The sequence below is a fragment of the Phalacrocorax carbo genome, chromosome Z (genome assembly GCF_963921805.1).
Source record: "Phalacrocorax carbo chromosome Z, bPhaCar2.1, whole genome shotgun sequence".
NCBI lineage: Eukaryota > Metazoa > Chordata > Aves > Suliformes > Phalacrocoracidae > Phalacrocorax > Phalacrocorax carbo.
In genome coordinates, this window is record NC_087548.1 from 65,067,335 (window position 1) to 65,134,915 (window position 67,581).

The following is a 67,581-nucleotide window of genomic DNA, read 5'->3' on the forward strand; positions in this document are numbered from 1 at the left end:
CACTCTACTCAGCGCTTGTCAGGCCACACCTGGAGTCCTGTGTACAGTTCTGGTCCCCGCTGTACAAAAAGGATGTGGACAGGCTGGAAGGGGTCCAGAGAAGGGCCACCAAGATGATCAAAGGACTGGGAAGGCTGCCGTACGAGGATAGGCTGGGAGAACTGGGTTTGTTCCGCCTTGAGAAAAGGAGGCTAAGAGGGGATCTCATCACCATGTACCAGTACTTAAGGGGTAGCTACAAAGAAGATGGAGACTCCCTTTTTACACAGAGTCCCATGGAGAGGACAAGGGGGAATGGACACAGGTTGCTCTTGGGGAGATTCTGACTGGACACCAGAGGGAAATTTTTCACAGTGAGGACAGTCACCATTGGAATAATCTCCCCAGGGAAGGGGTTGACTCGGCCACGTTGGACACCTTCAAGAGTCGTCTGGACAGGGTGCTGGGCCATCTTGTCTAGACTGTGCTCTTCCCAGAAAGGTTGGACTAGATGATCCCTGAGGTCCCTTCCAACCTGGGATTCTGTGATTCTGTCATTTTCCGGGGGCTGACACAGCACACAACGCCTGTTTCACACTGCCCGGGCCCTGCCAATGCCAGTGGGTGGATCCTGGCCGCGAGCTGTGGGAAGAGACAGTGCGAACACCACAGCTGCTGGGTGGTACCTCCGGCCTGTCCTCAAACTCCCTATTTCTAACCCAGAAAACACACCGCGACGACACAACGTAGCCAGCTCAAACCCTGCTCGCAGCCCCGCGCCTCAGCCGCGGGGCTGGGCCAGCACGGCGAGGCGGCGGCAGCGCGGCGGGGCGGGGCCAATGGGGCGGAAGCGGCGCACCGTGAGGCGGGGGGGGCTGCCGTTGCTAGGCGGAAGTGCGGCGGCGGGCGGCGGTTGGCGTTTAAAGGCTCCCAGGCGGTAAAAGGACGGCGAGCGGCGGGTGGAGGGGAGGACGAGCTGGTGGGCGTCCCGTCCCGTCCCGTCCCGTCCCGTCCCGTCCCGTCCCGTCCCGTCCCGTCCCGTCCCGTCCCGTCCCGTCCCGTCCCGTCCCGTCCCGTCCCGTCCCGTCCCGTCCCGTCCCGTCCCGTCCCGTCCCGTCCCGTCCCGTCCCGTCCCGTCCCGTCCCGTCCCGTCCCGTCCCGTCCCGTCCCGTCCCGTCCCGTCCCGTCCCGTCCCGTCCCGTCCCGTCCCCAGCGGCCCCCCGCCGGAGCGGAGCGATGGTCCCCAGAGCAGCCGACAGGCTACTGATCGTCGTCTCCGTCCTGGAAGGTGAGCGGGGGCGGGTGGGTTGCGGCCTCCCTGCCGCTCGTCCTCAGCTCCCCCCTGAGAGAGAAAGCCAAGCTGTATTTAATGAACTGGTTATTATATTATTATTGTAATTATTACTGTTTTTTTATAGTCATAAGTTTATGGATGTATTTGCCATAAAGCCAGGACAGACTACTGCTGGTTTGTTTCTGCAGTTATTTACCCAAAATATTATTCAAAATCAATGATGAAAGCAAACTTCCTTTCCTGAAAGGAAAAAAAAAAGTATGTCATTACATTGCAAAGCTTGCCTGTGTTGCCATACTACCCCACTGTGGCTGCTGTCCCCAGCAGAGAGGTGTTGGCCACCACTCCCTCTGAACCAAGCCTGTACAGAGGCAATATCTTCATCAGTGACACAGGCAGTGGGGTCAAGTTGCACCCTCAGCAAGTTTGCAGATGACACCAGGCTGAGCGGTGCAGCTGACACACCAGAAGGACGGGACGTCATCCAGAGAGACCTGGACAAGCTGCAGAGCTGGGCCTGTGAGAACCTCATGAGGTTCAACAAGGCCAAGAGCAAGGTCCTATGCCTGGGTTGGGGCAACCCCCAGTATCAATACAGGTGGGGGGTGAAGGGATTGAGAGCAGCTCTGCGGAGAAGGACTTGGGGGTACTGGTGGATGAAAAATTGGACATGAGCCAGCAATGCGCACTTGCAGCCCAGAAGTCCAACCATATACCTGGCTGCATCAAATGAAGTGTGGCCAGCAGGTTGAGGGAGGTGATTCTGCCCCTCTGCTCTGGTGAGACCCCTGGGCCCCTGGAGCGCTGCATCCAGCTGTGGAACCCTCTGCACAAGAAGGACATGGAGCTGTCGGGGTGGTTCCAGAGGAGGGCCACAAACTTGGTTTGAGGCCTGGACCACCTGTGCTATGAGGACAGGCTGAGAGAGTTGGGGTTGTTCAATCTGGAGACCAGAAGGCGGCGGGGAGACCTTATTGCAGCCTTTCAGTACTTAAAAGGAGACTATAGGAAGGATGGGGACAATCTCTTTAGCAAGGTCTGTAGTGACAGGACAAGGGTAATGGCTTTAAACTAAGGGAGGATAGATTTAGACTGGGTATAAGGAAAAATTTTTTACAATGAGGGTGGTGCAACACTGGAACAGGTTGCCCAGAGAGGTGGCAGATGTCCCATGCCTGGAAACATTCAAGGCCAGGTTGGACGGGGCTCTGAGCAACCTGATTTCGTTGAAGATGTCCCTGCTCACTGCAGGGGAGTTGGACTAGATGACTCTAAAGGTTCCTTCCAACCTAAACCATTCTATGATTCTAAGGGCAGCCCCATGCCATGTTAGTCCACCCTTTCCCCAGCTGCAGGGTGCCCTTCTGTATGGGCTGTGGGGTCTTTTCAGGTGGGTCATACTTCAAGAAAGATTTGGGCCAAGCCATTGAAGTCAGTTGATGCCTTGCAATGACCAGGATTGCTTTATGCCTCTGCCCGCTCTTCTTTTTTTTTTTTTTTTTTATGTAATATTCTGGTGTTTCTATCACCTGTCAGCAATCTGCTGTGAGCTGTTTTCTGGTGTTGACTCAAATACCTAGCTAATCATTCTTCATCTTGTATTTCTACAGATTATACTTACTGAGCTGTAATTAGTACATGAGCATAGGGGTTTTATTTGTTTGGGTGTTCTTTTTCTGTCTTGGGTGGTTTGGGTGGTTTTTTTGGCTGAACGTGTTCTCTGTGTCAAGTAAATCCTAATATCTGTCTGTTTATGTAGTTTGCTAAGGTAGCTTTAGAATAAGATCCTGTCCTGCAATGTGCATGTAGCCCCTCCCCACACAGTGGTACATGGAAATTTTAAGTGTTCTTCATTTTGTCATTTAAATTGTTGCTCAGAACACAAGATGATGCTGAACCCAGGACAAATCCTGTACATCTTTAGGCTCTCCTAATCTAATAGTGATTTGGTTTTTTCTAGTAGTTGGAAAAACACTTTTCACTGCTTTCATTAGATTGTGTTTCACTGCTTTGATGTGGGACAGTGGTAGAATCTCCAGTAGAGGCAAAACATTCAATCTCTGCCACTCCCCTGTTCACTTAATATATTCCCAATCATAGTTTTCTTAAAATTAAGTAATACTAATTGCCTAGTTTCTTTCTCTTTGTTCTTTGTTACTTAATGTTTTGCTATTTGTGGATGATTCACAAATAGTCAGTTTCATGTTATGTTCTGCTTTCTTTCTTCTGTGTACTTCTAAGGCTATTTTTTAATATGAAGAGCATAGATTTACAGTTACGTGCAGGAAAGGTGATATGGGAAAGGTATTTTTCTGTAATTGGTTTATGAGCTCTCGCTTCTTTTTTAGTGATGGCACATGGCAATTACACTCTTTTACAGGGCGCTATTTTCCAAAACGACCCAAGCACATGCTTCTAGTTGAAGCAAAGTTTGATGGTGAACAGTTGGCTACTGATCCCATAGAGCATACTGATCAGCCAGAATTTGCTACGGAATTGGCTTGGGAACTTGATAGGAAAGCACTTCATCAGCACAGGTAACATTAGAAAGTTAAGTCTAGTTTGGAGATAAAATTTAATTTTCTTGGTTTTGCAGCTATTGAAATACATTTTGGTTTTGTTACTGTCATCTAAATATTTGTTTTAGAAACTTTCTTTTAGATGTTTGCTGATCTAATGTAATGTTGCCACAACAAAAAAAGTAGTGTGTGGCAAGACAAGTGATGTTTAAAAATTCTAAAGGGCATGTTTTTATCCCTCTGGGAAAAAAACCCAAGAACTTACAGCAAATTAATGCTGTAGTTCAAGCATTAGATTCAAGCTTGCTTATGTATCCTGTGACACAGAATTAACTTAACTTCAAGCCTGAAAAGCTTAAGTAAAGTATTTTTGAAAAGGTCAAACAGAAGAGCTGAGAAACTGAATAAGATTTCCATAGCTGTCACTTGGTTTTGAACCTCCATATTTTCTCCATATTACCTCCATATTTTCTCCATATTACCTCCATATTTTCTCCATATTACCTCCATATTTTCTCCATATTACCTCCATATTTTCTCCATATTACCTCCATATTTTCTCAGAGGTTAAAAAGACCATATTATCTTTGAGAGAAGAATGCTTCAATGTACCTTATGCTAGACACCTTATCTATGCCTGTAAGTATTGTTAGGTGCTTTGCACAAAAATCTTTTCTGTAAGTGCTATTTTTAAGATGCCCTTGCAGGTGAAATTCCAATTTCATGTGAGGTGCAGGCCTTATTTCTTGCACATGGATGAGATTGAGTTTATTTGTCACTAACATCTTTTTAATAGCCTTTGAGGCTCTGTGAGACTCCAAAACATGCCTCCTACGCAGTTAAACCACTTGTTCATTCTGTCACTTAATTACGAATTTCTAGATGTTCAATATAAACTCAGTTTCTGATTTACCGAAACTAGTTATGGAACAACTTTTGTATCATTGGTGTGACTGAAACATGAATTGTTTTTGTGAAGTCATTGGAGAGAGAACATCTACATTTTGTATTTCAACTGAGTTGTTCTTTCAGGCTGCAGCGTACACCTATCAAACTTCAGTGTTTTGCATTGGATCCTGTATCTTCAGCTAAAGAGAATGTAGGCTATATTGTACTCGATTTAAGGGCTGTGCAGGAAAAGAAACAGGTATGCTATGGGGTATAAAGCTTTAAAAATTTAGGTTTTGGCAACAGTACTGTTACAGATAGTAGAATTTGAATTAAGGCACTGGCATAACTTTCAAATCTTGTTTTGACTCCTAGTTGAGCACATGGTTTTTTAAGAGGATAGACATCTTGACTGTATAAGAACTGAAATGAAATAAGAAATTAAGTAAGAAATGAAAATACTTTTGTACTAATCTTGCACTTCTGAATTTGAGAATTGGGACACTTGTAAGCAATACTTCTAAGCAATTCCATGATTTAATTGCCTGGAAAAAATTATCAAAGCAGTTGATATTGAGTAGCTGAATTGAGTCTCTATCATTAAATCTAGTCTTAAGTTTTTTTTTAATGGGCCTCTGTGGAAGAGGGGCTGGGCAATCAGAAGTTCTAGCCCCTTGACACAGAATAGAGTAACATAATAAAATCGTTTATATAAATTTAATTAATCAAAATTCTGTCTTGTGCTTGATGAAAACATAATTCTGATATGGGTCATAACAGGACCCTGGTGTCTTATTTTGACATCACACTTCTTAAAGATTTGTGATCAATATAACTTACTGTGCACTTTCAGTTGAACTTAAGAATTTCACTTCTAATTAAAGATTTATGGCATACTTTTCTTGCTAACTTGTGTACTGTACAAATCTGTGGAAAAGAGTATGTTCAGCTAGTCTTCCAGGAATCATTCTATAGAATCTTTTAGTATAATAGTGTACTCAAAATAGACCAAATTTCTGAAAGTAAAACCCAAGGTATATTTCTGTAGATGATGAATTAGAAATGCTAGAGCAAGTCTAATTTTTCTGGAACAATATTATATTATTTTCCTGCTTTTTAAATGCTTTTGGGTTTTATTTTTATTTCTAATTATGTAGACACCGAAATGGTATCCTCTGCTCAGTAACAAGTACACTAAATTTAAATCTGAAATACGAGTCGGTGTTGGGTTGGAGACAGATTCAAAAGGACTGGTTGATGGTTTTAAAGCAAAGGAGGCACCCCCTAGAGAAGGCAAAGGTAAGTAACATAATATCACTCACTCTGAATTAAAATTGTTCCTATGTCAGATGAACATATCACTTGTTGCAAATCTTTTGGTTTAGGTTTCAATAGAATTTTAATTTCATAGCATTTCCAGTGTAAATCCTTTACAGCTGATTAAAGTACCTTGTGGTAGTAATTTTACAAGAATACTTTACTGTGGTAATTGTGTGACTTTCAGATGGACAGAGTTGCCACCTCTGAACTTTACAATCTAACTTTACCAGCTGAACTTTACAACCAGAATTAGACTCACATTTACTCCTATGGGCATTTTACTCATATCTGGGGGTGTAGAAAGTTCTGCAATGGAAGAAATGAGCTTCTTCACAGAATGCAGTTTTGGTAGTTTGGGCTTGGAATCACAAAGCTGTGCAGTATCTCAGTTGTTGCATAGTCTCCTTCTCTTTTCTGATGGGTTTTTCATCTAATCTAAATCATTCAGTACTTAAATCATGTTCTATTGATAAGTTTTTGTAGTAACAACTTCAAATTAACTGTTGGGACTCATTCCACTTCTGGATTCCCTCGTACATGCCTCTCAAGAGTAATTAGTGAAATGTGTCAAAAATCTATTAGAACTCAAATATTAATGCAGGTAGGTGTCTTTACATGCTGTGCTTTTCACTCTTCTTTTTTTATCTGGGTTTTTTAATGCAAGTTAGTAGCTAAAAAAAAACCAACAAACAACAAACAAAAACCAAAAACAAACCCTTAAACCTGATCAAGAAAAAAGAACCCAAAACAAAACCAGACTTCCTCATCTCCCCCACCCAAAAGCCTATCTGCTTCATTTCTGAAACTGAGCCTCTGTTACAAGTAGCGGGGTTTCTCCTACTTACCTTGTAATACTTTGAGTTCTTACCCTGAGGGTAACTCTTTCCTAATTCTAAATTCGTCATCTGCTTATTGTGATTGGTGGCTGTGGTTCTGAAAAACAAAGTAGTCAGTGGTAGTAAGTGTTTTACAAGGTTTCTGGCCCAGACTTCAATAACATGGCTGCATTGCAAGAGTGGTTAAGGCAGTATTGAAGTTCAGGTGTAATCACTTAGCTTACTCCATCCTCTCAGGTTCACAACAAAACACAGGGAATTTTGCATACTGTAGTTTCTAAAGGAGGCAAGGAACTGATGTAACTTAGTTGTGATCTGTACTTCTCATATGGTCATTTTGCCTGCAGTCTCTCATACCCCCTCATGACACTGGCAGAAAATAAAAGAAATCCTTTCTGCCTTCACCCAGTGTTGTCTTCCACTTCATGCTTTCTGGCAAATTCATTTGCCAGGTTTTCCCTTTCTTCTGTCATCTCAGGATTAGTCAATACCATATTTAGGCCATGGAGGAAAACAACCGTGTAGATTTTTGCAGGTTTAAAGTTATTGTTCCAGGCATTGAGTATGGCTGTTTGGTTTTTTTTTTTCCCTTGCACTGACCTAAGTGATCTAAAACTTTTCTTGCTCGAAACAGAGCATTTTGGTTCACAACAAAGTGCTGTGTGTTTATTTCTATTTGGTGTAACCTGAGGTGCGTTGAAATGTACTGAATTACTGGTACTACAGAGCAGAAACTAGTAAACCCAAATACAAACAGTGTTTTAGGCACTGAAGACTTCAGATGAAAAATCTTACAATGAAACATTCCAGATGTCTGTAGAATAAGACATCATACTTCTTTCAACAGTTGAACAGGTTGTCACGCAGTTACTGTCTCACATTTCCTTCAATGAGTAAAATAAAGAAACAGCATTGTAGAGTCCAACCTAATGAAATAAAGTTCCAGTTGCTGCAATGTTACCCACTTAACATTAAATAACAATATTCATTAGCATTCTGTCTAGCGTAGTGTTCAAATAACACCTGTGCCCACCAAATTGAAATAAATTTCAGAATTTTTTTGTAGCTATACCGAAGTATTCTTAGGGACTTTCTTGTGTTGAAATGCATTGGAACCAAGCATCAAGATCTTCATTTGTAATTTTTCTTTCCATATGTACAATAAAAGTAAAATTACAATTATATATAAGATTCCTGCAACAATTAATAAGATCACGGGTTAATTTTTTCTTCTCTTAGTGTCTGCCTTTCTTTCTGGACTAGACCCTAAAGCTATTGTACCGGTCTTGAATGAAGAAGAGGGTTATCATCAAATTGGACCAGCAGAGTATTGTAGAGACTACTTTGTCTTGTCTGTAACCATTGCATTTGCCACACAGTTGGAACAGGTTTGTTTCCTTGCGATGTGCAGTTTTTAACAAGTGCTGTTCTACATTTGTGTATTAGTCCTCCCATGCCTTATTTCTAGTTAGGATTTTTTATTGTCTTCTAAGTTTCTTGCAATATATAGACCTGCCCCATAACTAATATATGTTAATTTGCATTTTAAAACTTTACGTAGTGCCTACATGTCAAATTACAGATGAAAGATCAGAATTCTCCTGGAGCGCTAAAATTGCATTTACTTTAAATTTTGCACTTTTATGGAATGCATACATTTATATCACAATATAGTATTAAAAAAAGTATGTGTATGGATAATACCAGTCTTCAGTGTGGTGCCCATGTGCTGAAGATCAAATGACAAAATACCTTTCAGATCCATAAGATACATGAAAAAACAGAGTTTATATGTTGCCAAAGGGAAGGACTTACTAGCTTGGATGAAGTGCCATGCTAATGTGATTATTTCAGCTTTAGACCTCAGCTGCTGTGTTTATACTGTACTGTACCACACTGATACACATTGTCTGATTTAAAAATATAGGTATGCCTGAGTTAGCTGTGCAAGTCACAACTCCAAGCCAGCATGATTTTAATTGGTCTGTAACTCAGAGCGTTTGATAAACTCTCCTCAGTCTTGTCATCTTTTTTTCAAAGAAAATTATTTTTCATGTCAGAATTATAGGGCCTTGTGAAATGAATTTATGATTGCTCTGGGGTAGCCCGTGCCTTTTTAGGCATTGAAGTCGCAGTTGCAGTGGCTACTGGATGAAGTAGCTAGTTCTGGCTGTTCTAGTCTTTTATTCAAACACATAAGTTATTATCTAACTCAGTGTCTCATCTGCAGTTTATGCTGCAAATATTTTGTGGAGGCATTACTTGTTTCTGAATATTTGTGTAGTGCTTGACACATTGAGTATATGTCAGTTGTAGTCCTTGGTGCTGATAAATCTTAAAGGTAATTCAAAATGGGTCATTTTGCAAGTTATTGGTATGCTTGTAAAGTAAGATTTTTTTTTTAAACTCTGAGTATTAATATGAAAGTTTTTATTTTGTGTGTGGTGCAAACTAGGATTTAGGTCATCTGCTCGGTAGTTTGAGATCACTGTAAGCTCTTTAATTTCAGAGCTAATGCTTAAGGATTACTGTAACTGTATGTTAATGAAGGAGATACATTCTTCTTTTCTGCATCATTTTTTAGTTAGTTCCAAGTACTATGAAGCTTCCTGAAAGACAGCCTGAGTTTTTTTTCTACTACTCATTACTCGGAAATGATGTCACAAACGAACCTTTCACTGATTTAATTAATCCAAACTTTGAGCCAGAAAGAGCTTCAGTTCGAATACGTAGTACAGCTGATGTCCTTCAAGTTTACCTTTGTGCACAGTCAAAATTGCAGGTAAGCTGTTTCTTCTCAAATGTGAATGAAAATAAATAATGAAAATAAAAGAAATAGATAATGGCTTAGGCTGAAACTGGAAAGCATTTCTCCTTCCAAAACTAGATTGTATTACAGTATTTTGGCTCAAATGTAAGTTGCTTGCTGATATGAGGGAAACACTAGCAGCAAGTTTCCCAGCTCAGATGGAGTGCAGTCTCTTCAGTATGGTCACTATAGTAAGCTGGGTTACATGTCATGATAAAAGGTATTGCTGAAACATGATATTCCCAAAGAGCTAACATAGCATTCTCAAGAGCTCTGGGACCTGCTCTGCAGTCAGACCATCTGCCACGCACAGTACTGCTTTGTGCTGCCTGTGATAACCTCACCTACACCAGCTGCTCAGGTCACTCTTGCTGAGGTTCTAAAATCACTGTCAGTGGCACTCTTTGTGTATAATAAGGGAGGTCTGGCTCTTTTCCCACTCTTTAACTGAATACTACTTTTAAATACGCTCCAGCCATATTTGGGCTGTTATGGGATATTGCTAATCTTTAGCTATGCCTTTAAATGGGGGAGATGGTTTACTGGTGGTGTTGGCAGTGTTACGTTTACAGTTGGACTTAATGATCTTAAGGGTCTCTTCTAACCTAAATGATTCTATGATTCTAAATATTGGGTGGTATTGACAGTGTTTATGGAAATGTGTGTCTGGCTCACAGTTAACTCATTATGAAACAAGAGACTGGTTGAGGGTTTCTCATACCATGGCTGATAAATAAGACAGTGTTAGTTATACAAAGGGAGTCTTGAATCTGGACCCTTTCAAAGCTATTTTTCTTTAAAACTTGTACAGACCATTGTAGCTACTTTAAGAATGTTTCTGTTTAAATCTTGTATTGTTTCAGATTTTTTTTTTTTGTCTCAACTTTAAATATTCCTCTAATAACAGTTTTTGGAGAAACATGCACCAGTGTGTTTGGAATTTAATCTTAGTCTATGGTCTGAAATAAATATTTAATATAGCATATATTACACATATGTACACTTCCATAGAATTATGAATATTTTCATCGTGTTAAAGAATGACTTTTTGAACAAGAGTTGTCATGAGGTCAGATCCGTATCTTGACTTCCAGTTTTTTTTCTCTGACTTCTCACTTAGCTTTTTAAAATGTAGGATATAGGATCAAAGCACTGTATTGCTGTATTCTGATCCTTAATATTTAATATTGTGGGTTTGTTTTGTTTGGTTTTTTTTCCAAAAAATGAAGACTGTAGTCATAAAATTGTAGTCATAAATAATCCTAGCTGGCAGACTGGGGGGTGGGGGGAAGGGGATGTGTGTGTATTGTGTATGATTATATTTGTATATACCTATATGTATGTGTATATGTACATATACACACACCTAGGTGTCTGTATTGACAGCTGACATCTTTTAACATTAAAGTCTTCATTAAGCGTAATAAATATTAAGGATCAGAATACAGTGTTCTCATCTGCTAAAACAGAACTGTTTTAGTAGTCTAAGGTTCAAAGAGTAACTTTTACTGAAGAAAATAAATTACCTTGGAGTGTGTTTGTTTTTTAAGTTCCATCTTTTACTGAGGTGTATAAATATTAAGCTGGGGAATGAAGAAAGAGTTGAGTCCAGCTTTGAAAAAGGAATAATGATTCTTACCAGGAATTAAAACACAGTTACTTAATTCCAAAAATCCTTGCTATTTAAGTGGTGTCTAAATACATGTACAAAGGCTGAGCTTTCATATAAATTTTTTCTTTACCTTGCAGTCATGCATTTTATATGTCTGTACATTATGGGCAAGAGTCTGCGCTGTGTTTAGAAGCCACAGACTATTGAACTTGCCTCCAAAACGGATGATATGTCAGGCCCTCAGAAGGGCAGTGCAGTGATCTGCCTCTGTGCTAGCACTGGGCAAATCCTACCTGCTCATTACTGAAATTGCACAGCTGCGCTTATGTTCCTCAAGACGCTGGTTCTCAGCATCCAGGGACTAGACTAGGAATGATCATTATAATTTGTTGTATTTATGCTACCTTTAGTAGAGGCTGAACGGGCAGTTTAAGTGTAAATGCACATGGCAGTTACTTTCTAGCACTTTTGTATGTATACAGATCCATCTTTGCTGTGGGGACCAGTCTCTTGGAAGCACTGAAATTCCCCTGTCTGGACTACTGAAGAAGGGAAATGTGGAGATTGATCAACACCCTGTGGCAATAGAAGGAGCATTTGTCCTTGTCCCACCAAATAGAGCTAAACAGAAACTGCCACAGTTGCCTTTGGATATGGCTCCTGCTGTTGGGGTATCTGTAGTTCTGCAAAGGGAGAGCTTGAGTGCCCAGGTATAGCTTACTTGTTTATTGTTGGTTTAGACACTGTTGCATGGGTTCATGTCAGAAAAAAATTGGTATTTCTAAGTCATATTTGACAGTCAAGTATGTAAAAGAAAACCTGAAAGAATAAGTTGCCTTACATGAATAATACTTTCATTGCTTCATTTTTCTATGTCAGAAAAATAATCTCAAACTACAAAAACGTTGTAGACAGAATTTTTCTGTGCAAGCAATGGTCAATAAGAAAACTGTATCACTTCATTCAGCCTTTGACTCCCTTAAACGCTCCCACTGAACCTAAAGAGCCACAGGAGAAAGTTCTTTCACCTGTTAGTGGAAAAACAGAACGCCTGCAGCAGAGATCCCAGAATGTCCAGTCTCAAGCTGACCACTCTTCCTCAACAGAAGATGACGCAACAGAAAGTGAAGTGGAAAGTCTTCAGTTTGAAAAAGGCACAAAACTAAAGAAAAAGGGTATGCAGTGTATAATTTTTTTCCCCACTTGTCAAGTGTGATCTTGGATCATGTGCTACTCGTTTGTAGTGATAAATTTCAGGCAAGAAAGAGTTATTTTCATAAAACAAATAATAGGAGAATAAATGTTGTAATTTGAACATAGTGGTTGTTGAAACCACTTGGAAGACCCAGGTTGTGGACTAGGTAGTGTGTAGACTACAAGTGATTACAAGTATTATTGAAAAATAGCATAAATGTTTAGAATTCCCTGAATTTGAGAATGGGAAAGCTCAGTACAAAATCCATGAAGAAACTGACTCACTCAGTGAGGAGATGAAATAGTTTAACATTCACATTTATTAAAGAGAAAGGCAGGGGAGATGTGGGATTTTCAAGATTTCTAAGGAATTTGCTATGTTGGTAGTACATTGTGGAAAAAAGTTAATCCTGTACAGATTCCTGGACAGAACCAGGCAACCGTGGTTTTTGTTTGTTTCCTTTATATTACCTTTTTGTAGGGACTTGGTAGCCCACATAGACTTCTAAGACTTTCCTTGTTTTGCTTTTGATTTGAGGACCGAATTGGGGAGAACTCAAGGAGGAACAGAGATGAGAGAGGAAGAAATGCTATGCTGATATAGTAAAGCTCTGAAGGAATAATGTTAGTTTGCTAAACGTTACTCAACATGCGTCTTCCTAAGAGATGGTTTATGAATAAAGCAGAATGATTATATTTCTAGTGATGTTTATATTACTTTACTGTTCTTTTGAGATTGGTCCTAGAGACACCCAGTTCTGTATAGGAAAATCTGTGTCCTAGAACTTGCTCTCAGGATTTGTCTGCTAATTCAGCCAAATTTTCTTTTAATCCTTGCTTAGATAATCCTAACTGATCTTAAGTCCTTTATATGGAATGTATCAAGAAAAAGTATTGTGAACCCAGGAACTAATTTGAATCTGCAGTTAAGAAATCCAGGATTGTGCTTTTTTATTAATAGTAATTATTTTATAACTCTCTGTTTTGGTAAGATGTAAAACAGGTAATTGCACATTTATCTTTCAGGGCTGGTGGCTGGGTCTTGCCAAGATGTTAACAAACAGTATACTGAAGAGCTTCCAGTCTTCAAATTGGAGAGCAGAGTGAAGTCACCACTATTGTCAGATCTGCCAAATTCCAGTAATGCAAAATTTATCAAATTTAGTACATTGAATGAAATTTGTATGTAGCAGCAACTTAAACGAGTTTTCATAGTAGACTGTATGCAACTCCTGTTCTCTAAGGCTGTGACAGCCTTAAACTTTTCTTCAGCCGCTTCATTGCATGAAGAATGTAGTGATTGAAAATTATTTAATTCTGATGTTGTGCTAACTTGCTGATGTAGAAGTGTTATTGAAATTTTCTTTTTTGTATTGTTCCTACTAATGCAAATATATTACTCAACAATAAGCAGGAAAAAATAGTCAACACTAGCAATGATGTATTTCTTTAAAAAGACAAAAATTGAAACATTTTACATAATTATGAAAAAAGAGTATCAGAACAACTCCCACTTAACTGCGTTTTGTATTCTCTGACAGTTTCTTTGCCTCTTTCTCTGCTTTGCTGTCTTAAACGTTTTTGGAGGGTACCTTTTAGAGGCCCGGTCTGTAAAACTTGTAGTTTGACCTGTTATTCTTTAAAGGCAGTACTGGGTCCCAGTGTAAGGACTTGAGAAGCCAGAATCCAATGGGACAGGCACTCACTGTAGCTTCTGCTTCTGAAATTATAAAATGGGTGTCACAGTAGGTGGGTTCTGATCAAAGGGCATAAGCAGATGTGCTTTACAGACCTAGCTAGAGCATTTTAGCTTATTTCAATAGTTAAACCTCAGCTTGGGACCAGTACTTGATGCTTCCTTACATGAGCTCTGCCATTGACCTGGAGCTCTGTCTTCAGTCTCAAACTAAAGAGGTTAGTTAATGCAAACCAACCTAAGCTACTACAATAATTTATTTTTTTTTTTGTAAGCCCACCTCTTCTGCATCCCCTCAAGTTGGCTAGGAGCAATTATGTGGATGGTTGAAATTGAAGTCTTACAACATCCCTCTGAAGAATTTCATATCTTAGGTCTTAGTCTAAACTTTTCTTCAGTGAGATAACCTTACATAGCTTTGAATATTAACAAAAAAAAAAAGGAAAAAATATTACAGAATCTTTTAAGAAGATTTAAAGTATACTGCATTTTTGCTGTGTTTTTCCTTGGAAGCAGTAACTTACAAATAGAGTGGCTATTTTTCATAGTATTAGGTTATATTACAAGGAATTGAAATCTCTTAGGGAAGCAAGCTATCTGTATATGAGTTTATGTTGTTATTTTGGGCAGAACAAATTATTAAAAATGTGCACAAAATTTCTTCTGTGTTTTCAGCTGATAATGGTCCAGTAGCTGCATCTCAGCCCAACCCTGTGGGTGCATCCAGTTCTTCTGAGCCTGTGTCAGCACAGAAAATTGTCATTCCAGCAGCCTCTCACCATTTTTGCTTTTCAATAGACTTACGAAGTATACGTGGTCTGGAACTTGGTTTTCCAATAAATTGTATTTTAAGGTATGATTTATTTTTGTTGATCTTATTCTTAGTAATAACAGTATCTTTCTTTTCAATACAAAGCCTTCATAATCTGAATGATTGCTGGCAATATGCTGCCTGATGCCTTTTACTTTTACACAGCTGATTTTCAGTAGCAAAATACTTTGGAATGTTCATCTGGCTCATCACTAAACTCCTGAGCATTACAGTGTTAAAGATAGTATGGAACACTTCACCTGCACTATAATTTGTATTAAATCTCTCTTGAATATCTGAGTTCAGACAATACAGGTTATCATTCCGTCCTTAGATGAAAAGGAGGATTACTTCTCTCCTTCTGGCTGCCTTACCAGCTGGTCGAAGGAGTGATTTCTGTAGCTTTCCATGTCTCCACCATGAACTTTTAGTGTATCGGTAAGAAACAGATTACCTGGTTTGGGTGTGGCAGTGAATCTAAAGGGAAGCACATTCTAGTCTTAAAGTGAAGAAGTGTAATAAATGCATTATCATTCTGAGAGGCAGTATCAGGGTTTTTTGATAGTCTTTTAGCATGTTTTGTTACATTAATTTGTGGAGTTATAAAAAAGGCAAGCTTTTTGGGTACATGAGTTTTGTGCCTGAAGCAAAAGGAGAAAACTACCAGTGCTAGTTTTGAACAATTGATTAGACGTTAGTTCGTTACTGCTGTCAACGTGAAAGAAAAGTATGGGAGCACTTTTGGAGAATAAGCAGATGTTGGCTGGGAGGTGAATGTTAAACTGGAGGAAGAACTGAAAAGGTGAAGGACCAATTAAAAGTGAGGGTATTAAAACCAGTGTCTGCAGGCAGGTTGGGGTGTGGTTGGTTTTTTAACACTACCAGTGAAGAGAGAAACGTTCTTTTATCAACTCATTTGTTTTGTTTTAGGTTTTCCTTAGAGTTTAGGACCAAGAGTTTGTAGACACAGGGATAATTTTGTTGTTTTTTTTTTTTAAATTTCTACTTGTCAAATATTTGTTATCGATGGCATAAGTGGTTTGTAGCAGTTCTTACAGTTTGCCTTCTAGTTTCCTTTAGGGCCCTTTTGCTGCACATGATGAATTGTATCTTTAAATGGTGATTCGGGTTGAATACTTGTGGCTGTGGAGGTGCATCTGCATTTGTTTCACACCTGTTGTTCTGACAGAGTTTGGTTCGATACAGTTTTAACTGGTCCAGGAAGTACGTTCATGGTAATGATTCTTGGTGTATAAGCTTTGTTTGAACTAGGGTGAAAAGGTGTTGGGGTCAGGGCAGGGGGGGTGGTGGAATATTTTAAAACACAACTAATATAGATTGCATTGATAATGGTTTTCAGTATAGGCTATATTATTACATAATAGGTGGAAAACAACATACAGTGGATGGAATTTTGTCACATAAAAGCTTTTTCATATAATATTCCAGAAATGAATTTGCTTCAGAACAGTGGCAACAAATAGATTTTGCTGTTTCATGCACTTCAGTTTTTACAGTCAGTGATGAATGTGACAAGAAATTGAAGAGGAGAAACATCCAAACACATAAATGCTAAGAAAAGTTGCAGGGTTAAAAATTATGTTTTCACTTTATTGGGAGCATTATTTCATTCAGGTCTAAACAAGCTCTTTAAACAGTTTTGTACAAGCAGCTGAAGTATGGAATTTTATAAGTGGCAGCATTTGATGCAGCATTTATTTTATTAGTAACATTGCAGATAGCTGGCATCATCAATTTGGGAAAATTGAGGTTTGAGAGGGTTTTGGCCTCCTCTTTGTAGTTTATCATACACTGAATTGTGCTAGTATTTTCAGGCCACGTTGTAAATCATACTGATAAAATGATTCAACTTTCCTTTTAGTGAATTAAACTGTGGGAATTAAAAACTAAATTCTTCAAATGTGACTGAAATTTTCTAACGGTTCTGACACTGTGTGTATGTATACATAGTTATGATTTATTGCGTGTTAGACCAGTCTTAGCTGTAAATAGTGTTAAATGTTCTGAAGTAGCAATCCACATCCGATTATAATATTCCTTTCTTCTGTTCCCCTGCTCACTTCATATAATGATTGCAGAATTTTAATAGAAGTTTAATTCATATTGTTGTGAACATACAGGTTATTAAAGCTTTTTTTCAAAATAACAGCAAATATAAATGCAGCTGGATCAGTGCTGAAATAAATGAAAAATTAAAAAACATTAATATTTGAGAACTAATTTTCTAACTCTATTCTAACTAGAATAAAGTCTATTTTTGAATGTATTTGTGCAAATTTTACTAACTTTGATACAAGTAATGCTTCAGTAAAAGATGTCTAAACTGGTTTTCTTGTTGCAGATGGTATAAGAAGTATCTATTCATTAAGTTATTATTTGATTACTTTTGTTATTGTTTTTATTAGGTACTCGTATCCATTTTTTGGCAGTGCAGCACCTATTATGACAAGCCCACCTGTAGAAGTCAGAAAGAATATGGAAGTCTTTCTTCCACAGTCTTACTGTGCATTTGACTTTGCAACTATACCTCATCAGCTTCAAGATACGTTCTTCAGGTGATAACTTGCATTCTTTTTAACTTAATTACACTTTCTCTGTTTTTCATTGTAAATGCAGTCAGAAGTTCAAATTTTTTACTTAAGGACATCAGTTTGAGAATTTATAAAGAATCCAAGTGTTAATGTCAACAAATATTTAATACACTGCTCTTACAGTTTCTCTGTAACTTACAATTAAAGACAGGGACTCTAAAAACCTTGGTTTTATCTCTTCACTACTTATGCAAGGATCATTGCTTACAGTAACAAGTGCTGTTGCTGTAAGTTGTTAAAGATTGATAGCATAGTTTTAACAAAGCATTACTTCAAATGAAATAGAGAAGTTTTTTATTTTTCTTTTTAATGCACAATGACAATCTGATATCTTTGTAAATACAGCAAGTACGTAGGCAGCTGAGTACAGTGCTGAGGGCTGTGGCACAATTTTCCCAGTAGTCACACCATCTTTCAATACCTGAATAAGATGTGGAATACAGAATCATCAAAATAGTGGCATTTTGAAAGAAGAGGTGGAGGAGATGTATTCTAGGAGTGGCAGTGACTAAAATTTATTTATAGGTATTTATAAATGAAGATGATCTAGGTCTATTAAGATTATTCAGTCATTTACTTTCACTGCAGGATTGTTTTTTCTAATAACTGGTGAAAAGGAATGACAATCTGACCAAAGTGAGTAAGTGATGGAGAAGACACAAAGTCAGTCTCATTCCTCTGAGTGAGAGTCAGTAAATCCATCTCATTTTTTGACAGTTGTGACCATGCTGATTTGGGAAGTTTCTTCTAGAACATGAGGTCGTTTTCCCAAATGAATAGGGATGCGTCCTCTTTTGTGTTGATGCCTGACACTAAAATCACTTCTTTGTTTCAGATTACCTCTGCTGGTTGAATTGTGGCACAAGGATAAAACAGCTAAAGACTTACTTCTAGGGGTGGCGAGACTTCAGCTTTCAAATGTTTTGGCTTCGGCAAAAACCCGTTTCTTGGGTGGTAATGGTGAACAATGCTGGCGTCAGTCTTGTAATGAAACAGTCAGTGTCACTGCAGCACAAGGGTAAAACTTTAAAAAATCATTTTTGTAGCAAGTTTTGAAGAATTGTTTGTTTTGTGTTTCCCTGAAAAAGGGCAAGCTCTTCCTGTTCACCTTTTTGAGTAGGTAAACATGCTGCAAAGTACTGCAACGTGGGCATGGGAATAGGCATCCAAGAGATGAAGAGTTAAATTGACACAGGCATATGGTGCAACCCTGCACCATTACCAGACTCATTGTAATAAACCTTTATATAATCATGATCTTGGGTAAGCTTCACAGACAGGTTAAAGAAATAAATAATTGGAAAAAATGTTATTGAGGCACTTTCCAGAATAACTTACTTAACAATTACAAAAAGCTGCTGATATTCCAGAAAATGGTTAAGACTGCTTGTCCATAGTATGCTTTTTGATGCAACTGACTTCAGTGAAAGTTGGGACAGATACACCCACAGGGTGGAGAGGTTTCCTATTTCAGGATTATACCCTGTGTTAGTAGCAGGGGTTTGAGCTTTTGTACATCAGAAGGAGCAGTGTTATTAGATAATATTTTGTCTGAACATAAATGTTCATTTACACAGAGTGATGTTCTTTTTTATGTATATGCCGAAACTTAATTTATAATGAATTCTGTCCTGTGTCCTTGCTGAAGATGTGAAGTGTGCTAGCACAGTGTCTAGACCCTGATCTTTTTCTGTGTGATAATGGAACTTCATTATCCCTTTAGAAATAAATATAATTGCTATTAAGACTGAGGTCAGTTTTAAACCTCTAATCCTACAGATAATTAAAACATGCTATATTTGACACACAGAAAACTTATTTAACAAATAAGTTTTGATTTTATTGGAAAATTTGATAAACCAACTAAACTTGACAGACAGGTTACTGGCACACACTGGTATCCATCCTCCTCCCAAATTGGTAGAAAACTGGTCTTTGACCTTGTCTCAACTTTTTTGTGTGAAAGCCAGGATGGTATGATTCTGTGGAGGGTCACTTTATGATCTCACTATACCTTAAGGTTCACATTTTCACCAATAATATTTGTTAAAATGAAACTTGGTTTTGCACAAAACTTAATAACCACTAGATGGCATTCTCAAGATGTAATCAGATCTCTGCATTTTGGTGTGCTGATACTCTTCTAGCTTTGCTTTTGTTGGTGTAACATTCTTTTTACACTGATATGTTAAACTGACTTAGTTACTCAGATTTCTGAGGTCCACTACCTTGACTTTTCTTTTGCTTTTTAATCAGTGACTGAAAAAAAGTTGTAAGAATTTAATGCACTAACTTTTAACTTGTGAAGTACGTGTTTGGTGGGTTTTTTTCCCTTGCAAATAACTGTATAGACGATTGCAACTTTGTTAAAATATTTTAGTGTCATCTTTTAATATTTGCTGGAAGAGAATTTCTGTGAAAACTATAGCCATGGTTAATGCCTGCAGCCATTTCTTGCAAATTGCTTGATATCTATTCTGCAGCTTCCAGGCTTCTAGTGATTGTGTAATTGCCTTTGCATCATTGAATAGTTATAACTGAAATGATAGTTTGTTCCTGACCAAGTACAGGTCTACACTGCAGTGCGCTTTCATGTTAAACTAGTGGTAACTCTCAGTTACATGATTTGGGTGTATTCCTTCTCTTAATATCTTTCTGTGCAGAAAACTACCTTTGTTTACTACATTTTTTCTAGGATTAGAGATGAGACAGCCAGAGACAAACTGTTCTGCTTAAGCCAAAACTGCAACTAATTTCAAATTAGTTTATTAAAGTATATGTTATCTATACATTTTTCCACTGTACAAGAGCAGATAGATATTTAACTTGTAAGTGGATTTAAAATTGTCAGTTCTCCATGCTGAAGCTTCCAGAAATGTGGTTTTTAGTAAACCAAGGGTGGCTTACCACACATGACATGCTAAGTGACTTATTATACAGTGGATAACTAGAAAGTTACTGTTAACATTTAAAAAAGCAAGACTAATGAAATTCATTCTTCAAATGAAGTCAGCAGTAATACCTGTATTCAACAGGTACATTTGTTAGAAAGATTTAAGACTGCAGGTACAATTTTGGATCATTCTCTTCTTACAGGAATGTGTTGATTATAGTAAGCTGTTAGTTAAGTAGGTTCCCAATGACAAGTTATGTGTTAAAGTCAGAAGGCTTACTGTAGATGTATAACTCAGTCCTTAAGTTAAAACAATATACATGAGAGAGCATGTTTGGGCTCTCACATAAGCAGCTTTTTAGACTCTCTGAGCTTACACATAAGGTTTTAGCACTTCAACTTTGCTGTTTTGTGTGTTGTCTTACAACTCACTTTCTGTATTTTTAAGACAGTTTTCATTAAAATAACATTCTAATGCTATTTATAGGTCAGGCAACAGAATAGCAGAGCTTTCATGTTCTATCACTTTGGAAGACTATGGCCTTGTGAAGATGCAAGAAGTTCTGGTGTCAGATTCTTCTCAAGTAAATTTTACATAAATCTTATCCTTTTTCCTTGAACATTTCTTTGAAGAGTTGGGTTTCTGGTTAAAAATCCACTGTTATTACATCAGTGTCTAGGTGCCGGTCAACAGTGTCATGTCCCTCACACTCAGCCTCATTGTGCCCCAGAAAAACATCCAGAACCTCGAGAAACTCTTGAATACAAAGCAGCACTGGAGTTAGAAATGTGGAAGGAAATGCAAGAGGACATTTTTGAAAATCAGGTTTTCCCTCTTTCTGTTTATTTCCTAAACTGCATGAGTGCCAGACCTTTAGCAGAACTGGTGAGAGGAATATTAACTGCATTTTTCTTAAACTTTGCCACTGTTTCAAATAAGAACTAAATTTTGCTCATATAGAATATTGAAACTTTAGAGGTACACAAATATCTTCCATACTCTTAAGGAAAAAAGTTAATTCTTTTCTGTTAAGTGACTGAAGTAGGTGCTAGGTAGTGAAATACGGAACACCCCCTTCACAAATTCCCCTTACTGTTTTTGAAGTACAGTAGGTATTCAGGATTCAGATTGTTGATGTTAAATATCTACACTGCCTTTCTTTATTCTCAGTCAAAATCCATTGCTGTGTTTCTACTCTTGAAGACATTTGAGGTGTTCTTATAGTCATATGCTTCTTTTTAAAAAAAGATACCGAGAATCTAGTGTCTGTTTGTTAGGATCTTTTTCTCAAACTTGGGCTTACTTTGCATTTTGTACTTAAGGGTAAGAAATATCAGAATCATAGTGTACAAAACTTAGTTTTTAATTCTTTTGCTTCAAGGCTTAGTTCTGCTAGTACTCTCTTCTTTAAAGTTGCACTTCCAACAACTTTGATTTGGTTCTCTGATTTGGGGGTTTTGTCCCTTTTTTGGCTTTTAAAGCTTAAAAAGAAGGAAATGGCACATATGCAAGCACTTGCAGAAGAATGGAAGAAAAGAGATAGAGAGAGGGAAGCATTAGTGAAGAAAAAGGTAAGGAAACTCGTACTTGCTGAAAGCCCCATTATAAATATCATATCAGTAAAAAATCTGAGAAGATTTCATAACAATAACATAGAACAAAGCACCTGTGACTTGTCTTCACACCTACTGGTATGCATGCATCTAGTCTATCACAGTGTAAAAAATGAAAAGTAGCCCTTAATCACTTGTTAGATATCCTTTAGGTTAGCTTGCTTTCTTTGGGGGCTTTTTAACTTTAATTGCCTTTCGCTTGTATGGGACAAAAAGCATCTCTGCAGCCCAGCTGTGCATGGTAACTTGTTAGCCTTTATTGTATTAGAAAGAAAGGCTCTCCATCATGATTTAGTCATTAAGTGCTAGAGATTTGTTTTATATGTAAACTTCTGAAGAAAATTTGTAAATATTTTATATTGTAGCAAGAGTAAATTCTTCGCCTGCCTAAAGCATAATTTTTATTGCAAGAGGAAAAATGCTGTTTTGTTTTGTTCTTTTAGGTAGCAGAATATACTGTTTTGGAAGAACAACTTCAGAAAACCCTGGCAGATCTAGATAAGCGAGAACGACAGCTTTTTAGTGCTGAATCAGAGGTAAAAAGTGTTTGGTCATTTTAAATAGTGCAATTGCATGAGCTATTTCCATAAGCTTGTTGACTTTTCATATAGACAACTGTGACCTGTGTATAAGAACTGAAATAGCTGCATTCATACTGAAACATAGAGGAGCACTAGTAAGTTAAGCCAAGTTTTGTTACAACTACACTTTTTTACTGAAATGAAAGTTCAATGAACTTCTAAATGGTTTGCTAGAATTGTAGAACTGTACATTTTCTGCTGTTAACAGAATTAGAGTGTCAGTAGAGACATGTATATCACATTAGCATATCTCAATTTTAAGTTTGGTACTGTCAGGTGAACACTGTACATGGGTATAAGAGTGCCGCACCTCAAACAGTAATTGCTAGATTAACCATTGAAATAGGAGAAAGTAAAAAGTACAGCTGGGAGAAACTGCAATTGTCCAGGTTTTGTTATCCGGCAATTTGATAGAGTTCCTATTTTGTATTTTCTTAATAGTGACAGGGCCAAGGCAGATACAGGAGAAACCAGTAGCTGCCACTGTTTCTAGATCTCACTGAATACTCCTAAGATGAGGAAGTGGGGATGAGTTCTCTGAGAAGCTAGTCATATGAAAAGAGAAAGAAAGTAAACTGCATGGGTTTGTCCTTCCGAACAAACTCACAGTTATATAGGTAAACTGCTGTGGTGATTTAGCAGTCCAACAAACTCTCTCTTTCTTCCTGTAGCTCAAATTAGTCTTTTTATCATATCAGTCTCTCCTGAACTCATGAACAGTGTTAAAGCTCCCAACATGGGGACTGACTGCTGTGTCCTCGTCTGTACTCAAGCTCTCTGTACCCCTCAAGATGTAGTTTGTGCTGTGAATAGGGTCTGACTTTACCTTTAACATCTATGCAAAAAATCTGGTAATGAGGTATGGCCAAATGCATTTGAGTTTGAGTAAAAGTATTTATTTTGAATCTCATGCATGTTTGTCTCAAAAACTTGCTCTAAATTTAGTTAGATTCTGACCTGAGGGTTTAGAGATAATAAAAATCAGTGGATTCCAAGAGTGTCTAGACAAAATGATATAGAGTTCGTTTAGCAATTACACAGTTTGAGAAATGGGCCATTTGGAGAAGTTTCTATTCAGCGAGCAGTTATCTGAGCCAGTAAGATCTTTCTAGAAAGTTCAAACCTGTAAAGGACTGCCTTTCTGTTTAGCTGAATGAGAAATTCTCTCAGTATGTTCAGTTTGAAGAGAGCAGTCTAACTGATTTAAAGGCATCTTGGCTGTAGCTGTCACTTCACTGTTTCTTCAGTGACGGGATATATTTAGCTTTTTAGTGTGTAGTAGAAAGTTGGATATAAAATTTGCCTTTAGCAATCCCATGTAGAAAGTGCAGTAGAGATACAGATAGCTCCATTTTTGCAAGGGCCAAGCAAGAACATATTTGTAGCCCAAATATAGTAATTTGCATTAGTCATTAGTCATTAGTTAAACTGAAAGCCAATAAAAGACTATACAGCAAACATAGATAACAATGGAATTTCTATTGTTTAATTTCTAAAATGGATAACAATTTTTTGTCATGAGTGGTAGTAACGGTTTTAAGAAAGACTCTTAAAATGAAGATCTTGCACCTTTGGATTAATATAAATATGTCTCACTTTTAAGCTTCAAAGAGTGAAGAAAGAGTTGCAAGCAAAGCATGAACGAAATCTGCAGGAGCTACAGGATTCTGTGCGGCGAGCCAGAGAAGAATGTACACACCAGGTTGAGCTAGAAAGGTCAAAAATTAAACAGCTGGAAGAAGACAAGCTTCGCTTACAGCAGCAGGTAAGTATCCTTAAATTATATGCATCAGCCATTTACTTATTTAAGTAAGCATTTTTTGCATTTTTTAAATTAGGTAAACTTAATTTAGCAATATTTTGAGGCAAGCACATTCAGGCAACTTTGTAATTAACATTTTATCTCCATTGTTCAGTGAGCTACATGCTGGGATCCATCTCTTGTCAGTCTTGCTCAGTAGGAGAGCCAGTTTGCAATGTAGTGTTTATAATTTTTTTTTTTCCCAACACTGAAAGTCAGACTGGAATAACAAGCATACCTTGCATATAGAACCTGAACAACAATATACATTTCAGTAACTTAATAAACTGTTAGCAGTTAACATCTAACTAGCTTGATTTGGCAGTTCATTTTGTTCTTCCATTTAGTTCCATAGTATTTCTGTTATACCTATTGGGGAGGGGGGTGATGGATTATCTTCCTTTTGTGATCTTCTATTCTGAAAGTAGTAATTCCATTAAACCAAGATAATGTAGACTATAGTCTTCTGTCCTGTAGCTTGCTCTTGCACAAAGAAGACTAGTCTAGCTATTTTTCTTGACTGTTGAAGCATACTGTAAAATTAATTAGTACTGGCTTTTTTGAGCAGTTTCAGTATTAGACAATTTGTTATTAAGTAGATTAAGTCTTAGTAAAATGTGTTTTCAAAATACTTAAATTATGTAGATTAATTACTTGCTTTGGTGCTTTCCATTTCTGATATGTGATAGTGATAATCCCACAGTAGCTTTGACTAATTGAAGAACTGTATCAGCCAAAGGCATATTTTTGTATTTGGTATTAGGAAGAGTTGTGCTGGATTTTTGTGGGGTTTTTATTTAATATTAAACACTGGTGTTAACCTACTTCTTTTCATGTCAGCATATGTTAACTACAGTATTGTGAACTCTTTAAATATAGCTAATACAAAAAATGCTGCTAATCTAGAGCATGCTAATCTTGGCTATTCTACTGAACAGTCATTTAACTGAGATGAGCAGTTTCAAACTACAGAATGCAATCAAAGTGCTAAGTGGATCACTTCTGCACAGTAGATGTGTCGTTGGCAGCTACGAATGCTGTATCAGTCCAGACAAGATAGCCAATAGTTCTTCAGGCTCAAGCAGCCAAATGCAACCACCTAGGAGTCATCTTCCAAATTCAGTCTTCTTGACTTCCACTGACTTGTTTTTTAGCTAGGTTGCAACACCATCACAATCACTCTATTTTTCCTGTTCAAAAGTGAAATACTGTATCAACCAAAGATCGAGTTAGCTCAGCATTCTGTTGCAGCAATGGTTGGATTTAGAGGGCAACAAAATAAGTGGGACAGCAAGAAAATATGATTTTGGTATATCCAGCAATACCAGCAAGAGTTACATGTACCCTCAGCCAGAGGCACTATTTCATATTTACTATCCATCAGTGAAAGTATTCTTCATTAACTCATTGGGTCCCTTTTAAAAAGTACTTACCTTTTTAGCATTGCAAAATCCTGAGGCAGTGAGTGCTAAAATTTGTGTTGCATATTCTTTTTGTTCATTTTAAGCTCATTGCTTAAGAATTATGAATAATTCTTTAGTGCCTGTGTTACATACCATTCCTGATTGCTCACATGTCTGTCATACTGTCTTCCAAACAAAAGCTTCTATGTTTTGCTTGCTTTGTATGAAGACCATTCCTTCCAGCTGATCATCCTGGCTGTCTTTCTCTGTCCTGTTCCTGCTGTTTTGAATCTCTCTAATACTTCAGTACAAGGTGGTTGTACATTCTGCATAAGACAAGTTTTTTGTTTGTTGGTTGAGGTTTTTTTTTTGCTTTGCTGGGGGTGGGGTTTTGTATAGGTTTTTTTGGAGCCTCACTGTAAGATTTTTCCTTTTCTAAAGTGCACAAGCAGAAAGTTGCTGTTGCTAACCGTTCTGATGGGCCTCTTTTTACCTTTTTGGGTGTGGGGTTTTTGTTTGTGCGTTTTGTGTTTTTTAACAAGGAGTGTTCTGGAATAAATGGTAATAGTTCTAAACCATGTGCTTTGACTTGTTCCTTACCTTTTAATTAGACGTGTCAATACACAATTTTGACACTTGAATTGTAAAGTTCTCTAAATGTCTAACTGGTTTGGAGATAAGCTCCACTATATACAAGAGAAGATCCTTGAAGCATCCACCTAGAACATCATCATTATTGCTTCATTACTGCAGGAAATTGTGGTTTATTTGTGTGATTTGTGCAGTTCCCTAACAGTCCACAACCTGAGGTCTCATGAGAAATTAAATTTTTGAAAGTGCTTTTAGAACCAAACAAGAAATTAAACAGTATTGTAGAAATTCTTTAGCTATGAGAAATGCCATCTCTCCCTAGAAGTTAATTACTGTCGTTGTCACAGACATCATGTCTGTATGTCTGCCTTAAAAAAAAAAAAATTCAGTAAAAACGGAAAGGTGACAAACAATAGTATATTTTGTCAAAGTTGGCTATTGTGGTTGTATGCGAAAAGTAACCGCAGTGAACTACGTTTTTGTATGGCTCCCTAGGAAGCCTTTTTTGCTTTCTTATATCAATTCTATTAAAATAATAGGTGCAAAAAGCAAGATTTTTGAAGAACAATAGAGATGACCCAGTTAGGAGATCCAAAGAATTAAAATATTGATGTATTCATAGAAGAAGTTATAGGCTTTGAAACAGAAATTAATTCTCTGAAGCATTTTCAGCCAGTAGTCTAAACTGTTTGATACAATTCGTGGAAATATTTGCACTTACTAGTTGGACAAAAATGCAAGTGCAGCATTTGGGATCATATTTTGTAATGGAATGCATCAGTTCTATCAGGTGTATTAAGTTGAATAATATTTAACAGAAGAAAATGTAACCTAATGTTACAAAACATCTTATAAAACATTCTTAATTTTTTAATATGGTATAATGAAAAAAGCTGTTAAACATTTGACTTGGTTAGTTGCTTTGTAGCAAAGTAATTGTGTATTGGCATAGTTTTCAAATTAACCATTTTAAGATGAAAAGCAAAGCTGTCTTTTTATAATATCTTCATGAAACTGTAGAAGCGCACAGTGAGGGCAGAGGTACATAGTGTTAAGTCATTAGTCACTGAAGTCTCTGTACTTCAGCCTTTCTTCCAAATCATTATTTGGTGGTACAAAGTATTAATTGTTTCCTCTTCCAGACATTCCTAAACAAGTTATGTTGGTGAAATTGAGTAAGTAATAAAACTTCATGTAGAAGATAACACTGTTGGCTTTCTTTAAAAGATGGGCATAAATCTAAATAGTTTTGTTTTCTGTGTTTCTTCTGCAAGTTGTTTTAGAAATGTGAACAGCAATGTTTATAAATCTTGATCTTCTGTATATGAGGACAGACTTGGTTTTTCTTTCCAGTACTAAGCAAAGATCCTCTTTAAAATTCTTCCTATTAAAACATTGCTGTATGCCATCATCAAGAAATCATTAATTATGAATGTGTAGCTTTCAGTGTCTGTATTATATCAGATAATTGTCAGTAAGATGCTTGTTCAGGGACTAAGGAGTACCTTAAGTTCTGTAACCTAATTCTTTGTCTGGGAATGGGTTTTTCTGCTAACTTGCATTATATCTTGATATCTTTATTGTAGCTTTATGAAGCAGAAAACAAGCATAAAATTTTTGAGAAGGAGTTCCAGCAGTACAAAGAACAGCAAAGTAGCAAACCAGAAATCCAGCTACAATCGGAAATAAATCTTCTCACTTTAGAAAAGGTATCTTAGAGCTTTCAAGTCTTTAAAAACTGTTGCAGTGACACTGATAAGGGAGATGTAGAATAACCTTGCATGATAAACTGGTTAATTTTTCCATTTTGTTATACTTTTTCCAACAATTTTTTCACACTTGAAATATTCAGATATAAATAAGGCCAACAGTGGCCTTGTTTCTACAGAGGAAGCAGTAGTGTTAGAGGCTAAGTCGGGAAAAAAACTAACATGTATATTTAAATTGCTACCATCATGAGTTATGTGGGCACTCTGAGCATTCTGTTTATAGAACTAAATAAAGATGAAGGTTTTCTTGTGACAATTAATTTAGACTGGTATTCCATTATATGCATTGGTTTTTTATCAAGTATTTCTGAAAAGAGATTGTGCTACTTATCAATGGAATGGAATCCCTGTCATAAATTGATTTCTTAGAAACCATGGGTGGCTTCAGTAGAGGATATTTTGCTTAATTAAAATTACATATATGGGCATATTTTGCCCATATTGTGAAGCTTGGGTCAAACTGTTGACCAAACATGCTGAAAAAAATTGGATCAGGCTTCCTGGCACAAAATGCACTCACAGTTACATGGCCAGTCTGCATGTTACTGCATGCTTGAATAATTTATAATAATGCAACCAAATGATTAAAAATTTTTCTGTCTCTACAGACCTTTTAAGCTCTTTGCTTGAATATTTTGTTAGGTTTTCACAAATTTAGTGGTAAACAATTTTTGCCTGATTAAAAGAAAATATCACTGCATCAGAGTTGTTAATTAAGAATGCTTCATTTTTCAGGTTACTGTATTCTGGGTGCTTCATAACTGTTTTAAGTTGCCTTCTAATGCTAAATTTTTTCTGCACAGAACGCAGCAAAATTTTTAAGGTGTGTAACTTATTTTAGAGATTAATTTAGATAGTAAGATCAAAGATTCACACTAGATACATATATTTTAAAGAGTGATTAGAACAGATGTCTATTTCAGAGAAAAGAATGTAGCACGTATCTTCTATCAGCTGCAGGAAAGAGAAAAAGCTACACACCTTTTAAAGGCAAGATTTATCCATTAGTGTTTCTGTTAAATTAGTGTTTATAATCTTGCTTAGGAAAAAAAAAGGGGGGAGGGAGTTTGCTAATTTGAGTCTTAAATTTAAAGGTTACACCAGCAGATTTAGTGCTAAAAACTAATCTTTTCCTTTTTGTATAGACAGCTATCTAATAAAAATAAGGCTATATTTTAAACAAGAAAATGTTCATGTGCCATAATATTTATGTTATATTATATAACAGCTTTAGATGATGTTGTATGTTACACTACATAAACACTTTTCTTAAACCAGACCCTTTGTATATATACATCTTTCGGTGATTGTTACTGCTGTTATTGCTTCAGCTGATATGATTTTAATTGCTTTTAGGTTGAACTTGAAAGAAAATTGGAGTCAGCTACCAAGTCAAAGCTCCACTACAAACAACAGTGGACAAGGGCTTTGAAGGAACTTGCAAGGTTAAAACAGGTATGCAGGTTTTCTTTTGTCATATGAGACAACCCAGTTAACCTTCTGTTGGAAGCTACTTAAAATTAGTCTAAACTACTGGCAATTTTCATTTTATTAGCGTTTGTCTTTGCAAAATTAAAGCTCTGAGCTACGCTCTTTACAAAAATGAGAACAGCAAAACTGAATTGAGTTTGATGTTGTACTCAGGAAAGACCAAGGCTCATGTCTGTAACGAATGTTAGCATAGCTAAAAGGAGGTGTGATTCAAAAAAGAGAAGTTTCATAAATCTCGTTCCCAATAATACTTAGTCAGCAATTCCAGTGAAAATATATTGTTTCTGTCCAACCATCTTGGTCAGTTACAGTCCTAACCGTTCTCTATTTTAATTGTAAAATGAATGGAGTAAAGTTGAGAAAAAAATCTTTGCTTTTAGGAGCATTGGTTTAAGGTTTGCTGAATGCTATAAAATGAAGTTAACTTGCAGAAAAGTTAAACTGCAAGTGAAACTTTTCTCCTACTTTTGGAAATCCTAATCTCATACTAATGTGTTTTAACAGAGCTCGAGTGCATGTATGTCTCTGTGTGTGTATATACCCACACAGAGCCATACACATACGACTTGAAAATACTGTGTTCAAACTTGCAGGAGTACCAGCTTCATCCTCAATGAATCCATATGCCTCTGTGTTGTTTGTCATAGCCTGTCTTTCATGAGTTACAGTAAACATTAGCTACAACAGTATACTTAAGGATGGCAAACATTTCCATTGGCCTTGACAAACAATAAATTATTAATCCCTTTGCTGAACAAACCTTGACACAGGCATAAAGCTTCAGAATTCAAGTTTAGTAAAAGGTTCTTATTGCCTGTATTCACACCTACTTCCTCTCTGAGAGAAAGTGCAGGGTGTTTTTTTTAAGGACTATAGTTCCTACTTCATTCCTACTGCTGGAGTACTCAGGTTTTGGAGAGTAAGAAGCTAAAAATTAATCTATTTCTCTTTGAAGAGAGGGAATGTGCTTTATATTAACTATTAATAATTAAAAGCTCATATTTGTTTGCTGTCTCCTTATTGGTCCTTTTTTGCCTAGTGATAAAAGGTAAGGAATCCTCATCTCCAATTCCGGAAACATCCATGCCTGACAAGATGATAAAGAATATAAATCTTATCTCTCTGATTAAGGTTTCTTCAGCAGACATGAAATGTCCAGGCTATCTTCTTCTTTCTGCCATGTTTAAAAATCCCTCTAGAATAAAAGAGAAGATCGTTGTGTGCCAGATTAACACTAGTGTGTATCAGTATCAGGTTTTTATTATAAATTTCATCACTGTAGACCTGACAATCTGAATTCAGTAACATATGTGATGGTTTCAGCTGACCCTCTTGCTGAAAGTCTGAACCATAAAATAAGTTGGCATATACAGTGAACACCAAAAACTTTTCTACTAAGAACAAACCCTTTCAAAGTAGTTTCTTGTGGTTTTTATATTCCTGTGCTTCATCTTATAGTCTATTGATAAAGGATTTAAGTGACTTTAAAGAGCCAGATAAAAGTTGAAGCAGAGCTGGTCAGAAACTGTTTACTATGTTTTAAATATAAATTTGGAAACCTTTGCTTCATGAATTCTAGATTTGCTTTAGTTCAGAAGATTTGTGCAATTGTGCATACTTTGACCAATTTTTTGTTTAAATTGGATTAGTACCATGTTAATTTTGCATTGCCTCTGGTGAATAGCCACAGGGCTGTAATCTGTGCCAGTAATTTGTCACACCAAAGCTCTCTAGAGAACTATACAAAACATTTGTGTAGTGAGGATTAGACGCTGAAAGCCATATCTTAGATTGTTAATAAATGTTAATGACAAAACCCAGCTGGTAAGTCTTGGAAATGAGATCTAATGCTTTGTGCCCATTGCCAAAAAAATGTTTAAACAGAGATTTCCATTACTCAAAGGTGACCTAGTACAGTCAATTTGTGAATTAAAGAAGCATAATCTACAGGCTAAGCATTTAGTAAAATGCTCTTCTGATTTGCAACCATAAAAGTCAATGTTTCCTTAATTAAAAAGTTTCCTTTTACTTTGGAACTAGTTCTTAGCACACATCTGTGATGGTTTTATATTTTGCAGAATATGAGATATGCAGTACATAACTTAGAAAAGTATGGGACTGTTAATAGAAAAAGCTCTAAACTTCTCCACGTCTAGTATTTTGAATGCTAAACACAGTGCCAGTAGTAACAAAAAAAAAATCTGAAATGCATGAGGACACGTATACATCAGGCTTACCTGTGCTTAGCAAAATACAGAAGTTAGTTGCACTTGAACACTGTTTGTAAAGCTGAGTGAAAAGTCTTCACCTAGCTTACTTTTCTTCCCTTTTTGTTACTCAGTGCAAGTTTGTATTAATACTTCATCTATTATACCCCTGCTCAGCATTATGAAGACAAAAATGTCAAGTTAGCTATGTATCAATACATCCAGGTAGATTTTATTATTTCCAGAGGTTTCAAAAACTTTCTTTCAAAGGTTGCGGACTGGGAGATCTCAGTGCTACACAAATGAGACTTCTTTGGTTTTTCATGTATGTGAGTGTTATTTCTGAAAGCAATGAAACAATTTACACAAAATTGCATACATACTTACAGAGATCTTAGATGCTAAATTCAGTACCTGTCTGAGTGCAAGAAACAATGTATCAGAACAAAAATGAAAGCTGGCAGAAATATCATTTTCAGGAGTTGATAATCTCTGTTACAATCTAGAAAACCAAAATCACAGTGTACATGCATACATTATTCAGTGTTCTGTATAAATATTTTTTAAGTCTTTTAATGTGTTTGTGCCCTACAGAGCTGTTAAAACCAGCACTGATGCATTTGTTTAAACAACATGGACTGTATTGTCTGGCTGACATTCTCTCTGTCTTGTCCAGTGTCTTGCTTATCCACTCAGTAATTATTTTGATTAATTTATAAGTAATTTAGCCAAGGATGGGATGTAAATCTTTGTTTAAAAAAAAAAAAAGGCACAAAAAAAAACCCAGTTGGAGGTCCAAGTCTTGGTTAAAAACTGTGTCTTGAAACCATCCAGGCCCTCCTACTGACTTGTCAGCTCTGGGTTATTTTCAGAAAACTTTACTTGAGTTCCTTAGCTTCAATCGTAAGTTTTTCCCACAGACTTGCATGGTATGTGTGAGTGGGAGAGTGAATAGTGGCTGCTATTTAGCCATTGTTTAGTCTAGTATGTATGTTTACATCTCCCTTTTGGATTTATAGACAGCTATGGCAAAATAAAGATTGTGCTTCCTTGATTGAAGAGCCTCTTAACTAGAGCACCTGGCGGCATACAGGGATTCATTTATGATCTGATTATAATTGAAATTTTGAGGGTTTTTTATTACTGGTTAATTTTTATTTAATGCTGATATTCCTGTAGTACTATAGGCTTGAAATCATGATTGAAGTTCCCTCCATGCGAGCTCCTAAAACAGTATTCTGCATCTGAAGCAGTATGTTACAGAGATGCAAACTAATGAAGAAAATAGTAAAACATTGAAGTAAATTATCTGATAACTAGTATGTGCCTTTGTTGGGATTTGATTTGTTTTGTTTATGGGGATGTAAGAGGAGGACAGCAAAATATCAAATTAATAAGAGAAAGGAGTATCGGTGGTAAGTTTTACGGGGGGGGCGGGAAGGAAGGAAAATGAGCAAAAGGAATAGCATGACTAGCAGTGCTGGGAAAGTAGTGGAGGAAAAAGAAGTACCTGGGCCAACTAAGGGTATATTGCAAAAATAATTTTCAGAGTAATTTGCACATGATACTCTTGGTCTATCTGTGATTGCCTCACTCTGGGATAGTGGCTGATGATAATTAGGTGGTGATGCAAGAGTAAAGTTTTCAAGTGTGCTGAATTTCTGGTGGGTCTTACCTTCTATTCACAAAGCTGCCTTTAGTCTAGCAGCTGATGATTCTGGAGCATTCTCTTACCTGAAATTTAAAAATGCAAAATTCTAAGAGTTTAAAATTTAGTATTCTACTAGTTCTTACTGAGGCTTAAAACAACCTGACTGGCTACAAGAAGCAGCTGGGAATAAATCTGAAATGTTCCTTATTTCAGGATATATTGTAGGAGCATATTCTCTCTAGAAATGCAAAGTATATCAGACAGTCTTGACTGAGAATTTTAGGCATGTGAGTATGTATGTATAAACTTGTGTGCACTGAGGTACACTTAAAAAACACTTCATATTCAATTATAATTTGGCTTTTAAGCATATACAGAATAAAATGAAGATGTTACAAGTGGGTTTAGATATGCTGGTCTTTGTTTTATTAGTGCTGTAAATGTACAGAAGTGTTCTGTTAATATTGTTTTTTTCATTTTGGAAGATCTCACAGTAAATTCTGTTACATTTCAAGTACTACTGTGCAGCAGAGTTTAGTCCCTCGTCTGGTTTGTTTGTTTTTTTTTTTTAAAAAAAGTGCTTGTTGTCCAATGGATTGTAAAACCGTGGTGGGAAAAGTAGATTTAATACCTGAATGTCTCTGATAAACAGCACCAATTTAATGACTGTGATGAATAAGAAGTCTTTCCTTCCTTCTCATCGTAACAAAAGACTGTCTTTTTATCATCCCTCAACATTTTATAACAAAATTGTATATAAATTAATTCAAAATCAGCATGCCACACTTCTTATCAGACAACTGTTGTAAATTCTTTGCCATCTTCTGGTATTGATGGATTATCAGGAAATGGGTTTCTGTTGCTCTGCTATGAATGGTATACATAGAGCAAGTTTGCTGTTATGCACCCTGAAAATTGTTATGACAGACTTTTAAAGGAGTCAAAGACTAATGTTGGGAAAGACATCTGAAAATCACAAAGTGTATAACTTAAATTACACACAAGATCTGTCATAAATGAATCTGCAAAATCCCTTCTCACTTGCTTTCATGTCTTTTTTCCAAGTTCAGCTGTCTAAAACTGAATGCTAGGGAAATTTTGCCCAGAAAATGTTGATTTTTATTTTTTTAGGCTAATATTATTGTGCTTAAATGTCATTATTCAGGGTCATGGCATGGCACGCTACAGAAATTCTTGACTTACAGGACTAAAATTAATCTTGTCCTCTCCCTCACCCCTCCTAAACAAGGAAATGCCAAATATTTGTCATGTTTACATCGCAATTGTATTAGTAATCAAACTAAATTTCTAATCACATTTATCTGAAAATAAGTCTTACCCAATGTTACCTTGGAGACAAAATGTACTGATAGGAGTTTTTCCTCTTGGTGGAGAAAAGGAGAATTTAGCACTCTCTATATTCAGACTTACTTCCCTACAAATCTAGATATATTAGCCTGAGCAATGAGCATGCTGACCATTGACACTAATTTTCTTTTTTTGTAGACATTTTTCCCAGAGAAAAATATTAAAAGGGACAGGAACTGAAAAAAGGATTCTTCAGGAAAGCCTTGCTTTTCCTGCATCTCTTCTTGGCTTTTGCATAATTTTCTTTTGTCCTTTTCTCAGTTTTATTAAACATCACTAAAGATGTCCCTTAATAATAAAAAAAAGTATGGTTCTGAAACTAACTAGTTCAGTGAGGGCATAAAGGACCAAGGTATTAAATGAGATCCCTTCTGATCAATAGGAAAGCATTAGGAATATTCTGCCAGAATTCTTCCTGGTCCGACTAAGCTTTGGACTTTGTTCTGTTAACCTTTGGTGTGTGTACTACTTCTAATGTATACTTTTTCTTTGCATTTGTTTAAAGTGCCTTTTTTGCTGTCAGTTTGCCATTGTGAGTGTGTTGTTGAACAGCAGAAACCTCTGAATCATTGAACTTTCCTGCCTCAAATAGTAACGTATCAACTTGTCATGAAACTTATATTCCGCGTGCTTCTTATGGCCAGCACTCAGTTATGTGTTTCCTCTGAAGCTGCAACTGTCAGAACACTGAACAGAGAATACTGAAGGACTGGATTAGAAGACTTCTATTCAGTGTAGTCACAGCTATTTGGTGATTTGTGTGTATCATGTGTCTCATTATAATCTGTTTCATTAGTAGGAAGTGGTGTAATTTTCTGCTGGCATGTTATGTCTTGCTATGCTAGTAATAAGTGCACTCTGTTTTGCAGCAGTTTTCCAGCATTTAATTTTCGGGTGATGTTTGTGCAACATACCTTCCAAAAAATTCTCTAATAGAATCACTGAGATATACAGATTTGACAGACTTACATTAATACCCCAGCTTCCCATGACAGTAGTCCTAGTTTAAAATGGGACAATTAGAGCATGAATAAACTGAACTGCAATTCAAGGAGATATTGTTTCCAAAGTTAATCCTTTCCTTGTCATCTGCAGCAATACATTGGACTGAAGCTAATATCTAGAATCCAGCATAGGTAGAGAGGCTATAAAAGGGGTCCTCTCTCCTATAAGAGAGTTAGATTTTTGACATCATCTAAGAGGAAGATGTCAGCCTCATCCTCCACAGTAATGAGGGTTGTTTTCCTACAGATGAGGCAGTTTGCTTGTAAACTGCATTCTTATGTAATTTATTGTGTGGCCTCCAATACAATTACCATTGTTAGATAATGTCAACAGGAAAACCAGGTTGTACTACACAAGTTAATTCCAAAACCAGAAATTGGATATGTAGGCTGTACTATATTTAATACAGAGATTTGTATAGCAAGTTTCTGTAGACATGTAGTCCGATCAGGAAAAGTAGCTAGTCACCAGACTGAATTACTGGATTCTTTACCTGTAGTGACAGACAAGTAGAAGTTTCTAGACTTGTTCTGCATTTACAGGGCAATAGCTCCTCTCCTGAGGCTAAATAGAACTTTACAAAGGAGATTTAACATACTCAGAATTTTAGGTCTCATGTTTGCCTTAAGGTATTAATCCCAACTTTGGGTTGGTTTTTCTTTTTCCCCTGAAACACAGCAATATTTTAACTTGCTTTATTTTGAAAATGATTTAACTTAGGAGATCTAATGAGAATACCAAGAATAGTGATGGTCTCAAAAAGAAGTAAATGTTAGCCTGTTCTCATACTTCTAGATTTTGGGTAATTGAGATAATCAGATTTGCTGTCCATTTATTTCGTTGTACTATAGTTTAAGTTGTACTGGTTTTATACCAACCTATTTGAGACTAGGTCATGCTCAGCATTTTATCTTACTATCTGCATTTAGTAAAGCAAACACCTCAAGATTAAGTCCAGTGATCAAAACTGTTAAGATAATTCCATTCCTCCTCATAGCCCATTGTATACTTGAAATTTGGCTTTACTGTCTGGATGCTGTTGCCTATCCAGATATTTGGAAACCAGAGAATACTATTGTGGTATTTGCTGGGACTGTATTAAAACAAAACCAAGCAAATAAATAAAAAGATTGCCACCTTCTGTCTTGTCTTTGTTAAATCCTTCAACAGTAATGCTTGATCTGTAGCATTTTTTAAAATACAAAAGTTTATCTTAATTCAAAACATTCTGTGATTAAGGAGCTCCTAAGGTGTTTGGTATATTGCTTAAATGATTAATTTCTATTTTTTTAATAACTTGAATCATGTCTGTGCTTGAAATGTACCTAGTTTTGACTTTCAGCCAGTGCTTTTCATTGGTGGAAGAAACCAAACTGGCCAACTGATGTGAAATATCAATCTAGCCCATACACAGGCCAGCAGTAGATGCAGAAGATATAGAAACACAGCTTGAATATCTTTGAATATCCTCCTGTTGCCCTTAGTATGTAAATGAGTTACATACATCATGAGCCAGCAGTTGCATTCAGGCTGTTGTGCTTATCAGACATCAGTGAATGCGTTCTTAGTTTATCTGTTTCCTTTTCAAACTAATTCATATTTTTGTCCCTATAATATTCTATTCTCTTGCATCCGCTTTTTTCCCCACTGAATAATTTTGTATCGGCAGCAAACTGTTTATTCCAGAATGATATATTCATAAACGAGGCAGTCAAAGAGTAGATTCTTGTGGAATCCACTGTTACTTTCTTGCTATTGTGGAAATGGCCACAGTGATTTCTCTAGTCTTCTAAACACTGAGTAATTTGAGAGGACTTTCTTTGTGCCAGCTTAGTTCTGTGTTTGGTTGTAGGTGATTTCTTTGGTGTGGTGTTTTGTTGGTTTGGGTTTGGTTTTTTTAAGACTAGTTGCAAGTGTGACTTTTCTACAAAAGCTGGATTAATTCTTCCTGGTGTACATATGCATCCTCTTACTTTTGGGTTTTGTTATGGTTTCAACCAATTTGGCCATTGTAGAAGTAAGTCCTGCTGGTAGTTCCTGTATATTCGTAAGGCCTCTGTTTAAAAAAAGAATAAAACGAAAAACAGGGAAATAGTTATTCCTGTGGTGTCAGCACCAATTTTAGTGATGGATTACACCTCAAGTTAGTCTTGCAACTTTGTGTTTGAATTTCCCTAGAACTCTTAAACTCTTGGATAAATATCAGCTGGCTGTAGCAACTTGTTAATATTTGCTATATATTATCTGTAGATTCTTGTTCTAAAATCTATTCTACTTCAGTCTGAGACTGTTCTTCAAACCTGTCCTGCATAAAAAAGGGTGCCTCTCACATGGGAATGTTTTTCTGCAATGGACTCTTGGTGGCAAAGGAAGAACTATGGCCATCTTTTCCCTGAGTGCTTTGTTATACTTCAGTCATCTGTCAGCTTAGACTCTTTGGCAGGATTCCTGCTTCTGGTTTCGTTATTAGTATGTATCCCTTCAACAAGTTGCTCTTCAGGCTCTATGGCCTGTTTCACTCAAGTTCTACACCAATACACTGGCTGGTTTATTGGATTTAGTACAAAAATAAAGTATTTTGGGGTTACATACATGCTATGATTTCTTGTCAAGTACTTCTCTATTGCATTGCCTGTTCATGTTAACAATTAGAGCCTTTGTTTATACCAATTCCTTGTCAAATTCAGATCTTCTTACCACATATTGATCATCAACAGGGAGTGCATAAGATGCTGGGAACTGAGATTCAGGAAACTGCCTGACTAGACTCTTCCAAATATTATTAGGTTGACTGTATAATGAATAGGCTTACACATCAAACAATTATCTTTTTTTACCACTATAATAAATATAAAACTGATTGTATTAAACGATCAAATATTTCAGATGAAAGCAATGTCAAAATTACAAAGGTAACCTTGCACTTCACAATATGTCTAGATCCAGGATGTTTGTGTAACCTCCTGCCTTATTTTTTAACTACAGGAAGAAATGCCATTTTACCTTCAGGTCTTCTGTCTCATTCAGAGTGTAAGACTGACCGTACTGAGTTGGTGCACAAGGTCAAATGGAAAATGACTGGGAGGAAAACAAGTGGAGAAAGGACCACACTTCTCATTAAGACACTTTAATGTCACAAAGTGGTAGTGGCCTCAAGCCCTAGTTTTGTTAAAGTGTCATATAGAACTTAAAAAAAAAAACAAAACCCAGAACAAAGTAGATTTTTAGAATGGATAGATTAATTGGATTAAATCCACAGGATAAGTTATCTAAGGTTTCGCACAGAGCTAGACAAATGTAAAAGGAAACCTCATCAGAGTTCTGTTTTCAAGGATTATATTTTAACCACAAATTGCAATTTCAAAAAGTAGTTCTTAAAGCTTTGACACTGGGCACTATGGGGCTAATGATGGAAGTTTCCTGCAGCTATTTAGCATTTTTCTGGGGTTTATTTCTCAAAAAAAGTTAAAATACCATGGAGTGATGGAATGAATCTCGGTATCTTGAGCAGTTCCACAAGTATAAGTTTTATGTTGATCAGCTTAAGCCAGAGTTTGTAAAAGGGTTTGTAACATTTTTGCTATTTTGGTAATGGGAGGATATCTGTGACTGGGCTTCAACTGATCCAGCCTGTACAGGTTTAGTGCAATTTTGGTAGTCCCTGGTCTTACTGCATAATAGATATCAACAGCTAAGACATTCTTTTTAACTCCTGCATTTATAATCCTGCTGCAGACATAATTGTTGTTACTTCATTCCTGAAGTTTTGCTCATGTTGCTATAATTAGCACTTCTACATGTAATCAGCTAGTCAACTGAGTTAAATGTTCACCTCTTCCCACATTAGCGTGAACAAGAAAATGCAATGGCTCACCTTAAAAAGCAGCAACAAGAGCTGGAGCACATGAGGTTGCGCTATTTGGCAGCAGAAGAAAAAGAGCTGGGGAAAACAGACCGACAAGAGCTGGAGGATATCAGAAATGAACTTAACAGGTATGAAAGCATTTGTAAGACTCTTTCCCCCTCCACCCCTCTTTTCTTGCGCTCTGTCTTAAAATAGGAGAAGGTTAAATCAAGTTTATAATTGGCTGTCAGTCCAGCAAATGAACACAGTTTAGTGTCCCTTGGGTAAAGATTGCACATTTATAAAATGCAGCTGTACTGCAGTATAGAAAATCTATGTGTAAGGCCACTGTACCCTGCCTTTTATGTTATGGTCATAGTTGTAGAGCACCAGGCTTTTTTTTCTGTTTTAAACCTTCAGTTCTGAGCATAACTGCCGCATTAAGAAAAGAGGCATGTACTAGTCATATTTTGAACATATTAAAATTCTAAATTATCTGTTGTTGTGCTCCAAAAACTCTCTGCAGTAGTTCTGTATGTTGAACTTTTTTAATTTGGGTGCTGTTTGCATTATCAAAATATGAGCCTTGGTAGCAAGTATTGTAGCTACATATGCATATAGAAAAGGGATTGTTAGAATTTAAGTTTTATATTAGCATTTCTTTTACTCTTAGTTGATTTTCCCTAGAGAGGTTAATTTGTTACCTTTTCTAGATTTCTTTATTTTACTAACTACTTCAGTAGATAAATATCTCTTAATATGAAAATAAACAGAGCTGTTTATAATATGGCTCATCCTCTGATTCTTTCCATTTTATCAACATCAGGCTAAAGCAACAAGAAGAAGAGAGAAAGCAATTGCAAGATATTAAAGATAATTCTGCTGGTAGAGTGGATAGTCTTCATTCTAGAAAATTAAATGAGAACATGGATGATTATCTTTCTCGTCTGATAGAAGAGAGGGATACCCTGCTGAGAACAGGAGTATATAATCATGAAGACCATATTGTAAGTGAACTGGATCGTCAAATCAGAGAAGCTCTTGCAAAAAGGAACATCACTAAATAAAGGCATACAAAAAGTTCTTAAAAAGAGCCAAAATTTGAACAGAGTGAGTGATTTTTATGAACCTGTACTACTTACTCTGTGAAATATTTACGGTCATGCTTAATTTTGCACCCTATTGTTAGCTGTTTTTGAAGTCAATGTAAATATTTGGAATATGTGACGTTAAAGCACAGTTGTAAGTTTTATGGGGATATTGTCTGTATTTTTAATCTTTTTTTATACTTACATGTATATATATGTAAATGTATTTATCCTGTGTACTTTCTTCTGAAATGTTTTCTACCTCTTTTGCATCACCCTGGCTAGGCTTATTTGTAAAATTTTTAATATTCATTCTAAGTTTTTTGGTCAATATTGTCATAATTTCTTTCAGTTTTCAGAAATATGTCTTCAGTGTACTAGGGAAAAGTGACATCAGCTGTTTTCCCTGACAGATCTCTTAATTCTGAAGTGCAGCACTGACCAATTGTCACTTTTTTACTAAATCACAAGGTAATAAATTTTTGCTTCTCCAACTGTGGTTAACTAAGTTGTCTAGTAAATAAGAGACAAGATTTTGAGTGTAGGGGGAGGAAACTCTTGAACTTTATGAACTGAATCAATTATTAAGTAACTAGGCTGAAAATGCAGTGAAAGTACAGGATGAAAATGCGTTTGTTGCCCTAGGAGTTTTGTTCATAGGCCTGTAAGGGTGAACCCAGGAGGGTAAAGACCTAGTTCAGAAACGAATATGCATTCTTAGATCCATCCCTAATGAGGAAAGATACCTGAAGCACTAATTCAGTTAATTTATACACTTTAAATTCTGAACACATACATAAAACAAGAGTTTTCTAAGTAAATATGTTTTCCTTAATCAAGACCTAACCACTTCCCAGTTACTTAACATATATTTCAAAGCATGTTATCTCATTACCACTTAAATTTTATGCACGGTTTTGTTTGGTTGTGGAAGTATGAATCGGGTATGTCTCAAGGTGTTAAATGCCAGAAGACAAATCAACAGGAAATGTTAGTTTGTGCATAATTACAGTTGAAAAAGTTTTGGTTTCCAGCATTCATTCTATTCAATTTTAAAATCATTTGTGTGGATCTAGCAAATAACATTAACTTAAAACACTGTCCTTTCAATAGGCATTTTTGCCTGTCCTTTATGTACAGATGTTTCTCTGCTTGAATGACAAGTACTGAAAGCATCTTAGGTCTTGTTACTTTTAGAATGAACAAAGATACCAATGCAAAAATCTTTTTTTTTTCTTTTAATATAAAACCGGTGAAATTCCATGGACATGGCTGTATACATGTGGCCTTCCTGTTTCATATGGTATTATAAAATGGGGGTTTTTTAGATTGTGTCTGGCTTTGCCTCTAGGTGCATTGTTTTTCCTCCTCCCTACCATGAGCCTATCTCCTGTTAAGTAAACCATTAGTTCAAGCTCCTTAGAAAAATTTTAAACAAGCTGTATAAACATAGAGATCATGTTCTGTGAGGAATTACCAGTTACCAATACCAGACTTCATAAGAAATGCTTTCATAATACTTTGCACACTCTACTGTATTTTTCAAATTAGTGTGCTTAGAGAGATCCCTCTCCACTAGCAAAGCAAATAACACCTTCATAAATCAAATAAAAAGCCATGAGAAGTAATTTTACAATTTCTTTACATTATGGCTTTGTCACATCACTGATGTGTGATTGTATGCAATTACTGTAAATGAATCAGGGAGCTTCTATCCTGACAGGAAGACTTGCTCGCGTCATTCTTCAAATACTTGCTCGCTTGCTAGAGGTGTAATTTCTTCTTTAAACGCTGGAGGGTGCCTTAGGCTTAAATATCACAAAGATTGCGTTGACACAATTTTCCTAACTGGTGATTTTTTGAACCGGTTTTCTATGACTTTTCAGGTGTGTTACTTTATTGAATAAAATTCTAATTTTAAACAGATATTAAGGATTTTGTGTTTCCTTTTCAACTATGTATTTAAAGACAATTTTTTTATTTACTATATCTGGTAGTATGACAGTCTTTAGTGCTTGAAACCATAAAATTGACAAGTCGACTTTCAAGTTAATATCACTTTTTAATTTCTAATTCAGCCTCTTTCATGGCTCGTAAGGAAAACAGCAGTCAAGTCACTATGGGGTTTAAAAAGGAAGTACTTAGGTGAGTTTTCTTTCTAGTAGATCAAAGTATTGAGTAAAATAAAAGAGAGACCACTTGTTTTTTTAAAAAAACTTTTATAAGCCAGATAATTGAAGCTATTTGGTCCATTTTGCCATTTGAAAGATCACTACCTAAAAGGTGAAAAGCATTAATTTTGTGATAACTAAAAACTTTAGTTAGCATTTTTATTTTTATATAGTCATTATGCTTCATGTTCATTGTATCAGAATGTGAAAATGAATACTTTAAGCTTAATTTTCAACTTCATTTTTTTCAGCACAATTTGTCTGTGGCCTTCAGTCTGAAGTACTCTAGAAAAAAAATCTGTGTTCGTAGTAGATATCTATAGCAGAGATGAGCTCAATATTACTCTTTTTTTAAGTATATATTTTTATGTTGGGTTCCATTTGCCTTGGTTTTGAGGCAATAAAATTTTAAAGGTTACACTATTCAGTGGAAAGACCAAATGCCATCTTTTTAATCAAAAAAAAATCTTACAATTTTTATCCGAGTCTCTCTTCACGGCACAAGAAATGACGTTTGAAGCAGATGCATGAGATAACAAGCTTATTTTAATTTATCCAGTATAAAAGAACTGCGGGAAATGAAATGAAACCCGTGTTTACAGGTTCAGTCCTGGTTCCGTACGGGGTGGGAAGAGGAGCAACAGCTAGGCCCTCCTGGCATCCTGGAAAATTCCTGCTGTTGTTTTTAGTGCACCCAGATTTCACTAGCGAAAATGATGGAATTATTTCAAAACAAGTGATCTTACCAGTATGTTTCTGTGAGCCCAAATGCCCATAAAAATTAGTAAATGGTGGCTGGTGGCAGTGGTGGTGAGCTATTCAATGGCCAAATCAATTCCAGCTCTCATCTGCCTTAGGATTCAGGCCCAGAACTTGCAGTTGGCTTTGGATGGGGAAACTTCAATTATACCCTGTATTTGTCCTATCCAGTCTTTTAAAGGAAAAGCATTAGCCCATCTGAAAATGAGGGCGTTTAGAAACACTGTTCTCTTTTGTGATCATCTTCAGCCAGATGATCCCCTCCTGTCTCTGTATGTGGTAATTATTCTTACAGTGGTGAGTAATTGCTGTTGCTGTTACCAATCTTCATTACCAAAGAGTTGTCTCAAATTACGTGGTACAGGTTTAAAAGTAAGGCAGGAAATCTGGATGTAATGTGTTTATGCACCTTGATAGGAGCATTAGCTAAGATTTTGAGAACTGTTCCAAAGAAATGGACCTTTTTTCCCCCTATTAATTGTTAGACTGTTTAACAGAAAATTTGTCTCTGAATTCTTATTTACTTAAGCAGTGGAATGCATTATGAAAGAGATATGACAAATTATTTTAAAATTAAGTCAGCACTGTTTTGCTTTGTGCCAGGATTATTTAAATACATAGTTACATTTTTGATCTTTCCAGTATATTGTTTTTTGGGGTGAAACTATAACCACTGTTTCTATAATATTTTAGCAGTTATCCAACACTTTTAACATTAATACACTTTCAAAACTGCTGTTGCAGAATAGAAAAGAAGCAATGTTATGTCTGGCACTGAGCCTTCAAGTATTCAATCCATAGTTCTCCTTCACTGCAGTTTAAATGCTTCTCCGTTCCATCCACCGAGATAAACCTTAATGCACAACTAAAGACGGAAGTCCTTTATCATATCTTCTAAGTGCTACTGAAGTATTTATGCCAGTTATTACATATTTACGCAATTATTTATTTTGCTACTACTGTGCCTAAATGATCATGACCTGTGTCAAGTCTTGGATAGGAAGCACTAGCCCCACTATTGTTCAAGACAGAACTGTAGAAAGGCGGCTGCATACTTAGATCTCATTTCATTTGTTTCTCCAGGGGGTTGTATTAGTAGTGTTTTCATTAGAAATGTTTTTACAGATGTCGGCTATCCAGATATGAAGTCTCTGTGGTGGAGAAGCAGTCAGGAGTTTGGCATTCAGAACAGAAAGAAAAAAAGTCAACTTTGAGAGACTAATTTATAGAAAAATAATTTACTGACTTTCTGATGTATAAATGTACAGTAACCCCATGGCAGCTTTAATGCAGAGTAACTGAATTCTTGCAAGTACAGTTATTTTCTATTCTTAACTTGAAGAAACACTACAGCCTGTCGTTCCCCATCACTGAAGACTAAAATAGTCCCCATTAATAATGCTTCTGGAGAAGTGACACCCACTACTTTGTAGTCCAGTACTTTTTTTCCAAGTAAAATACTTGTAATAGTTTGATAGCATTTTAAACAATGTACGTATTACTACAAAAAGTTTTGCTTTAACAATATATAGAGAGAGTAGATGATTATGGAAATGTAGTGTTACTGAATGTCTGACCAAAGGGTTTTAATGCAGTTACCGAGACATAATGCATTGACAAAGTAATATGGCGTCAAAATTTAGAGTCGGTTTACTGGGGCAGATGCAGTGTAATAAAAGTTCACAGCTTAATAGTGTTTCAACAGTTATTTTACGTTGCTCATAGCTTTAACCGTACTGTGAAAAAAACTGTAAAAATTGTTGTAGGAGAATTATGATTTACTATGACAAACAGAAGTTTTGTTTTACAAATAAAAATGTAAATAGGGCAGCAAAATTAAATCACTGGGTTGAGCAGGCAATCAACCTAATAAATGTTTTGTAGAATTTAGGTTTAAGTAGTAAATGGTAAGTCTTCATCACTTTTGTATTTGTTTAATAGCGTAAGCGAGGGGGATTTTCTGGTTGGTTGGGAGCTTTTTTTGTTGTTGTGTTTTGGGGGTTTTTTTACCTCTGGAGGTACAGAAAATTTTTTTATTGATCTTGTGTTAAGAGATGTTGGTTGTACAGGACACCCGACCATCAGTATGTTCACCTCAGAAGGCTATTTTTGGCAACAAGATTAATACTGTGATAGAATAGGTCATCCAGATCAGGGCTGAAAGGCACCATAAGCTGTTATTTGCTTTATAATCAGAGACTCATGGATGAAGGTTGAGTCCATTCATAGTAGGCATGATGTTGACACAATGCTTCTCATCCAAATAAATAAGACAACTTAATGGTGTGTTCTTATAGCCAGCACTTGTAAGCCAATACTGCGGGTATGTTTTCATGAATATCAATGCATATTTGGTGTAAACCACAGAGCCTACATGCCTCTCCAGGGAACTGTTCAGGCAATGTAGAGGATATGTTGTTTGGACTATAATTTTTTTTTATGCTTGTATAGCAGTAATGTTTTTTACTGCAGTTTTCCTGAATGTGGATGCATATGGTGTTTTACATACTCTAGCTTATTGATTTATCCTGACTTTTCTGATAATAATCCAATTATTGCACTGAAGAAATGGGGCTAGTAACTAAAAATAAAAGAAAAAATTAAGCAGAATGTCAAAAAGCAAGACCACACCACTACCACAGGAATTGGTAGGTATATCTCTGTACGTATAACGCCATGAGAGGGCACTGCTATTTGTGGAAAAAAATTGCACACCTCAGCAACATGCTTACGTGCCTCTACATTGAGTTTTACCTGTCCCATCCTACTACATCCTGCAGAACAGATGGATTCAGATGGATTTTTTTTTTACTCCGTGACTGTATCTTCTTCTGCATGTAGATAGAAAATCATTCAAATGGTCTCAAAGTTCTACTTGAGAATAAATATTTTTATGCTACTGATACTTCATTTACAGATATTGTCATCAGTGCAGGAGCCTTGTAATAGCCTAAGTAGAAGTAGGTAGGCTTAGCAAGAGGACATCTTAGCAGGCTTTATCTCTCTAACACCGTGTAAGGGAAAAGCAATGCTTTGCCATCCTGACCAAAAGCTTGTGTTGCTGTACTTGGTGCAACGCAGCAAAATGTCTCCTGAATCACTGACAAAGGGGCTCCCACTGCTAGGCCGAGTCTGTGGGCGCAAAGCCTGTGGTTTCTCTGCCCGCCTTGGTTGTAGCAGTGTTGAGTGATCTTGAACAGGGCGCCGGGCCTCCACTTCCCTCAGCAAAATGAGAATAATGTGGGAAAAGCTTTTCTGTGTTAAGTGGTTCACAAATTGCTTTAAACTCAGAGTATCTGTGCTGTATATGGTCATCTTAATGATCTAAAAGGGGTAGTTACTAGCTTCTACTGGGATGCTTCTTCAGCAAATGACTACAAGCTACTAACTTAGCTCTTCTTTAGTAGACAAATCAGTATGTTATTTCATTCTTCTGGCTAATCACCAATTTGTCAAAAAATTTTAGAAAAAAGGAAAAATACTTGAATCCTCATGTATAACTCTAATTTCTAGGGAAATTAAGAGAGTCCAAGGCTGCAGCCTTCCAAGAAAGGCTAGGTTAATCTTCTTGTTAAGAGATTAATTAAATAAAATCACTTGGTGAGGGCAGGAAAAAAAGCAAAATACCTTGAGTTTTGGGCCTTCCCTGAATAAGGCTGTACATGGTATGGGACAGTACTGTTTGCTTTTGTCTCTCTATTGGTAAGATGAAGGTGATTCCTCATTATACTGATGCTTTGATGAATAGCTAGTTAATGCTTGGTTGTTACAGCTGTTCGGAAAAGAAAAGGTCAAGCATTGTTCTCCATATCCCATCTATTGAACAAATAAGTAATTGCAAGGTATTTATTTAAAACTTTTATAGGAAAATCATTTCATGACTTATTAGTATTGAAATACTAATAAAAGCAAATCCCTATTTTGCTAACAAACGTGACAGATACTGTTGGAAATGAGTCTTGAAGGCAGGGGGAGGCCAACTTTTAGCGAAATAACTCCAAATGCTGTGAAACCAATTGGCCACTGCCAAGCATGATGCCCGCACCCCCATGCCAAACCTGGCTATACCCATGAGGTGGTCACAAATTCTCCATCCAAGTATGCAGCTCAGCATGAATACTCAGGGGCCACCAGGCTAGAGAGGGCAGCAGGAAGAGAAGGAGGAGGAAGCAGTGGATTTGCTCCACTGCACTTGCCAACACAGGGAAAAGAAGCTATTGCTGCTGCTTACAGATCCTAAACCTAAACTCCTCCCTGTATAGCAACAAATTCCCAGGTTTTTTACCAGACTGGAATTTGCATCCCCCCACTTTTTTTTCAATTTTCCTCCTATCACAGGTACATATGATGAAGGGAATAATGGATTTCACCAGCAAAAAATAAATTGGAGTGGTTTGTTCACAACAAATAACAGAAAAATGTTTGGTAATTACATATGCAAAGAAATCCCATGTTACTTTTACAGTGTATATTGAAAGTAATCGTGATCAGATAATTCTTTTTAAAAAAGCAGCATCTACAGGAAATTATTTTTTTTAAAGATAGTTTCTGTGCATACTCAAGCAGTCTTTCACAAAGAGCTGAAGGGTTTTTTTGAGTTTTCTTTTTTGCCCTTGCTCATTGAACAAGTCATTCACAACATCTGTACCATCACTCCTGGAAGTATCCCACCACTATAAAAGGAAAGTATCTTAGCTAAAATAAATGCTTGTGGAATTAAAAAATAAAATAAAATTTAAAAAAACCTCCCCATGTCTTTCTTTTGCTTGCTGCTTATTTTACCACTCAAGTTTCAGATAAAAACGCATTTCATGCTTTATGGAATGCAATCTGTTACAGAGCATGGACAACATACCAACTTGTGTACCACAAAATAACAAGCTTGTATGAGTACAGGCAGAGCTGCTGTTTATACTGCCAGATTCAAACTTTTAGTTAGATAATTTTTGGCAGTGAAAACACCCAGCCTGTTACTTATACACCAGTTAATCCTGACTTAGAAAAAAATTGAAGTCCATTTAGGGCCTCTAAAATCTTAGCTTAACTTTTATACTGTGGTAAGACATGATTTAGGGTATGTCACGTTAAGACTATAATTCTTAAAATCTTTCTTCCGTGTCAAGCACTAGGTCTTTAAATGTTAACTGTGTTTTTACGCAAAAGTTTAAGAATGAATATTGAGTTGAACTACAAAGCAACTTGTAGTAGGCTTAGCTCAAAATTTGTTCTATTTAAGCTCACGAAAGAAAAAATACCAGCCACTTAGTGTTTGCTTTTTTAACAGAGGAACAAGGGCTACGATGAAGAATAGCAGTATGAAGTAAACAGACTACCCTGTACGGTTTCAACATATATATGTGTGTATTTAAATACACTAGTGAAAGAAAGAACACGGTTAGCAGAATCCACCCCGGTTTTCTCAAGGCAGGGAGATTTGCTTTATCTTACAGCACTTTCTTAATTTTCTTCTGTATCACAGAGCAGTATTTCAGTGGCTCAGCATCCAGATTACATAATGTCACTTTAATAAGAAGAAATTGGGGACACAAGAGACAACGTGTAATCTGGTTGACAATGTCTTCCGTTTCTGTTTCTTTTATTCTTACAAGACAAAAAAAAAAAACCCAAACAAAATACCACTGTCATTTGGGTGTTTCCTTGTGGAGACTTCTGAAATCTTGCATTTATTAATCTAAGTCTCATAAATACATATTTTTAAAATATCACAAGCTTGACTCCCTTTTCTAGCTTCATTTTTGTTATCCCAGTATCTATTTTAATGGCTATTAAGCTGCAATGTCCGTACCTTATCTTTGTCAGTTAATGTATCTAATTCCACCATCCCAGAGGGAATAAACCTGAAGCTAAAGCCTGCAATATATTAAAGAATCAAGAACGCTTATGCAGAACAAACAGAGGATTTAGCTTGGATAAACAGCAGAGAGCTCAGTGTCTTTTATGTCCAGAGCTCAGGACTGGAAGAAGAAAATGACTATAAATCATCCCTGTGAAACAACATAACATAAATGTTGTATGTTTATTTAAAACTTTATACAATCATTTATCTGGGCTATAGCTCAGTTTCAAAAAGTGCTCTGCTGTAATGAGGTACCGAGACTAGCAGTGATCAAGAGTAAAATGATATATAGTCTTCAACCAGAATTTGCTTATGGGAAGAATGGAAAGCACTTAAGCAGACACCAAGTATCTATAGCTAGTAGATCAAGCGGGAGGATAATGCAGTAATAACAAAAACTTTGATAAATTTTTTCCTGTTTCTCTTCAAAATATCACATTTCTTGTAATGTGACATTGTTTTGAGAGCTAAGCAGCCAGCAATTTATGCCTTAATTTTCACACTTGAATAAAGGCTGATTTGTTGTCAGCCTCTGAGATATGACATGTTGCTCCACTAGACTTAAATTTAAAAAATGGGCTAAATCTTTGTCTGGGCTTGCATTCCAGGGAGAAGCGCTCTTTAAAATATGCTGCTGTTTTTTCTCGCTTATAGCAAGCACTCCTGTGAATCCATAGCTAGTAATTGCTAATTTTTTAACTTATGGGAAATTGAAGAGCCACTGATGATATATTTACTGCCTAGGGAGACAAAAAATATAATGCAGCTTTTACTGCAGAAGTTTTTTCCCTCAAGTACTTTGCACCCTGGAGTATCCAGAGGGGAACCTGAAGTCTCCCAGAAGATGTCAGTGTTTGGCCCCAGTGGTGCCAACTGGCAACTTGAAGCCTAAGCTTCTCTGTGTTACCAAAAGCAGTATTATTTCAGTTTGCAGGACCATAGGCTTGCTAGTTGTTCGAGAATTAACCATTTAAAAAAAATAGTAAATCCAGCCACACCATTTGCAACTTAATTTTATTTTTTAATTTTATTTTTTGGACCATGAAGACAAGAGTCTGTAGAGATCGGGCTGACTGAAGCACTGTATCTGCTGACAAGAACATCAGAGGTGAAACTTTCTTCTCTGTCATTCTGTTTCCCCTCCACAGTTGACAGCACCCTGTAAAACGGTGCTGTAAAGAGCACTAGCTCATAAATACTTCTATGCCAATGCAGCTCCGGATATTTTCAAGCAAATATATTTGTTATGTCAATAACGATAAAAAAAAAGATGACTTATTCAATAATTCATAATGGTTTCAGAGCTGCTGGAGGCTAGTACAGCTCACTTTACTTTAGATAACTTATAAATGTAGATTATTTCCATGACAGACTGAAATTACTTTCTGGTGAATATTTATTTGAGTTTTAATTTTCTTGTTAACCCAGTATGTTCTAGAAAAGAAGATGATGGTGCTACTGTCTTCCTCCTGGTGCTCTCCTGGATGCAAGTAACAAAATCTCTGAGAAAGGTTTTGTAGAAGCGAAGTCTTAGATGTTTCTCCATGCCATTGATACCGGAGCAAACTCTTGGCATTTTTTTTTTTTTTTTGGTATCTAAAACCATTTTGTGAGTCCAGCATCTGGGAGTAAACAAACACCTCTACAAGGAATAGGGAGAGCTGAGAGCTGCTTCCCAAACCCCACACCAGCCTTTGCAAAATGTACCCCGTGCGCCCAGGATGGCCCTTGGCAGAGGTGGCCAAGGCATCCGAGAGGGGGCTGGGACAGGAAAAGGCTACCCTCCAGGGGCGCTTGGAGACAGGATGATGTGCCAGGTGCAGGGGAGAGCCCATCCCTGCTCCACAGGTGCCACTGCCATCAGACCCCTCAGCCTTCCACGCAGGGCAACAGCCCTATGCTGCTCTGCCCTTTGCCTGCATATGGCACATATTGAAACAGGAACAACGTCAATATTCTTGAAAATAGTTCAGATTGCCTCTGGATTTTCCCCCTCAGAGTAAGGAAAAGCTGAAATATCTTCTGGAGAGCCAAAGCCAGGCAGCAAGAGCCTGGGGGAAGGGGCAGGAGGCAGTAGGAGGAGCAGGGACCCACACACCCCACAACTGGGCCCATGCCCCTGAGGCAGGCTGGTTTCCGTCTCTTTTTCCTTAGGTAAAATATCAAATTCAAGATATTCTGTTAATCATATATCTATAGCCCAGCAACCCCAAAATTTTAAGTGAGCACTGTTGTGATGGTACTTAAACACTGAAGAAAGCATTTACTGTACATGCCAGAAAACATGCAGGGAGCAAGTTTAGGATAGCTTTTTTAGCTTGTTGTTTAAAGTTAATTTTTATAAGCTAATAGGTTTTGAGCTTATTAACAATGTGTTTATATTGAATGGGAAGCATATATTCTATAATTCTTAAATATGAAATTGCTTTATTAGTTTAATTTTGCACATGCAAAAAATATGCGGCTGCGGGAATCCATAAATACAGGCCCAGTTAAAAATAAACCTTGCTCTAACACCAATAAAAGCTCGCAACAAATATTTGAAAACTTGAACTCTGTACAACTATGCAAGAAAGCCACATGGACCCTGGTCAGAGCCAGTTTCTAGGCAGAGACGGGTGACAGCAGAGCACGCCCAAAGCCGCACACCCATGGCAGGAGCTGGGGTTGTCCCCGAGCAGTGCAGCTGCACCGCCAGGTCCTGGGGCTCTGCAGCGCGGGTGCATGGAGGCTGCCATGGGCGTCCTCCCTTCCCACATCCGCACCGCTATGGCAAGGGGTGTCTTCCCCAGCCACACTGCCACACTGCTCACCCCGACACCCTGGCTCCCTGCACCAGCACGGACAGAGAGCACCCTCTCGCTTTAATCGCTTAAGAAGTTACTTATGATACGCAACTAAATATTTAGTTGTGCAGAGGACAGCTTGTCACAGACAGCTTTGTTGCTAATGTATACAAATGCTGGTATGGCTCTGGCTTCCTCCCTGCGTACACAGAGATACACACACACTGACCACAGCCTAAATAAGCTGATTTATTTGTTTCAGCTATTTGATAAGTGCATCATACCTCAAACCCTCGGAAACCACTTTAGGAGGATTATAAGTTTTATGATGTGAAAAGATTACCCTGAGTGTGCTGAGCAAAGTTTATATTCGGAGGCTATGCAGGAGGTGAAGCATCCACAGAGGCGGGGTAAAGAGGGCTTGATAGATAGAAAAGGGATTTTCTTTGTTGCTGCACCTCTTGTTGAATTTTTTTCTCTTTTCTTCTATTACACAAGTCGCCCCAGCAAGCCCCCAAGCTGTTAAACTTGTGACTCTCCTCTGCCTTCCACTCAGCAATGGGAATTTCAGGATCTGCACTTTATTAAAATAAGGAGCAATCAGTTCACTGGCAAATGAAGGGAAGGGAGAGGCTCTGGATTAGCTGCAAGGGGGAGTTGCGAGGCTCCTCCCGAAGTGGGGGTCTGGGGAGGGTGGCTCAGCCCAGCTTCCCCTTGGGCTCCATGAGCACATCACCCCAGGGACACTGGTGCAAACAGGACACCTGCAGAGGCACTGTGTGCTCGCCCAGTCTATGGGGGAGCTGCCTCTTCACCCTGCCCTGGCGCAGGGACCAGCCTCTCCCAGCCCCGGTGCAGCTGAGGGTCCAGAGGGGCCAGTGGAGAATTACAGAGCTGGGACCATGTCTTTGGTCGTGGCCTCGAACTGACGCTGTTGTCTTCATAGCTTGTATCTTTGCTGGGCTTGACACTTGTGTCATGACACTGCAGAGAAGGTAGAATAATTTAGCCTTTTTACCGTTATTGTTTAATGTTTGACACATGCTCAGGGAATAACTGTAAATAGGAGGAAGGTTAATCAAGCAAAGTACCTCATATATATTTCCACCCATCCTTTTTAAAGGAATGGACTTACTTACACAGCAAAAGTTTGAAATTGTACTCTAATAATGTTCTTGTATTAACTGAGCAATGTGGAGGTAATAGAGAAAAGAAAACAGCAACAGCAAGTGAAGGCAGTGCACACAGTGTTGCAGAGGTCTGCTGATCTTGGAAGGTTTTGCTCAGGTGCAGGGGCAGCACCCAGGGAGGGTGCCTGGGTGTTCTGATTTCCCACAAAGTGCTCTGGGCCCTGCCCAACCCCATCCTCTCCATCACGGCTGCAGAACAGCAGGGTCCCCAGCCCTGGGAGCCCCATTGCTCCCTCCCTGCCTCCCTCCACCACGCACTCGGGTGCTGCTGCCTAGCAGAGATCCATTTAATAACGCACTCGCACCCAGCGCCGTGGGCCCTGCGGTACTCTGCTGTTACTAGAAAGGCATTTATATTGTTCTGTCTCCTGTGTCTTTCATAAGGGAGTTTTTATGTGTCACCAGAAAATACTGGGTAACACACTTTATTAGCCTCATGATACTGCAGCCCATCAATACTTGTCGAGGCCTGATGAGATCATGCTACGATTGTTAATCAGAGCAAAGGAAGGAGGTGGAGGAGTGGAAAATACCTTTAGGAAGGAATTGGTTAGAGAAAACAGTACTGCAGGTAAGCATGCAATGTGTTTTTCTGTATAAAACAGCAGGCAGCCAATCAGCCCATCACTGAAGTTTAAACCTAACTTTCATGTAATATCAGATGTGCCTTTTTTCAAGGAGGGAAGAAATACTGCATTAGCAGAACAGGCTTGGGATCAGCGAATGGATCTTTCAACCACTGTCAACCTCCTTAAGACATGTTATTTAAGAAAGCACTTTACGCAGCTGGTTTTAAACATATGGGGGGTTGCTGGGACAGTCTCGTTTATTCTTCATTAGGCTAAAAGTCTTTGGCTCTAAGACATTGGCTGGCATGGCTCAGCATTGATTACTCATGTGGAAGGGTGCTCTTGCCTTGGGTTTTTCCTCTTCAGCAAGGAACTATTTGCTGGGGAGGGAAGTGGTTAGTTTTAACTTCTTTGCCTCTTCTTAAAAACCAGAAGCAGGGCCCTGACCCTGCTGCTGAAGTGATGTTGAGTGTCATGTGGGCAAGGTGAGGGATGCAGTGAGACCTGTGCCTCTACATGGCAATCATTGGGTTGCGTTTAGCAGTGTGGCTCCAGCAGACATTTGATTTTCAAAGCCCACTACTGTTGCTTTGTGCTGATAGTGCACAGTTCCCCTCTGCTGTGTTTTTGCACCCTGCTCAGGGTCAGAGGAAGGTAAGCTTTTTAAGACAAAGTGGAGGTCGAGTGGTTAAGTGACTTTTTCTTGGACTGCAGCAGAAGTCTATAGCTCAAGAGCTGGTTTGTCATCCACCCAGATGCTCATTTGAGTTCCTAGGCAGCCCCTTTAGACTGTGGTCTGTGGCAAAGGCCCAAGATAATTTGGTGACACCCTGGGTGAAAACCATATCATTTACAGAACCTGTTTTGCACACCAAGCTGTGCATGAAAAAAGTAGTCAGTGCTTTGCATCCCTCAAAGTAATGTAGATGATAGATGGCTGATAGTAATGCTGATGATAGAAGCCAGGCTCTTTGCTCAGTGCTACTAGCCTAGGTAGCACTTTGGCTGGTTTAAGAGGTACAAATATCTGCACCTTAGACTGTCCTCACTGGTTTGGTGCCATGTGGAGAATTTCAGGAGAGAAATGAGGAAAGAATGAAATAAGACCATGGTAACTCATGCTGGCAGAGTGCTTGCAGCACATTTCCCTGTACAGGTCCAAGGTACAAATAGGACTTAATTTTGCATGGCTGGGACCAGCAGCTGTCTTTCATGGGTGCAATGTTTGGACTTTCAATTAAAAAAAAAACTAGAAATCCTATTGCAATATTGTCAGTATAGCAAGGTCCTTCTCTGTTAATTTGAGCCCTAGGGACATCACACTGGGAAACAAATAGGTGCTAAGGAGGCCTAGCAGAAAAATTCAAAGGAGAGAAATAAGCCACACACAATAATACCTCTTGTTACGATAGCTCTTGCAGCCAAAGGGACCCAGCTGAATGGTTTCAAAGAGTCCCCAGAGTTATTTTAAGAAATTATAATAAAAAACCCTTGATCTGAGCTATGTCAGCACTTCTGAGAAATTTCCTAGGGACTTTTGGCAGAAGGTACCTCATCCACAGTTAATAAAGTCTCTATCTTCACGGCATGGTGAATGTACCCTTACGAATGCTAGATACAACATCAAACTCAGTGCTTTCATTAGAGGGGAGGAGTAGGTTTTGAAAAGTACATTTCCCCCCATTTAAACGAAATGTATGAGCTCAGTGAGTATAAAGAGAAGCAAGAAATCTCAAAAAGATTCCAAGCAAAAAGAAAAAAAAAAAAAACCAAAAAACAAGAAAGCAGCAATCACAAATCAACAGATGCTGTTACAAGCCAAACATAGTTTCACTAAAAAGCACTTGCCCGTATTCCTAAGTGAGGGGACAGAAATAAGTGCATCTCAGTGAGATGTAGATATGTTTCCTTGGGACCTCTAGGAGCTGCTTAATGTACTGGGTATCTCTATTCCTGTGAACCAGGACTATACATTTAACAATAGCAACCTACTTCCAGGGCTTTCCTGAAACAGAGGTAGTGCCAAAACCACTCCTGTGCAAGTCCTGATGTAAGTGATGACTGCACTGGGTATGGAGACAACAAAGCTGTTTAAAAGCATAAATTTACTGCCCATTGATTAGCACAATTCCTGCAGGCCCCATGAAATTCTTTTAAAAGGATATCAGGTACAAGAACAAAGCTGAGAAATCAAATACAAATCTGCTTTGCTCAGAGCAAAATCCTGTGTTCAGAGTTTACTCCTATTCCTTGTAGAACTATTCCACTTAACAGTGCATCTGATAAACAGGGGGAAAAGCACTAAATACACTAGTTTGGGTGGAATATTTGAGTCCAGAAGGGACCATTAGATCATGCAACCTCATTTTTGTGTATCAGAGGGCTTTACATTTCAGCCAGCTATGTCTGGATGGGGCCCAGGAGCCTCTTTGGCTGGAGAACACTTGCCTTGGCTAAAGCACATCTTCCAGAAAGTCTCTCTAGCTTTATTTGAGGACATCGGTTCGGGCACTAAGCATCCTCTCTGCCCATATGCAGATCCTCTGTATCTCCCCCAGGATGATGGGTGGAGAGCTCTTCAGCTCTTCTGACAGGGCCAGATCCTGAAGCAGCCAGCAAGAGGCAGAAAAATTTTCTAAACCCATTTGCAAACAATTTTCACTAAACACTTCCGTAAACCTTCTGGGTTCTGTAATTCAACACTGGCTTTGAGCTCCAGCCTTTTACTGGCGATATATCTTGGCTTGATCTCATGCTTCCAATACTGGAAGCCAAGTTTTGAAAATTAAACTGTTAGGTTGACTATGGGTTAGATACACTCTTGATCCAAGTACAGCAGTTCTTGAGTCTGTTTGTACTGATTTACAGTGAAAACAGCCTTTCAATGGCTCTTAGCAGTTTTTCCTCTTTTTCTATCAGAAAAAGAAATAAAATCAGTTCCTTTAAACTTCTTTCTACTCAGTTCTGGAGTCCTTACAGACATATGTGTCCCTGACCATTGTAAGACTGATATTTTCAGAGCTTTTAGGTAATTCCCCTGATCAGTCTCATGGCAAATGGGTGTTTCACATGAACAGAGTAAAAGGTGATGGAAAAAATCGAGAGTGTGTAATTGTCATAAAGAAATAAGATTACATGAAACAAGAGTTATTGATACATACTTTAAAATTCTCCTAAATCAGATAATGATGAAAAGAGTAAGGAGCAAAGGCTTCCTCCATATTTGAAGGAAGCTATCCCCCCTAATCAGGACAGTGAAGAGGCATGACACAGTTTTTTATTTAAAACTTGAGATTTATTTGTCATGGGCAAGAGATCCTGGTGAGATGGGCTTTAGTTTTGGTTTTAATACACAGGAATCTTCACAAAATTTTATTTTATTATCTCTGGACCTCATGTGACACCTCTCTCAGGCGCCTCCATGTGTTTTGTCATTGCCTTATAGTGATATTTACTTTTCATTTTGTCCTCTCAGCCAAGTGGCCACCAGTTTGCTCCCAGCCCTCAAGGCTGCTGAGTGTACTGGCACCAAATTCAGCAAATGGAACTTCCTATGCCCTTAAAATAAAATGCAGACAAGAGGCAAATGATGAAAGATTTGCCACCTGTGTCAGGGGGTAAGAGTTATTTAAATCAAATAAAAAAATATATATGTACAAAATATGTATTTGCATTATGATTTTTTTACTGGCTTTTGTTGTTCCCTTCATTTTTGTCTGTCTAATAATACAGCAGTGTGTTAGTTTAAAGCTAACTTAGGAAACTATGTAGCATCAGGGACTCATAACTTTTTATACTTCTGGGAACTTGCTGGGGCACTCAAAGTGTTCCCACAATAAGGTGGACAAAGTGTTTGCTAGTGAGACATCACATGGCAGCTTTGAGATGCCTATCACTCATCATGCCATTTTTCTATTTTTTCCTAAAAATTCATTATATCTCTTGGGAAAATTATTGTACCTTACAAAACTCATGTGGGGGTAGAATGATTATTTGGTCTGGTAAACCCACCTGAAATACCAAAGCAGCTCAGCACAGGTCTCCACAGTCAATCATCCTCATCAATCAGGCAGGTGCTGTTCTGCTTTGCACTCATTTAAACTAGGATGTATTTGCATTTCTCATTAATTTCTCAGCTTCCATTTGGGAAGCATTCTTGCACAATCCATGGAAATCAGTAGGTAAACCTAAATATTTGCAGAAGCTACACCTAATGAGATCATTCAGGCAGCTGTTGACAGTAGATGTCACAGGGATAGAAATCTATCCTTGGGAAAAATGGATGCAAGTACATGCATAAATGTATGCACCCTCCTTACATACTCACACACCCCTTCTCTCTTCTGCTCCACAGATACCCCGTGCCTATATGCACACACATGGACACAAGGCATGTGCAATGCAAGAATGACGCTGAAGCTAAAGTTTAAGTTCCACCTATGAATAAAACTAATGGTACTATTTAAATATAATAAAAACATGCAGAGTTGCCTTGCCAAGCTGTGCAAGGTCACATTGCAATGTGTCGGCTGTAAAGATTTCTAAGGAGCCTGATATCTTGAGTAACAGCGGTTGGAGAAATGCACTTATCTGAAAAATGAGACTGTTATAGGTTTCTGTAAATCAAACCTTAGCTAAAGAGCAGTTCCTTAATATCCATTTTCCACTTCACCACTTTGACTATGGCACACACACTGGGGTAAATCCTCCTCAGCTCACCTAAGTAATCCACTTTAATCAATGCTGGCATGACTGGCACAGTGTAAATGCAGAAGATAGGTTGAGTGACTACATGCAAGTAGGCAATAGGAGAAAGAGGGTTTGCTGCTTTCTGCATGTGAATATTGGTAGTTGTGTGCCTGTGCACACGAATCCCATGCGAGGGTAGGGCCAATATTTGGGATGGGTCCTACCAAAGTCAAATTTCTCTGCTGGATAGGCTCAAGCCATGCAGGGTTATTGTCAAACTGAGCTGATGGGAGGTGATGTAAAGCTGATGGATTGAAGTGTAGAAAGCAGTGGGTCCACAGCTACCACCTTTTGAGGTTTTATTACCTCTCCTACATCTTCAGGCAAGGCATACCATTAACAGGTGCCCTTGTGGTTCACAGTCACCTGGGGTGATCACTGAAAGCCCTTCAGGATGTTTTTGAGAGGTGTGGAAGGTTTTTTCCCTTAAAATTTTCCCTCATGGTTGTGAGGACCAGGGAGACAAGGCTCCCATCCAGCACAGCTTCTTGCCACAGGTGTGCATGAAACTGGCTCAGCTTCCTCCAGTTTGGGGAATACTCAGGCACGTTAATCACAGCAACTTTGGGAAACCCCTTCCTCTCCAGAGCTACCACAAGAAGAGGTACTCAGCAGCTGGGAGGTGCTGCAGCAGGGTCTGACCCGGGCCCCTGCAGCCAGGAGGTTGCACAGGGAGTGGGAGCCAGCCCCTGGCACCACACTGCTCCCTGGCACGGCACCTAATGTCCATGTCACCGCACGTGGGGCTGCCTTTAGCGACTGCCCAGCCAGCCTGCCTATAGGCTAGTGAACAACATGCGCATCTGTAAAGTGTTTTTTACAGATTCTATTAAATACTATTAGTCACAGGAAGCCTTAGAAAAATCTAACACTACATTCACTTCTAAGATATAATAGATGTAAAGTCTTTTTTTTAAATCATTTTAATGCGATCATTTGTTGGGCCTTAGGGTAAAATTACATTTCACAGCTCCCTTGTTCCCATGCTATGGTAAAAAAGAGATTGATGTCTGAAATTTCAACTGTATTTGTCTTACAAATTTGTCCAACTCCCTGGAGAATAATTGTCTCATATCATTTGAAGGCTGGTAATTCCTTTGGAATGACCTCTGTGTTATAATTACAGCAAGAGTACTAGCATGTAGCTAGGCAAAGTGAAAGTTAATGTTCTTGGTTTCTAGCTTTGTTATTTTTATTAAACTGTTCCCCTTTAAAAGAAATACCTGGAGATATGGACTCTTACTCAAGAGGGCTTTTTGCAGATAACACAAAATATCTCTTTTCCTGCAAAACACTTACATGCATTAACAATTATCTGAAGATTGCAATGTATTCTTAAAGTCATTGTGCATTTCTGGAATATATTAGTAGAATTGGAGACTTTAACATGTCATTTGCTTCAGGATTATTTATTTTATCCCACTTCAAGTATTTTGAAATTTTCTGAATATATATTCAACCGTGGCTTATGTAATTTTTCTATCATGATAAGGGACTGAATTGAGAATAACCAAAATATACCTTCTTCTCAGGCAAGAAAGTCCTGTGGAGCTGGGAAGAAATCTAGAGAAAATAGCGAGCAGATCAAAAGGCATAGAAAATTAGATGTGCACTTGCAGAACTAAGGAAAAAGGCAATGCAATTTGGCGTATCACTTTGTCCTATTTGTGCTGGTCTCTGTGGGCCACAGGAAAGTGCTTCCCAGCCCTCAGTCTGAGCAGTGCTGGGGCTGCATGAGGGGGTGCAGAAAGAAAGCCCTCCCTGCAGCTGTGGGGCACTCTCACTGCTTTGCAGGCATGGGGATGTAGAATTACTGTTACCATTATAACAATTTACATGCTCAAATCCTGTCTGCCTCAGCAAAGTGATAAATACCTCAAAATATTGTACATTATAGGGTCTATTCCATTCTTGATTTACAAGGTCAATTACCTATACTAACCTCTGTTAATGTTAGTGGGAATTTATTTTATAAATCTTCAGCACACCCAGAAAGGACATGGGAGTTAATCTGGCATGATTCTTCTCTCTGGGGGCATGACCAACATCTTACTTCCTTCAGCTGTAGCTCTTACACACATTTTTTGGGTGATACTTGAAGGTAAAAACACAGTTTTGTGAGTCAGATGGGCTGTATGCTTCATTTAAAAAAAGTAAGCACAGACTCTGCTTAATACATTTACTGCATTATAGTTCTAAACTGGGAAAAATTATCCATTGTTATAATAATATTGGAGATATTATTGGTATTTTTTAGCCTCTGCCCACTGTGAAACTGTGATATCTTATAGTGGACATTTGTTATTTATTAGTGGGTAAGTTTTCATGTGCATTATGGTCTTAGACCAACCCAGTTACAACACTGTCAGTGGTCTGAACATTTGAGCTCTCAAACATTAGACTTGCCTATTTTCAGTATCAAATGACAGATATCTGTGACTCTTTAATAATGACTACAAAAAAGTAATACTCCATCTATTTTTCCTTTGTACTTTCTTGAACAAAGTCCTTGTTCAATGTCCTTGAACAATGTCTTCCTTTATCTAATGAGCAGAAATTCAGAATTAAGACTTCTGAAACTGGCTGATGACTCTTTAGAAATAACCCACATGACCCTATGTCTGTAGGTGGCAAGAAAGTCTTGATCCAGGTTGGTCTCAGGCAGCTGAGTTCATCTCCATTTTTTTTCTGTGTATTTTGTGATGATCCTAGAGAGTTATGCCTAGCTCCCAAGTTAGTAATGGCAATATATAGTCTCATATTTTTTGGCTGATTTAGAGCATACATGGTTTTTGTTAACTTAGGACAGGAGAGACTCAAATTTGTGTCATAAATAGCCTAGAACATTCACAAATGTATAGGCACAAAGTCATTAAAGAGAAAGCTTCCCAAAGTCCTTTTAGTTAAATGACTTTATATATTTCTAAAGAAGTCTTGCATGTAGGCAGTCTGGTGACAGAATTAGAGGAAAATGAGAAACTTTGTTGAAGCATAATGAGAATTAATGTTTTGGCCATTACACTTGATGGATATGTAGGAAAAATAGTTAAAGTGCTTGCTGTGTTAATGTCAGCTGACATAACAATTGTTTCCAGAGAACCAGACTTCTGAATCCTCGTATAAAGCACTGGGGAACTTGAACAACACAAAAGAATGTAAGGTTTGGAGGGAATGGGGGCAGGGGAAGGAAAGAAAAACATTATATAAGTTTAGCTACTTCCAGCTCATTTTTCCCCATTGAAATAATGAACATAAGGGTGTCTCAGCAGCAACCCAAGCCAAGTTTGGAGAGAACTTCAAGACTGCTGTCTTGAGCCTAAGAACCAACCCGTTCACTTATCAAGCCACACCGAAAGAGTATTTAACTCGTGCCTAGAGTCCTACATTGAAATGAAGACTGGTTTATAGGGTGAAAGGTAATAAAGAACTTGGGAAAAAATTAATCTCTTGACTAGCTGAAGACTGCTGCCTTCATTGAGCTCAGAGGAGCCAAAAGCAGTGCAAATAGGCTGGTGCTGTGCATGCACAGCAGGGGGGCAGAAAGGCATCCCCGACCTTTTTCTGCAGCATGAGCCCACTGCTGTCCTGCTTGGTGGAGGCAGACAAGGCAAGCAGTATCCCTCAGCAGTTCCAGCCTCCAGGCCAAACACCCCATTACCCTGAAGTTCTCTGTCCTCATCAGTGCTGCACTGTGCTTCAGCACCCTGGCACCAGCATGCTCCAGGGGCCCTCAAGGGTTCCCAGAAATCTCACACCCTTTGTAAAATCATTTCTGTAAGGAAATATGTCCTTTTTTTTAATAAGTGCATCATATAGTTCAAGATGCTACAGGACAAATTTATTTGGTCTGGATCAACTGGTGTTTGAGCTGGCAACAGCCCACAGAGGTTCTTTGCCATAGTTATCATGTTGCATGCACTCATTAACCTCCCTTATAAAATAATGGGCAGAATATGAGTAACATTACCAGTTTTTCACAAGTGCAAAGCCCAGAAGAACTCAGAAATCACCAGGAAAACTTTACAGCACTGGGGTAAATTGGAAGACATATCTAACTACCACTGTGCCAACACCAAAAGGCCAATAATTTTTCATTGTGAGGAAAGATGCATTCATTCTCACACCACACATGCACAAAAACATCCTAATGATTTCCCATAGACTAAAGACTTATTAGTGGAAAATACAGGAAAATATATCATCTCAATCTTCTCTTCCCCCCTACACATATTGCTGAAGCCATGTAGGAGCCTCCGTGTCATTTCTTTGGAAATGTTCATATATCACAGTGGCGGGGGGATTTAAAACACACATTTTGTGCAAAGAAGAGCTTTATAGCTCTTGCATCAACTCTAGCATTCAGGTCTTGTGATGCAGCTCAGCTAAGATGGAGGTTTTGATGGGATGACCCTTGGTTCCCACCCACTACTTGGTCTGTGATGTGGGAGATCGTTCTTCCAGTTTAACGCAGTAGCCCCCGGAGGCAGCTGTGAATCACTGTGAAGTAGAAAATGTCCTTACTACATGTTTTTTGAAAGGCCTGACCCAGTAAGGGCAAGTCTTTCATTATAGACTTAAAGTTTCGGTTTTAAAGGTTTCCTGGTTCTCAGACATGGGAACCCTGTAGGCTACTACGCTCCCAGCATACTGTTTGGATATGATGTCCTTCCATTGGCTTTAAAGTAGACAATTTCATTCCTGAAATTGCTTAAATAGCCACAGCCTCTCTTTCACAAGATAATGGCTCTGATTAGCCCCTACTACATATATGTTGCTTTGCTCTTGGAAAGCGTTAGTCATTTCTAAACCTCATTGCAAACTTCACCCTAGAAAGGTTCACCTGCCCTGTCTGTAGAGTGTCCATCTTTTCTCATGTGGGAAACATGAGGAAAACATGAGTCTGTTTCCTTGCATGGGAAACAGACAGCTAGAAGGCCAAAATCTACAGTAGCCTTGCATTGATTCCTCTTACCAAGACTGGAAGATCAGACCTGTCTTGCAAAGGCCCTGCTGAACATCGCGCTGCCCACATCTTTTCCTGTGCTATGTTTTCAGTACAGGTTGAACAAGCAAGACACAGCCATGCTTGTACCCCAGATCCCTCTTTCAGAGGGATGGCAGTGGCTGTGACATAGTTAGACTCTGAGGCTGCAAGTTCCCTAGGCTGCCATCAGGGGCTCTCCGGAGGGAGAAGTTCAGGAACAATTTAGAAATTATAGACCAGATCATAGAGCTATCATAAAGCTTTCATCAGTCAATAAAACAGGCTTTTCTTTTAATAAAAAATGACTCAAACTTTTTTGTCTTATAAAAAGAATATTGATGCTGGAAGCCTGAAAACTTTGTCTGAACTTTTATTCTCTCTGCTTCTCTTTTCATTTCCTGTTTTTCTTTTCTTTGTATGTGGTGAACACTTTCATGAGAGCTTTAATGCTTTTTGATCTACTTATGGATGAGGTGCCTCAAATAACACCTCCATGTTGCCTATCTCCAATTTCCACCAGCAGGTCACCAGGCAGCCGTGACCTCTTAGAAGCTGTGAGAAGGATGTCTTCATCAGGCCTCTGTTTCCTCTAAAGGAGAGGAAGATCATGAGAATGGGTGGGGATAAAAATTGTGCTTCTAACTACTCTAGCATTTTCAAGGCCTCTGGAAAGAGCATCGTGAGTAGTGCAATCACTGAATGACCTTCTTGCCAGCTTTGTAAGAAGAAAAACATCCTTTCTCTGAAGGGCTTGTGCCAATATCATCACAAGGTGCTTCTGTCAGGCTCCAGTCAACACACAAAGAAGGTACCTTCGTTTCCTGTTTCAATTCATTATTCCTTCCCAAGTAGAAATCAGAAGCCAATGGCCACTCCTAGCTGAGCCCCACCTTGCCTCATCCTGCAGCCTGCAGAAGTGCTGGTAATTTGACTGCTGAGGGCAAAGCCCCAGGACCAGCCACAGGGTGCAAACATTGTGATTGTCTTATTACATGAAGGTGTTATTCAGGAAATATTTAGCTATATTTTCCCAACATTTGTGTGCTGGCTAAGCTCTTTGCAATTTAAATCTTTGTTGTAGGTAGAAAGCCAGTGTTTATATCTGCTTGTGTTACACCTGGCGGTTGGTACTAATTGCAGACATTCAAAGATTAATACAGGAAATAATTACAGAAAAGAATTACAGATATTTTCCTCAAAGTGGTGCTGCATGGGTAAGGCAGAGTGGATCTCATATGATTTGATTACTATTATATACTCATTTAGCATTAGTTGACACCAAGGGTATTTCATGTACAAATGTTACCCTGAGTTTTGCTCACATAAATATTTTGGGACTATCTGTCAAGAAGAAAGCTGGAGAAATCAGTATTGGTCCATGAACAGAAAGAAAAAAAGAAAAAAGAAGCAAATTCATCACATAACTGATTCACAATGAATAATTTGTCCCACTCCATCTCTAGTTCTGCACAGCAATACTGCACTGCAGCTGACAGTTGTGGGGGTGATGACAGTTGGGAAATCAGCTCTCTACAGCATTGTCCTCTTCCCATGACTCAAACTTTTACAATTTAATAGTAAGGGATTTTAAATTATTGCTGGGCAGTTGATTGAAAGTTGCTGTACCTGTTTTCAAAATGTTGTAAGTAAAAATTGATGTGATTTTGAAAATGGAAAACTATTGTATGAAACTCTTTAGCACCAAGAGAGCTTCCTGGACTATAGCCATAAGCTGCATTTGTTCAAGTCAATTTTGCATTAATCAGTGTGCCTTGAAGATTACGTCCTATGTTTTTTTATTTAGTGGGTCATATATTTTAAAAAGTGCCTTTAAGTGTTTTGATGAAACACATTAAAAATCCACTGTAATGCCTAGGTGGCTGACAGTGTTAATATATAGCAGGTACATTTGCCTTTGCAGTTTAAATAATCTGGAGGAGATGCGTTATTATTTATTTTTAAATTTTATCACCCAAGATCCATAATATCTGAAAATCAAATTTATGGTACTTGTCTCCAATACCTTCAAAAATATTAATGAATGTTTTTCAGTCACTCAACCACAAAATCAGACTTCTAAATAAAGTTTTCCAACTAGAAATTATATAAATGATCTGCTGTTCTTTTGCCCCACTAGGAAAGCATGAAAATTAGCTGAGGCAGTCTTTTTGTTACTTATAGAGCACACAGACAGAAAGTACTCTAACATTGAGCAAAAATGCAAAAGTCAGGCTGTAGCGGATTCCAATCTTCTAAATACTCACAGGTCTGATGCTTTTTCTGTGGCCCGTCTAAACATTTTTGTTTGCAAAATACAGCTGGACTTCTCACAGCTACAAGAATTAATCTGAACTTCCTACGTTTTGCAAAGAAATCTTGCTGTCCTGCTGTCAGCAGAAGCATACTGCAGTCTCACCTCCACTCCTGGGCTAAAACATGAGTATTCATGTGTATAAAGTTTTCAGGGTTCCACTCTCCATTTCAAAGTTAAGATAAGCATGTGTGGGCAGAGACATGTCCCCTTGAATACAGAAAAGACAAGCACAAAGGGCAAAGTAGTGTGCAGATGCTGCTTTAGCCAGAAAAAAGCTCCTGGCACCTAGTATTGGCATAGGTTCATGATGCTTCACCGCAGCTCTCCTGTGCCCTGACTGTGGAGGGAAGAGTTTCCCCCACTCCTGCCAACACAGAAGAAAGTGAATTTTCTGCCCTAGGTAGCAAGCTGCAGATGCATGGATTGATCTCTGGAGAGGGCCTTGGAGGTGGCATCTCTTGGGGCACAACAGAGATGTGCGAGCAGATGAGAGGAGCAAAAGAAAAGTAGAAGCAGTAATGGGAAGAGATGTGTACTTCAATCACCATTTACCAGAAATCCAGATGGTTGGGGTTTTGGGGGGCTCTTTACAATTTATTTTTAAAAAAAACCAACCCAACATTTTCTCAAGCAGAAGACCAGCCCCAAGTCCTGAAGTAAGAGCTGTCTTATTCATGTCCCAGAATTGCCTGTCTGCTGAGCTGAGCTCCTGCAGGGAGGAAGCTTCTCCTGTGATGGGGCCACTGTGGCAGGAAGAAAGGATGGCTGCAGGAATTCACACATGCTTAAGGCCAGGAAGGAGGGACCCAAGCTGTGAATATGAATATTCACAAAAGGTATACACACAGCTAAACTTAAAGGTCCAGCTTCAGCTCAGTCTAGGTTTTGAGCACAGATTTTATTTCATTGCTAGTCTATCCAAACTAATTTGTCCATCTCTAGTAATTTTGCCCAGTGGGCCCTGTCTCACAGCTTTTAGTCTTTATTCAGGCTATATGCCCATTGACCTCAGTAAGAGCTGTGCCAGGATAAAGATTGAATGAGGACCGCAGGATTCAGGACGAATATCTTGAATACCATTTAGATATTATTTCCTATACCAAGATCTCCAATTTTCTTTAAATAAAACCATAGAGAAGAGGAGGATGATAACAGCTTTAGTGACACAGTTCAAAATAGTCACTTGTCAAATGTACGTGTGAGGTGGAAGACAGGAAATGAACCTTTTGAAAGAAATACAGTTTACGTAACACCCTGGGAGTGGTCAATGGGTAAACAAGTTCTGGCAGCAGTGAAGTTATGTGAATACACAGGAATTATTTAGTA

General features: G+C 38.0%; 1 protein-coding gene across 2 annotated transcripts; it reads left to right on the top strand.

Moving 5' to 3' along the window:
* Positions 1–840: 840 nt before the first annotated feature.
* CEP120 (centrosomal protein 120) lies at positions 841–42,804 on the top strand. 2 transcript variants are annotated; one of them, XM_064438027.1, is made up of 21 exons: positions 841–1,267; positions 3,654–3,810; positions 4,825–4,939; positions 5,838–5,979; positions 8,100–8,224; positions 9,421–9,618; positions 11,740–11,967; positions 12,225–12,432; positions 13,478–13,591; positions 14,823–15,000; positions 17,385–17,534; positions 18,406–18,588; positions 20,951–21,047; positions 21,137–21,289; positions 21,946–22,035; positions 22,521–22,613; positions 24,262–24,423; positions 28,040–28,162; positions 29,579–29,677; positions 39,792–39,937; positions 40,615–42,804. In XM_064438027.1, exons 1-21 carry the CDS (start codon positions 1,216–1,218, stop codon positions 40,853–40,855), a joined length of 3,054 nt encoding a protein of 1,017 aa, XP_064294097.1. In that variant the 5' UTR covers positions 841–1,215; the 3' UTR covers positions 40,856–42,804. The 2 variants fall into 2 exon arrangements, with proteins under 2 accessions (XP_064294097.1, XP_064294095.1); XM_064438025.1 differs by having other exon boundaries at positions 842–1,267; positions 8,076–8,224.
* The last annotated feature ends 24,777 nt before the right edge of the window (positions 42,805–67,581 follow it).

Excerpts from the sequence above, each read along its gene's own strand:
- CEP120 (XM_064438025.1), top strand. The coding sequence starts at position 1,216 with ATGGTCCCCAGAGCAGCCGACAGGCTACTGATCGTCGTCTCCGTCCTG. Across the intron at positions 13,592-14,822 it reads GTCAGATCTGCCAAATTCCA|CTGATAATGGTCCAGTAGCT; the intron begins GTAATGCAAAAT and ends CTGTGTTTTCAG. Across the intron at positions 39,938-40,614 it reads ATCAGAAATGAACTTAACAG|GCTAAAGCAACAAGAAGAAG; the intron begins GTATGAAAGCAT and ends TATCAACATCAG.